Here is a 61003-nt window from a genome sequence, read left to right on the forward strand (position 1 = left end):
CTGCGGCACTCATGCCTGACGTCAATCTGCACTTCCTGACTGTTTCAGAAGCCGAATACCACTGAGAGATCTGGAGGTGGAAGAAGCCTTTGGAGTTAAACCATTTTAAAGTGGTTTAACCCCTTAAGGACACATGACATGCATTCCAACTCACAGACTTTAGAGCAAACGTTATTTATGAAAGCTGTGCAGTGTGCGCGTGCGCAAGGAGGGATAGTTTCAGAGGCTTCTCATTGAGGTTAATTCCTCGTGAAGAGACTTTTAGAAAAAGGGGTGGGCTTGTAAAGGCTGGATTTCATAATATGGAAGAAGTAGGACACAGGTAAGAAAAATAATAAAAGTAAAGTATCTGTATTTACAGTGTTCGTTAATATCCTGTATTAAAAGCTATTTATGATAAGCTCACAGGCTGTCTGGGATATTATCTAGTACATACTATAAGGTGCTGGAGCCATTGAATTGAAGCCCACCAGCTTGACTTTTTACTTTTTTTGTACCACTGGATATAGTTATTTATCTGTCTATCTGTAAACCCACCTGAATTTGTTCTGCCTAATTTGTAAGGCCCACTCGATAAGAGCACTATATAATACTGTAAAATAAATAATTAGATTTAATGTAATTAAACCATAGTAGGACCATTTTCAGCGAACACATTTACTTGGATTCGTTGTAGTATACCACTAGATGGTGCTCTTTAACATCAGAACACTTTGCTCTCGAATGTATGTATGATGCCAAACAGCCAGCAGGAGGAGTAATTTAACTAGGAAACTCAACAATTATTATTTTTTTTTATTTTTTTTAAACCAACTAGTACCCTGCATATAAACAGACTGCATGGTCATTTATTCAGTATACCTAGATTTTCAGCAAGCATTCATATGGTTTTGATTTTGATTTTTTATTTTTTTTTATATAATTGTAATGGCATTATGCAGCAATCCAGAATTTTTTTTTTTTTTTTTTTTTAATTAGGATATGTTACGGTCCTATGTATTTGTAGTATGAGTTGTTTTTTTTATATCTGGGCACTACCTGGCTGTAATGCATCTTTTTTTTCAGCCAAAAAATGTAAGTGTTATGGGTGTATGTGATGACATTTGGGTGTGTGGTGATGACATTTCATCCCTTCTTCAGAGCGCTAGTTATTCTTTGGAAGCTTTTAATGCTTTGTAACATTCTGGAACATCTATCTCTTTCCACTTATTAAGAGGTGGGGTGGGCAGGTGAGACAACACAAGTATCTCTCCTCTTTCCCCATTATCAGTTTCATTACAGCTCAAAATTTCTTATAATCACTTCATTCTTTCCACTTTCTGGATTACACCTTCCCTTCCACATGTCCCCACATCTCCTTTAACTAAGCACTGTACTCATAAGCTTGGCTTATCCAAAGAGGATGCTCTTTATGGCCCCATGTTTCTAACCACGGCTTTGTTCTCACTGTAAAATAACATATATACTCTTTGGTTAGTAGTCTCTGAAACCCTTCCACCTCCACTGTACCTTCCATTGCATGTGGGTACACCTCCAACTAGAGATGCAGGCTTAGATTGATCATATAGCCTAAAGATCTGAAGTAATCAGCAGGTAGCTCTCCGAGGATCCAGAAGACCTCTTCAGTCAGGGCCGGATTTCCGATTAGGCATAGTAGGCAAGGCACCTGTCCTGCACTTAATATGTGTCTATCTAGAATTTAGGTGGGCTGGTGAGGGGAGATAAGTACCAGGAAGCTTGGCCACTGTCCTATGTAGTCCAGTCAGCCTTTTATATTTGATAACAGGGCTGCAGGAACAGTTATAGCGGGTGTGATAGTCAGGGCTGTCCCAGCTCCTCCGGTGTCTGTATGTGAGGCTGGACAGGAAGTGGAAGGGATCATTTCCCATTTGCCCACTAACAGCCTCTCACACAGGAAGTGCCTCGCGGCAGGTGTGGGGTCAGCACTGGGTGAAGCACATAAACATTGTATGTAATTTAAAGGCACATTACTGTGAGTATTATTAATGTGGAACTCTGTTATCCACTCAGACACACCAACAATATAGAACTCCTTGAAAAGAGGGACAGTAGGATAGAAAAAGGGAAAGAGAGATTTGGGCCCAAAATAGGGACGGTCGCTCCTAAATTGGGACACTTGGGCGGCATGGCATTGTATAACAGCCCTCGCTGTTCTACTAACAATCATAAGAGGGTGAGTAGTATGGAAATAACCCTTCAAAAGCCACATGCCTATATACTAAAACAAAAACATATTTCCATAACCGTAACTTTAGCCCCTCCCAAAACCTAAGCATACTCTTTCCTTAGGCCTAAATTTAAGCACTCAATGCCTAAACCTGAAGTAATTTGTAATGATATACTCTAAGCACCAAAACAACTTTAAACAACTGCCATTAGGGAGTTAAATAACTTTTGTTTCTGTTAAAGGAACACTATAGTGTCAGGAAAACAAACTTGTTTTACTGACACTATATAACTCTTAGGTACCCCCCACCCTCAGGGCCCCCTCCCTTGGCGCTGAAGGGGTTAAAATCCCTTCAGTTACTTATTTTAATCCGGCGCCGGTGACCTCTCCTCCCCCGCCAACGTCAGCTGCCGAGTGCAGCGGAATGTGCATGCGCAGCAAGAGCCACGCGTGCATTCAAACAGTCCATAGGAAAGTATTGCTCAATACTTTCCTATGGACGGTCTGCACGCTGAATGCGATTTTCGCATTCAGCGTCACAGAAGTGCCTCTAGCGGCTGTCAGGAAGACAGCCACTAGAGGCTGGATTAACCCTGCAATGTAAACATAGCAGTTTGTCTGAAACTGCTATGTTTACATCTGAATGGGTAAAACCTGGGGAACCTGGCACCCAGACCACTTCATTGAGCTGAAGTGGTCTGGGTGACTATAGTGTCCCTTTAATGCAGCCAAAGCCACACCTCCCTGGCTGTTACTGACATTTCCTGTATGAAAACAATATTTTTATTTTCAATCAGATTTGACAGCAAAGTGTGTCTACTTTAGAAGTATTTCCCTTTTATCTCCTGCTCTGTTAGTTGAACTTTATTTACACACAAGAGGCTCTAGCAAGCTATTAACAAGGCAGAATTTAAAAAAGTTTACACATTAGATCTCACGTTAAAGGAAATGTGTAGGGGACCTTAAATGTACGGCAGACTACTGAGTACCAGAAAAAGCAATTGTGTTGTGTGCAGTCACCGTTGAATACTGCAACTTTTACTATTTCTGCTCAGTATCTTGAGCAGCTGCAATAGTGCATTATGCACGGTTAAATGTATTGTGTCTGTCCCCAGTATTCAAATACAAGCTTGACCAGCAATATCACTAGGGGAGTGCGGACCACACCAGGTGACACCATCAGAGAGTACCCAAAGGGACACTTCTGTCTGGAGCCAGTGCGCTGGGTGAGTAGCTCCTTTGCAGGGCCGGACTGACTCACTGACAAACCGGAATATTCCTTGGTGGGCCGTGGTGTCTGTGGACTGTCCACAGCCTGGCTGACTATCAAATCTTCCTTCACTAAAAAAAACAAGAAAATGCCTGGTTGTGAAATGTAAGAGGGGACTAGGGATTCCTGTTAGCCAGTGAAATTGTGAAGAACTGACAATTTCTCCCTTCACAATTCCATGCATTATGTTAAAGGCTGCTGAGATACCCAATGTGAGGTCCCAGCAGCAGAGACATGAGCAATGAATTTTGCTCGACACTGGTCGAAATTTTTTTTTGGGTAAGCAACTATTAAAACTCCATTACTGTTTTTTATGTTGTATTGATGATTTTTCTATTATAGTATAATTAAACCCCCTATATTGAAATCCTAACTCTTCACTAAGAAACATATGTTGTGCTACTTGATAAGTCACTTCTCCCCATTAAAGGACCACTCTAGGCACCCAGGCCACTTCAGCTTAATGAAGTGGTCTGGGTGCCAGGTCCAGCTAGGGTTAACTAATTGTTTTATAAACATAGCAGTTTCAGAGAAACTGCTATGTTTATCAATTAGTTAAGCCTTCCCCCTAATCCTCTAGTGGCTGTCTCACTGACAGCCGCTAGAGGCGCTTGCGTGATTCTCACTGTGAAAATCACAGTGAGAGCACGCAAGCGTCCATAGGAAAGCATTATGAATGCTTTCCTATGTGACAGGCTGAATGCGCGCACAGCTCTTGCCGCGCGTGCGCATTCAGCCGACAGGGAGGAACGGAGGCGGAGAGGAGGAGGAGAGCTCCCCGCCCAGCGCTGGAAAAAGGTAAGTTTTTACCCCTTTCCCCTTTCCAGAGCCGGGCGGGAGTGGGTCCCTGAGGGTGGGGGCACCCTCAGGGCACTCTAGTGCCAGGAAAACGAGTATGCTTTCCTGGCACTAGAGTGGTCCTTTAAGGCCTGTAGGAATTTATGAGCACTTTTTAAACAAAGGCACATTTATTCTTCATATGAGTCAGTGTGTGGATGTATCTGTGACAGTGTTTGTGCATGTATCAGTGAATGAGTGTGTTTGTATACATCACTTTGTGTGTGTAAGGGGCAAAAGTAGTTCTATAGTGATCGGCTTTAGGATATTATATATATATATATCAGCTGACCTCTTAGCCAATGACTGCCATTCTGTGCAACTGACATTACTAAACCAGAACTCTAGCTGATGACACTCCACCTCCGGCTGTGCAGAAGTCAAACTCTGTATGTACAGCGTTTCATAGCAAAACCCTGCACATGGAGACTCCCGGCATAATGACCATTATGTGTCTTTAACCACTGCTAGCACACTGTCTTGTGGCAGTTTTACAGTGATTTTGGTAGTATTGTCTGGTGGAGAAATAAATATATATATATATATTTTATATTTGCATAGGTTCATTAGGACGTGACTTAATAACCTGGTTGTTTGTCCCCTGCCTGTGAACCCTTGAAAGGGAACAGGAAGCCACCCATACTCACAGTGCACGAGTGACCTGCTCCCCTCTAGACACCAGGTACACCTTCTCCACAGTCTGGTCCCCTTCTCCTCCAGTCACAGCTAGCACGGGTATGCTCGAGTATAAGGGGGGTTGTTATTATTTTGTGTATTTAAATGTAAGTGTGAGTGACGTGTATATGTCAGTGAGTGTTTGTATGTCAGTGGAAGTGTCTTTGTGTTAGTGAGAGAGAGTGTGTCAGTGAAAGTTTGTGTTAAACAGATACTTGTATATTATATTTATAATATATATTAATATAATTATAAGTTAAATTAAAAAAACAAACCAAAAAAACAACAACCCAGTTTTACTGTCAGACAGGTTCATTATAACATATGTAACCTGGTTGATATTGTCTGGTATGCAAGGAGGTCCGTGGAGTGGTCACGCCAACCTGTGATGCCACTGAGCCTTATTCTGACCTTTTCATTTTAAAGGTTTTGAAATTGCCTATTAAAGTCATACCTATTTTGAGATTAAATGAACGGATAAAATACTGCTAAATTAATAATTGATCAACCCCCCCTTGAACTATTTTATTCCTTCTTTACTTGTATATTACAAAAAACCTCCATCAGCTGCCAATCAGAGAAGAGTGAGAAGAAAAATACTGTATGACGCTGGAAAAGGTCTCCTGGAGATTGTCATAAAATACAATAAAGTTTCCAGGTATGTCATTTAGACTGTAAACTCTTACAAGCAAGGTCCCTGTTCATTAACTTTTATTTTGCATAATGTTCTCCATATGTCAGCTTGAGTGCAACCCGCTTTATATGTAACAGAACATTGTGTTGCTTTATAAACAATAACAGTAATCTTAACCCTCTAGCAAGACTTTAACATCAGGGGACTAATTTATCCATCCTAGGCCTATAGATAATTTTAGAGAGAGGTCAAGTTATTCCAGCAAAGTCTACATGCAGCGTATTTGGATTTTGCATATTGTTAACCTAAAAACTGTTTTTTTCTTATTTCTTTCTAGATTTGTCCATGTTTGTAAAATTGAAACAGATTCCTTCTCAATGCAATCACAAAATACAAATAGCAATTTTGTTAAATACAACATAAGTTGGAAATTCACCAGGGAACTAAATTTGTTAGCCAAAATAGCTCAATTTGGACAAAATGTCTAACTCAGCAATTTACTCTAACGTGAATGTTAATGGTATACTCTAAGCACCAAAACAACTTTAAACAACTGCAATTTAGGAGTTAAATCACTTTTGTTTCTGTTAAAGGAACACTATAGTGTTATAGATTTTGTTTTTAGGCGTTGAATTCCCAACATTTCCCTGTATAGTGAATACCCTCGTAAGTTTTATTTAGAAAGCACCAAAACCACTGCATATCAATGTAGTGGTTTTGCTGCATGGATTATGTGCCTTTTTCCAAGAAATTTCTGATAAATAGCAGTGTTTTCATTTATCATAGAACACGCCAGACTGACAGCCACTACAGACACTTCCTCCTTAAAATCATCAAAAAGTATCATTGGATTGGACAGATGTCATCAATCCTAATTACTTCATTGGAAGCAAAGCAGCACTGAAAGGTAATTTTTAAGGTACTTTATTATTTATTTAAAACCAATTTGGGGTGGTGGGTCCTAATGTAAATTAAGAACTCCCCTAATTTAAAAAAAATGTTCCTTTAATCATGCTTTGAACATGCTTGTTCAAAATACACGTGGCGAGTAGATGTGTTTTCAAAAAACAAATAAATCTAACATAATTAGTTTATATACTTGATGATCAACAATGAATATAAAACTAATATATAACATATATAATCAAACAGAATGTCATAGAGAGAGAGAGACAGAGTGTGAATGAGTAGAGATTGTAACGACTGTAGCTATATTAGTCCAGTGATGCAGACGTAAAATAACAGATGAAATTCGTATCTTGTAATACTTTTTTTAAAAGCATTGAAATGCTTCAGACTTGAAAAAGGGGGGGTTCTCCTGAAAGCTTGTCGACACACTTTGAAGTAATTGCAATAATTAAACATTTATTTTTCATTGTTTTTTTTCATTGACAATAAATGTCCTGTCCCATATAATGATGCACAATAAGTACTATTAATTGTTGTGTTATACCATACAATTATATTATCATGTTTGGAGAGTGGAATGCACGAAATTCTGTTTAGGTTATAAACCTCCCCCCATCCTATCTTTATCCAAATCTGTGTGCAGGTTGAAAATAGGCAGTGCATTTATCTTCAAGATAAGCAAATGTCTGCCAGTTTAAAGAATGCAGTTATGTGCATATGTGGCTTACCATATAATTGGCATGTCATGTACTGTGAATCATAAATTATAGAGTTCAATTTTTAGGGCTTAGCAGGCAACCTCGGAGTCTAGAAAAAGATATCAATTGCCCTTTCATCTTGACAAGGAATGGGTCTTGTATGGATAATAGGGTAGGTTGCATGATAATGTGAATCTGGCATTAAAGGCATTTTCCATAGTCACAAATCATAGCAAATTTCATCACTGAAGCTCCAAGATATAAGACCTTCATACTTTTTATGAATGTTAAGGCTTTATCACACACTGATTCCATTTGTGTCAGCTGTACTTACTCTTGTAGTGACATATTGCTTAGATCAATTATACTAAAGTCCTGTCTGTACTTTGCTGAGCACCCACTGAAAGGTATTATAGGAGAGTTGTTGTAATAAAGAATACTAATAAAACTCATTTTCACAAAATAGAACCATTCTCTGAAACGAAACACTTTGGGATAATTTATAAAGGACAATATGGAGGCAATATTTTAATTGCTGACCAATAGAATGTCCCTATTGATTGCACATTTCTTTTAGAATTTTGACCGAGAATGCTTCTATATAAATAATTTATTTTTTATATTCTGTATATTTTTATGGTATACACTCTTTAGAAAAAATGTTTTCCCTAGAAACTCAAATGTTACAGATTGAAATATTTTGCAGCAAAGACAATAATTTGTGACCCATAAAAATCAATGGAAAGAACAAATTGTCAGGCACATTTATGTGATTACAGTCAGAGAACAATGCCAGACCATTCTGTTCTTTGCAATTTGGAGCAAATGGATCTTAGGTGACTCTGGATGCATGTGCACAATTACTGGGTGGGATCCAATCTCTGGATGTTGTTAAAAATCAATAGCAAACATATTTCTAGTCTTGTATGAAATATTTTTTTATTTTTTTTGTAAATCGAACATCTATTCACACACTCTATTGTGGAAGCATTGATTTAGACAGCAGAAATGATTGCTTATATAAAGGAACATTCCAGCCCCTATAACATCTGGTCTGGAAGTCTGATTGCCATTTCCTACCTCATTTTTTGAATGTTTTAACCCTTAAGTTGAGTCCCAAATGCCCGTCTGCTGTGTCTAACTCTCACTAGCGCCTAAGTGAAATGCATCTGTAGTAATGCTTTTTAATCTCCCTACCCTGCAACATGGGTTATATCATTTTGTGCAACCACAACTCTACTAGAAAGTTCTTGTTACCTGAAATATAAGTAGACTGTTCCAGCTTTTGTCTTGCTGTAATTCTTGACATGATAGAAATTAACAAGTGACTCTTGATGTTTAGTAGCATGGGCATTTGCTATCAGAGAGGGTCACCAGTGTATGTTGCTTATACCCATTCTCTGTTCATAGGGCTAAAATATTATTATATGGCTGTCTTAAAACATGGCAGAACAAAAACTCATTTATAGTCTCAGCTCAATGTGATTTCTATATAAAGGTGAATTTGTAGCCTGAAAATTAGAATCGTTAGCCAGAACATTCTATTAGTTTCCATACTTGGATTCCAAGTAGGAAAACTACGGTGCATTAAATATATACATCAAATAACTGTCTAGGTCATCAAAGCTACACTGCCCTGGAAAACATAGGCAGAAACCACACCATCAAGATTTTTGTCAAACCACTTTGGACATTTGACACAAATCAAAGTAATAGACCCAAAATCATTTTTGCACCATAACCACTACAGTTTCAATGTTGTACTAGGACTGCTTGGTGAAACATTTTCCAATTTTAATATTAGCTCAGTGATCCATTCTTCATCTGTAACATAATATATATATAACAATATGTTCTTCAAAACACCTTTATTAGTTGTTTTCCTGTGTTAGAGAGGTCTCCTTTGCACTGAGGAATGTAGTGATGTTACATTTACTGGGTACTGATCTGGGGCCTGAAACATATGGTGTGCCGGTAGTTCAACCATTGCAGATATACTGAATCCCAATATTGTGTCCCAGCCCAGTGGTCACAAACCAATCTCATAGACTCATTATAATCTACATTTAACACCTATGCCATATGTTTTAGGCCCTTCAGAGCAACGTGCCATGTAGCTGCATTTAAAGAGTCAATAAACAGTGTTATTCCAAGCTATATTACACATATTTATCGTGCTCTGTTATGGTTTTATAGAACATTTTGGTATAAAAATTGATTTCCTGCTGCACCCGCTCAACTTTAACTATGCAGAATGATAGATGCACACCACTTAATGCAGTAATGAAAGCCAAGTGAGATCGGTGTGTGCATGATCCTAGCAAAATAACAGAGTATAGAAATACAAGGTACACTGCATGTCCAAAGCTCCTTCTTCTCTACTCTGAATGAATGAGCCATTTTTACCCATTCTGATGGGGTTATTCACTATTATATTTTTAACCTATTTTGTCTTATATTGTTCAAGTCATTGCTTATCAAACATTGATTGCTAACGCCCATATATATTTTGCACAGTTGTCTGGCCTCTCCATTTTACATTAATTTCAGATGTGAAATGCAAGTGTCTATATTTTTGTTTCCTGTTGAGAATATTTATTTGACTAACCAACATTGTGACTATAACAAGCCATTTGTAGTTAACCCCTTTGGATCCAAATGTTACACTTTGCCATCATAACAATCTGGTTTCTTAAGGGGTTTATTCACTTAACACCAAACTGAAGTGAATTGAGGACTACATTTTAAAATGTTCGGTAACAATTGCTGATTTGGAAAGATTTCGAGACTCCGATATTGTCCTATCTTTGCTATTTTGGCCTAAAATGTGCCATTCAGATTTCAATTAAATACTGTTCTGTATTTAAACATACAATAAATAAACAGCAGACTTGTAATTTTATAGTCTTCAGTGAACCATGCTACCTATTTATTTCATCGCTGTGATTAATAAGACAGCCAATTCTTCATTGTGTGATCTCTGCAAGGTGGGGCTAGTTAACCTGCTCCAAGAACACTGACAGGGGTGTAACACCTGTCAAAATGTAATGTAGGTGTCCTGACGTGAACATACCCCCCTGAAACAGAACTTGGCCAATAATTGCAAGCCCTGTAGGGCACATGATGTATTCTCAATCTAAGATGTTACGTCTGAACGCATTATTTATTTTGTAGACGATACAGATACGCACATGACTGACACAATACAAGTTTGTGTGTATCTATAATATATATTTGAAAACACATTGTGACTTTTGTTTCTACAACACTTAAATGCTATGCGTTCTGTTACGCAATATGCATTTTCGTTATAGCTTGTTACAAAACACAGTCTAACGATGTATGAACATCAGTTCTATGGCAATTTTATAACACCAGATCAATTTCCATGATTGTCACTTTTAAAACTTCTCCCCAAATTGCTCTTCATACACAGCCCCTGTATGAGCCTTATGTTACACAACACAAGCATAATGCGGAGCGAGGGACACTGATAGAAAAGTGGGGCAATTGTAAACATGCAGCAGTGACAGTCAGAATTTAGGCCAATTCAGTGTTCCTGCTGATTCCATTGCATTCTATTTTATGATTACTACACTTTATACGAAATCTCCATTCTCTACAATTTTTACAGATCTCATATTTTAACAGATCTTATTGGCATCTTTCTCAATAGTACATGTTCCCTGACCGATTAGTTTTCAGCTGGATAATTATCACTTTTACCATGAGTGTTACATGGTGTCCACTCTCTGGTAGCCTTTTGCGAGTGAAAATGTAGCCCTAGCAAGTAGAAATTCACTCCTAGTTAGTAAGCTATCGACTCTTTAGTCTAGCAGGGACGAGTAACTTTTAGTACTGCCTAGTAGTGTTTGACTAGTACTTTTGAGGCCTTACCTATTATACAGTATACGCTTTGAAATCACGTTTTACCTGTTCAGTAAATATGATTTTATATATAAGATATTGCAATAAACTGGGACATACATTTACTTGCCTGTCTGAGATTAGTGGGGGTTTTATTTCTTGGAATCTAATATTTGAAGACCCTAACCTCAATTTAAAAAAATACATATGCAGGGCCAGGGCTATTTACTAAAGTAAAGAAGTCAAAGTGATTTCAATTTAAGGTCATAGCAGCCTAACTGAAAGCATAGCTGACTTAGAAATATGTTTGCATTTCATCTATTTTGACCATAAATATGAAATGCACTTTGAAATCATGCTTTAGTCAATAACCCTGATAATTAAAGATTCATATTACATTAGGTTTTATTTGGGGAAAATAACGAGGTTCTGGAGGGCATTCATAAATCATTTGACCTAATAACTATGATGTCATTATTTTCCCTTTATATACTTTTTACAGTAATAAATATTCTCTCTCTCTCTTCCCTCCATTTAGTGAATCTAAGCATGCAGCTTAGGGGGGAGAGAGTGTGTTTATTTTTACTACCTTCTACCATGCTAGGTTTCTTACCAAGATATGTTCTTGGAGAATATCGTGTACCTTTCAAAAGACTCCAGTGTAACTCTCAAACCCTTTCCAGACATGTTTCACTAATTGCTAAGAGCCCTAATTACTGTACACACTTGAGAAATTGTAGTTCTCTATGCAGATTGTGTACTCACACAGTGCCTTCCTGATAAATGGAATTGTGAGTTTCTGAGTCCTGATGCCAGAAGTGAATGATCTTTAAATCAGAAAGATTGGGACTGGACGATTATGGTGTCTAAGACCTGGTGTGTAACCCTTCATATGATATAGTGATGTCTGAGTCCTGTTATAATTGAGCTCTTAATATATTATAGTATGTGAACCCTGGCCTAATGAGCCCTTAATGTGATATAGTAAATATATGTCTGAGTCCTGGTATAGTGAGCCCTTGATGTGATATAGTAAATATATGTCTGAGTCCTGGTATAGTGAGCCCTTGATGTGATATAGTAAATATATGTCTTAGTCCTGGTATAGTGAGCCCTTGATGTGATATAGTAAATATATGTCTGAGTCCTGGTATAGTGAGCCCCTGGTGTAATATAGTAAATATATGTCTTAGTCCTGGTATAGTATATGTCTGAGCCCTTGATGTGATATAGTAAATATATGTCTTAGTCCTGGTATAGTGAGCCCTTGATGTGATATAGTAAATATATGTCTGAGTCCTGGTATAGTGAGCCCTTGATGTGATATAGTAAATATATGTCTGAGTCCTGGTATAGTGAGCCCTTGATGTGATATAGTAAATATATGTCTGAGTCCTGGTATAGTGAGCCCTTGATGTGATATAGTAAATATATGTCTGAGTCCTGGTATAGTGAGCCCTTGATGTGATATAGTAAATATATGTCTGAGTCCTGGTATAGTGAGCCCTTGATGTGATACAGTGAGTGTAGATAATCTGAGCTTTGAGGCAGTGGTCTTGGTGTGGTGAGTGCTGATAGCAATGAGTTCTGCATGTGATGTAGTGAGTAGCAGCAGTGAAAGTGCCGCTCAGACACTGGCTAGCTGAGTGTGAGTGTCCCTCCCTCTCTGTGCCATGTGATGTGCGCTCCTCCTTCCTCCCCCTGTGTGTGTGTGCTGAGTGTGTCCGGACTGCACCGGGCGGGGCGAGCGATCCCTCCCGGCCGGTCCCCGGGTATATAGAGTACTGCCGGGGGCACGCCATGCAGTGTCCGGGCCCCCAGTTTAGCAGCACGGAGCTAGCACAGAGTCAGCAGCCGGACAGCAACAGTGAGTGCAGCGCGGACTCGGCTCCCCGGGACTCCTCACAGCGGAGAACTGCACAACTCGGACACAGGAGACCTGACTGCCCCTGAGCGGCCGCCCCGGGAATTACAGCACATGGACAGCAGCGCCGGACATCTGGACTAATTTGGGATATACTGAGTGCCCACTGACTTATCGTGCCCAGCCCGGGATATACTGAGTGCCCATTCAGACTGCACTGATTTATCCTGCCAAGCTTTGGATATACTGAGTGCCCCCTCACACTCTGCCCCGACTTACCGTGCCCAGCCTGGGATATAGTGTGTGAACTCTCCGAGCTCAATCAGCCATTGCCCCCAGTCCTGGTCGGTGACCCTATACAATGAATATAGTGCTGGAGTTCTTCGTTGTCACGTTCAAGGTGCTGTGGGCCTTCGTGCTGGCAGCGGCTAAGTGGCTGGTTCGTCCCAAAGAGAAGAGTGTGGCCGGCCAGGTGTGCCTGATCACAGGGGCCGGCAGTGGACTAGGTCGCCTCTTTGCGCTGGAGTTTGCCAGGCGCCGGGCACAGCTGGTACTATGGGACATTAATAGCGAGAGCAACGAGGAGACCGCAGACATGGTGCGAGAAATCTACCGACAGCTAGAGGCAGAGGACGCCCTGCGGGGTGAGTGAGCGCTCCGCTAAAAGTACTGGGCGCTATGCCTTCTTGTCACCTCGTAGTAATGGGAGTTGCAGTTTACCCATTGCCACAAGAGACACTCATTGGGGTCCTGCTTAACTGTAGAAAGGACTATCTAATGCAGGGGGTGGTTAAAATGCTTTTAGCCAATCTTGGGTTAATGTAAAATATTCAGACTGTGTCATGATAAGTTTTGGAACGAAGTTATAAAGATCCAGAGTAAGTTATGTCCACGTTCTAAATATGGAGCGATCAGCAGACACATTCATTTTGTTTCCATAGTGACCACTCCAGCTTCAGAACTTTGCCCCAGACTTGCTCTTTATACTTAACCCCCTATACCTTTTTATTTGATCTCACTGCAGTCTAATGTATTAAGTGACTGTCCTATTGCTCAAAAAGTAAATTTAATGTTATTTTATGCCACAGGTCTTGGCACCAATAAATGACTAACTTTATGAGTGGCTATAAAACCTACGACTGTTACAGGGTCTGATTCTTATTATAATAATTAGTGGTAGGCTTGAGGACCAAAGACCATGCAGCTTGATTACTGTCTCAACAATCAGTTGTGCTAATATTGCCAGATTAAAAACGTGTTGCATCATTTGTATGCTGATTGTAACAGATGTTTGTAATGCAAAACAACTTATAGTTCATTCATACAGTAAAGGACTATGGGAGACAAAACACTTGTACAGTATCAATATAGGTGACTTTCCTTTTCACCTACCATTTGCAATATATAACAATTTAAACAGTTTCTAATATACTGCTATGAAACATGCTCATTTTTGTTTAACTGGTATATGTATTATGTGTTTTAACATGTTTGATTTGCAATACATTCATTTAGACGTCTGTCTGCATCAAAGCGTTTTAACTTGTTTGGCTCTACCTTGCCCTTATTTTCTTTCTGAGCAAAGTACTACTTCTATTGATTTTGGGTGTTATCCTGTGGGATGTTGCACAAATTGTCTATTTAAATATTTGAACCTGAAAGCCCTTCTGTAGAATTAAAAGTTTCCCCAGTGATGGGAAGCATAGGGTACTTAAAGAAACAAACCAAGAGGACAACACTGTCATTGTCTCTTTCTTTGTGTGCACGTCTTATTAGCTTATTTACATCTGAGTAAATCTGGACATTGTATTTATTTATTTTATTCTTCTCTTATATCCCTAAGCAACCAGTAATTCTGTGGAAGAAGAGGTACCCCCATGCTGCAACCTACAGGTCTATACGTACACCTGTGACGTAGGCAAGCGAGAAAAAGTGTATTCGACTGCTGAAAAAGTCCGCAGGGAAGTGGGAGATGTCTTTCTGCTGCTGAATAATGCCGGAGTCGTTTCGGGACACCATCTGCTTGAATGCCCTGATGAGTTGATTGAAAGGACTATGATGGTCAATTGCCATGCTCACTTTTGGGTAAGTTACGGTGCTCATCATTTTTCAGATTACTTTTCTTTTTGTACTTTTCCTTTAAACATTACTATAACGGTAACATTCAGGCTGCCTGAATATGAAACCCTAGTTATTTTTATTTGTTCCGAATACTGTTTATCTAACATTATTTTGTAGAGCAGTACTTAACAATTAGGAGGCACTTGTTGAATATTACAGAAAGTAAGCTGTAGTAGATAAATTTGTCCCGTCCTCCCCCAGCTAGGTGAGAAAGAAATCTGCACATTTCAAATATGTGATTCTGTCAGTCTTCATTATTGATGTAGCGATATCTTCATTTTTAACTCATGATTTTATTTTAATTTTTTTCCTTCCTCTAAAAGCAATGTATTTCATAATCTTACTTTAAGTCCACATTAAAATATTTTCACAAATGATAGTATACTCAGTGTGTTGGCGCTTTAATAAATAAGGTATAACAAAGTCGTAGTTGGAGAATACACTTGCAATCAACTAAATACTTTATTTTTTAATTTATTGATAACCGAGTTGCATATAATTTTGTATGCTTTCTTTTCAAAGGGACACTATATATTCACGAGAATAATAAACGGCTTAATGTAGTTATTCTGGTGTATACAGCCTGTCCCTGCAGGTTTTTCAATGTAAACACTACCTTTTCAGAGGAAAAATCCGTGTTTACCATACTGCCTAGGAACGCCTCTAGTCGCAGTCACTCAGATGGCCACTAGAGGTGCTTCCTGGCTCAGTGCAGTAGAGTGTGCAGCCTGATGTTCAGTGTCTCCATGCAGAGCGTGGAGACGCTGAATGCTCCCAATATAGATGCATTGATTCAGATGCTGATTGGCTTTCTGGTTGCGCAGTAGCTTTCGGATTGGCTGATATCATCAAACTTGTTGTTGATACGAGACTGGCGCTGTGCTGGAATAAAGGTGAGTTAAATAAAATTTTAACAGAAGGCAGGGGGGCCTATAATGTGTTCTTTTAGAATTCCAGTGTCAGGAATACATGTTTGTATTTCTGACGCTTTATTGTTCTTCTTTTTAACTTACTGTAGATCAACAATTAATAGGTCATCTTGTTATGCTTTGCTTCTACTCAGTGCTTTATTACAGTCTTTTTTTAAATCCTTTTATTCTTGAGATGGTTCTCTGTGGGGATTAAGACTGGTGTTTTATTGTTTACCACAAGGGAAATGTGATAAGGACTTGTTAGTTTTATCTATTACAGCTTATTACCTTACAGCTGATAGCTTTGCATATTACTTTACTGACAAGATTGAACAGCTAAGGAAACAATTCTCCCCTCCTTGCCGTTCTCTTTCTCAACCACACATAAATCATGCTTTCCCTACCCTTCAGACTTTCTCCCCAGCTACTGAACAAGAGGTGGCTGCACTTCTCCATTCCTCTCGCCCCACCACTTGCCCACTTGATCCTGTCCCATCTCACCTCATCAGATCTCTCTCCCCTTGTCTTGTGCCTATCCTAACACACATCTTTAACTGCTCTCTCTCTTCTGGCACTGTTCCTGCTGACCTTAAACATGCCACTGTAATACCTATCCTGAAAAAACCATCTCTTGACCCGTCCTCCCCCTCGAACTATCGTCCCATATCCCTGCTCCCTTACTCATCAAAGCTTTTGGAAAGACTTGTCTTTACCCGTGTGTCTCACTTCCTTAATTCCAACTCTCTCCTTGACCCTCTTCAGTCTGGCTTCCGCCCTCTCCACTCTACTGAGACCGCTCTTATCAAAGTGACTAATGACCTAATCTCCGCTAAATCCAAAGGTCACTACTCCATATTAATTCTCCTTGACCTCTCTGCTGCCTTTGACACAGTTGATCATTCTCTTCTCCTTCAAACTCTTCAATCACTCGGTCTCTGTGACTCTGTCCTCTCTTGGTTTTCCTCCTATCTCTCCCAACGCTCATTTAGTGTCTCATTTTCCAAGGATACCTCCTCCCCTCGCCCTGTCTTGGTTGGAGTTCCCCAAGGCTCTGTCCTTGGTCCCCTTCTATTTTCTCTTTATACTGCCTCTCTTGGAAAACTTATTGCCTCTTTTGGATTCAACTACCACCTGTACGCTGATGACACTCAGATATACCTCTCCTCACCGGACCTCTCCCCGGCCGTCCTGCAACGTGTCACTGCTTGCCTCTCTTCCATCTCTGACTGGATGTCGTCACGCTTTCTCAAACTTAACCTCTCTAAAACTGAACTCCTTGTCTTTCCTCCTCCTAATACTGATCCTCCTCTCTCACTCTCCCTTCAAGTCAGTGATATCCACATAAGTCCATCCCTACAAGCGCGCTGTCTTGGCGTCATACTTGACTCTGGTCTCACCTTTGAGTCTCACATCCAGTTTGTTGCCAAGTCCTGTAGGTTCCAACTCAAAAACATAGCCCGCATCCGCCCCTTTCTTACGCAAGATGCTACCAAGGAGCTTGTCCATGCTCTAGTAATTTCCCGCATGGATTACTGTAACCCTCTCCTGATTGGTCTCCCCAAAAGCCGTACTGCCCCGCTACAGTCTGTAATGAATGCTGCAGCTAGACTGATTTTCCTATCCAGTCGGTCCTCTCACACCTCGCCCCTCTGCCAGTCCTTACATTGGCTCCCTGTATCCTATAGGAGTCAATTCAAAGTGCTAACCCATACATTTAAAGCACTGAACAATTCCAGCCCCTCTTATATCTCTTCACTGATCCAGAGGTATGCCCCTCCTCGTACCCTCCGCTCTGCCCGCGACCACCTCCTGACCGCTGCTCGCACCCGTACGGCCAACTCACGCTTGCAGGACTTCTCACGGGCGGCTCCTCTCCTATGGAATAACTTGCCTACTGCCATCAGACTCTCCCCTAGTCTTCAATCATTTAAGAAGGGCCTTAAATCCCATCTCTTCAGGAAAGCGTATGGCCTCCCAGAGTAATCTCTCCCTTACATACCTGTCCCTATGGAATAGTGCTTTGCTCTCTCCTCCAGCTCTGCTTCACTCCTACTTGATATTTCCTATCCTAATGTTTCTAATACCCCACCTCCTATAGACTGTAAGCTCATTTGAGCAGGGTCCTCTTCAACCTATTATTCCTGTCAGTTTTCTTGTAATTGTCTTATTTATTGTTACATCCCCCCCCTCTCAAAATATTGTAAAGCGCTACGGAATCTGTTGGCGCTATATAAATGGCAATAATAATAATAATAATAATAATAATCTATCACATTGAGATAAGAAGGGAGAGCTTTATAAACAAAGTAAGTATAAAGAAATAATGTATTTTTTTTTCTATTATTATTATTATTAGGGGCGATGGTGTAACATGCCAGCTGTATATTTCCAGTAAAACAATCTGGTGCTTCCTACACTTGCGAGCCCATACTTAAATATTCTGAACTTTAAAGGAATACAGTTTACAATGCAACTGCCTTATCTCAATAAAGTGGTTATAGTGGGCAGTCCCAAGCATTGTCACTAAAACATGAGTCCCTTGACACAGCATGAGCTTTGATGCTAAACAAAAGTACCCATCAGCCCTTCCCCCTCTGTGCGGCTTGGTCTAATGATGAAGCAGTGGGCAGATGTGATAGGCTGAAAGCTGTCAGCTGACACTCCCAGCCAATTACAGCACCCATTGTTGGTATGGATAGAATTAAGTGTGTAATTACTGCCTTAACTATGCCTTCACTATGGGTCGGGCTGTGGATGACCAAACACTAATATTTATTTAGTGTTCGACTGCTTGAGAATGGTTTAATGCCAATGGAAGGGCAGTGCAGATGACTTGTGTTATAACCATTTCAGTAAAGTGAAATGGTTATTGTGTCTTTAAAATCTTTTCAGTTTTTCTACATACTCTCATTGGAGGCCTGTGATTACTTTGTATACTTTTGTGACTTGGTTCAGCAGGCACCAGTCGTGCATATTTCATAACACCTTTTAGCTTAATGAAGCAGTTGCGATGTATAGTTTCTGCATCTGCAGTCTCACTTCTAGAATCTCTGGGATTTAGGAGTTAAATAACTTTGTTTATGCAACACTAGTCACACCTCTCTGCATGTAAATCACATAGCCATCCTAAACACTTCCTGTAAAGAGACATCTAATGTTTACACTTCCTTATTGCACATTCATTTTTTTAAAGGGACATTATGCCTCTTGGTTTGTTGGTTCAGGCTCCTCCTCCACTGCCATCAGCCAGGGGGGGGGACTCTGCACCAAGACCACTTCAATGAGCTGAAGTGGTCTGGGTGCCTTCAGTGACCCTGTGTATTAAAGCCCCGACTTAAAAAGCCCATATATATTCCCAGTTCAACACCATACATAGACACATATAAGAAGCAACAAGCTTTTTTTTTTTTTTTTTTTTTTTTTTTTTAGGGGTCTGACTCCATCCTGTGAAGCTGTTATTGTTTTTGTTGTGTTAGGAGTTTGGGAGGGGAGGGGGGAGGTGTGGTGATATGGTCCAGATGCCACTGATCACCACACCTTCCAGAAGAACGTCCTGATTTTGGTGTTTTGTCCTCCTGTATTATTATTATTTTTTTTTTTTTTTACATTTTATTTTGATGTCCCATATGACTATCCACATTGGTACAATTTTCATAAGATTTTATTGGATTTTTCCTTATCCTTTTTTTGCAATAGAGACTCTCTTTAAGGGATATTCCAGGATGGAGTTGTTTCCTAATCTCCAGTATTTTATGGATTTTATATATATATATATATATATATATATATATATATGTATGTATGTATGTATGTATATGTGAAAATCAGGAGCACTCGCTTGGATTTTTCAACCGTAGATAAACTGTTTAATCACAACTTCAACATCAACGTTTCGACCCTTCAGGGTCTTAAAGACCCTGAAGGGTCGAAACGTTGATGTTGAAGTTGTGATTAAACAGTTTATCTACGGTTGAAAAATCCAAGCGAGTGCTCCTGATTTTCACCTTTCTATCTATTGGCCTGGAGGCACCCTGGTAATATACATTTTATATACCTTTTTTTGGGTTGAGTGCCAGAGTCTGGTCTGATACATATATACATATATATATATATATATATATATATATATATATATATATATATATATATATATATATATATATATATATATATATATATAATGTCTCGATATATTTTTTTTTAAACAAAAAAAGTGGTACTAAAGAATACAAACCTGTATTTCTAATTCTTTAGTACCACTTTTTTAGTTTAAAAAAAATCGAGACTTCCTCAGTGCTCCAGCTCCGTGATGTCATCTGGGTCTTGGAAACTGATGTGCATCCAGTTAATAATTGCATTCAGTGCTTTCCCATGAGCATCTGCAACACATGTAGGGGAAACACCTCTGTGTGTGTGTGTGTGTGTGTGTGTGTATACACACACACATATATATATATATATATATATATATATATATATATATATATATATATATATATATATATAATCTCTATCGATCACTCAATGCCTGGTGCTTATCAAAAAAAAATACAGTGTAATACAGCACTCCAAGGTTGTCTTGATCCTATAAAACTTAGCATTTATTGCTCACATTAAAAAGATCAATGTTTAGGTTTGTCCCCCAATCTTTCATTAGGATCCTGATGAAAAGTGTATATATATATACTTTTTTATTTTGTTTATACATGGATTTGTGTTTTGCATATTTTTTTTTTATTTTTCCTTCTCCCCAACCATGAATGAACTACAGAAGTCTGTTTATTGCACTCTTTTACAAAGCTTTGCATGGATTGGGGGAAAGTAAACTTTCATAGTGATCTCATATTTCCATGAAGCTACAGTATAATGAGTAGAGTAAAGGAGACTAGCTCAATGTGTTCCTGTACAAGGTGCATACATGGTTAAGAAGCTGTCAATGCACCATGCCAGAACCTGCTTCGTTTTTTGTTTTTTTGTGTGTTTTTTTTTCACACTTTCTCTAATTTTTGCTAGTCTTCCCTTGCTAACATGCTGCACCATGTTATCTGGCTCTGGTCCCAGATCTTATAAACTGCAGAAGCCTTGGATGTTGGGATCAACAAGCAGGTGTAGAACCTTTTACTGTACTATAAGCTAGCATTGGTTATAAGACCTCTCATCTCCTTAAACAAAATCTCTGCACATTGGACTAAAATACAAACTTTGTGTTTGTGCAGGCATTGCTTCCATAGTTTTCACGAAAATGTATGCTCCCTATTGTGTGTACCTTTTGCCTCTGTGTAAGAAAATGTATTCAAATTAAATTAAGACCAGGCTGTCAGTTTCATGGGTGGGCATTCAGTCTTTTAATTCCACATGCTGTGTAACTTCGCTGGCTGGCTTGACGCCAAATCCACTAGTGGATCAGATCTGGGCCCTTATCCTATAATGGAATACCGTTATTCTAAATGGTCCCTAATAATCTAGAACAGTGGTTTTCAACTAAAAATACCGAACGCTATCTCAAAGTATATCACAAAAACACTGACTTCAATGTAGTGGGCTGAATGCAGTCCTTTGAAAACCCAATCTGAATGCTGACTATTTTGGGCTACCGGTATTTAATTAAAACTGGGAAGATAATTTTGGCCTTAAGTATGCATATCTGTCAAGTAAGGATTCATGTAAATGTGTCATTTATAAGCAGACGATGAAGGTAAAATAAAAAATAGGTGCACATTGCTTACTGTCTTTTATTTAAGTGACCCTTGATCCAGAAAAGGTTGGGAACATCTGCTCTAGTGATCCAGAGTTGATACTCCGTGTAAAAGTATGAAAAGCATTTTCACCATCCCTCAATATTTTATTTATATGTTGGGGTTATCAGATTTATCTAGCATTTACTGCAAAATGTAAGTTACAGGAAACCAAAGGAGAACTCACAATTCTATTCGAATCTTAATCTGTGAACCCAAGTAAGGTCATGGATTGTGTCCCTTTAGACTGCATGGATGTATAGCTTCCCTGCCTAGTGCTGAAAGGGTTGGCTAAATATCGGCTCTTGTAAAACTGTTTAGAATTTGGAGTCTTGAGAGAGTCTGACTGTTCTTTTATTTTAAACACTCAATAGTGTATATTCTTGTAGTCAAAGTATTTGGAAGAATGTTTTTGCCTTCCTCTGTCTTTTTGCTTGTTAATGAATTATGTGGGGAACTCTGTGGGTATATGGGACCACGTGATGTGCCTTTCTTGGAAGATGTCAGAGGCTGTTGGCTGAATTGCTTTTCATGTGAGCAAAGCTTCTAGTACTAGATTTGGCAAGAAGCCCAACAATAACTTGAAAACTACAAAAGGGTAAGGGGGGGAGGGGAGGGGAAGAACACTTCTTAAAGGAAACCAAACAGGGATTTTTATGGAGTCATAGATTTTCCAAAATAAAAAAAATTAAATACAATTGCTTCCCATTGTCCTTTGAGTGAGAAAGTTCTACTTAGTCTAGTTGTTGTGACACGGCAAAACCGTTGGTTTTAAGCCCAACATCCCATTGTGCAGATCAGAGGAATGGCTCCATATATGTTGCAAGCCATACAGCTGGCACTCTCTACATGCAGGGTTGCTAATGGTTAATTCCAGAAAAGTAACACTATTCAAACTTTTACAAGCAGTGCGTCAGTTTCTTGTAACATGCCTATTCATGACTGGGTTTTTTTTTTTATGCCATCTGTATAGCTCTATTTTAAAGAACCATAGGAAGCCCAGGATTGACTGCTAAATCACAGCCATGTCATTACCTCTATCACAGAGAAAGAGTTTAGGTTTGTGTGCTTCTTCCTTTATTTTCACTTTAACAACAAGTCACTTGTTTATTTAAACTGTTCGTCTTGTCCTAGCTATCAATTAATGTATGTATGGCTACATTTTAACACTTCCTTTTATGTCCTTCTACCCCAATCCCTTTCGATCATAACCTCTTTTTGAGCCTGTCGCCACCTGTTTCTTTTTGTGTTAAAATTGTAATTGCAATTCCTTATGTTCCACCTATTGTACAGTTTTTTTTTTGTGGAATATGTTTGTGCAATATAAATGGTGGTTTCAAGAGGGATGTGGTGGCTGCACGTACCGCAGCCCATGTGTGCTGTATTGGCCCTATTGCATAGAAGTGAAGACACAGCAGGTAAATGTATAAGATTAGCGTTTGATATATGCTTATTCCATCAATTTGGCAACCACAAATCCGATAATGCAGGTGCACTTGTCACAAATACAATGTAACCTCCTTTTTATATCTATACCTATTAAGCGAACCGCTCCTCGAAATCACAGGACTAATAAATCCATTATTCGAGATCAAAAGGATGGCATGTTGCCAAACCTCATCTGTATGAGTGAAAACAAGTAGGCAAATGTGCTCAAACTATAGCAAAATTCTGATACATAAATGTCTTTCGCTTCTTCCATTTTCAGACAAAGGCCTAGAAAAATGTTATACATACAGGCACCAATTACATGACTTACAGAGAGTGGCAATGAATTGCTGTAGATAATGTTCTGTGAGTTGCTATCATTATTGATAACCATACGTTTCCTCAAATAAAACTCCAGATTGTGAGTGTAACTAAATGAAGCCTTATCTCCTCACCCTATGTGATCCCCTAAAAGCTTTAACAAATATTCTGCTCACTTATCCCATATTTCAAATTTAACAGAGTTTAAGATGTAAAAATCATAACCTGCACCTGTTGACACACAACTTAGTGACCTGAATTTATAATCCCTTCATGGCTGGCTTGTTTTTTAAAGTGGGGAAAAAAAGACAACAAATATATTTTAAAAGTTATTCATAAATTAGAAATGTTTCTAAATAACTTTCAATCCTACAAAATGTACTTTGGGTTTTTTTGTGTTGTGTTTTCCCCTTCAGTCTTGCATGACCATATAAAAAAGGGGCAACATTTTGGCAGTGTTTTGTTTTGGAAGTGTGAGTCACTGGTGTATAATTGATTATTTCCTCCGCGTTCGTCCTATAACCACAAACCATATGTCACTTTAACATTGGTCTTTAAGGATTTTATATCCCAAATGAGAGGAAATTGACGTAAATTTGTGAAATATAATGAACTTGCTCCACTGGGCAAAGAACAGATGTCTACAAGCATCTCCCAATGTCATATAGCACCTCCTATGACGAAAGCCATCTGCAGGACGGATGCAGCCAATTTCACTGGTAACAAACGGATTTCATGAAACCAGATTTTATTTCCAGCAGCTGGGGTATGGCAAGTTCTAGACAGTGATAGACACCTTGAAAAATGTGATTGCTAGTGTTTCTTTACCACTTGTTTAACTGTCAGCTAACATTTCATAGACTATTAGAAATTATGGATTCATTTTTTTATTTTATTTTAGTTTTGTTATTGCTGTGTAGTATCAACAATCTAAACTTGGTTATTTTTTTTAATTTTATTTTAACAAGGGGTAGGAGGATTTGGGAGTGCTGATTGTTGGAGTGCTAGGTTTTGTTGTTTTTGTTTTTTTCAGTTTGTTTGTTTGTTTTTACCTCCAAATATCTCTCTTTAGGAAAATAGTCCAGTTTGTTTGCTTATTATTATTATAAAATTGTACCAATATTTCTTAATCTCAAGTCATGTTTATTCAGTCTTTTTTTTTTTTATTTATTTATTTTAATTAAAAAAATAAATCAATAAACAAGAAAGTACGCACTAATATATAGGTTCCTTTGTAAACTAAGAATTTATATCTTAAAAGAGAAACTACATTGCTAACTATTCAAGTAATATGGTGGTCCATCTCAATTGTTCTCACAAGTGGCAGCAGGTCCTTGCTTTATCATACTGTCTTGACAAGCCTGTAAGGAATGTGTACTAGATTTTATGGGCCTTCCCTTTATGCCAATCTTTCTAGGAGGAAATACAACACAGAAGAGTAGTGGTCATATCCAGAAAGCTTAGTAAGGATAATTAAGCACCTCTTCACATCGGCTATGTTTAATTTGATGCATAATGGGTGTTGAAACATATATTATGTGAAAATAATGCTATTGAGGGATTCTGGATCATGGCAATCAAGGACAAAGGCCTCCAGAATGGCAATGTTTTCCCATACTGTTATGCACCTTTACCTTTCTTTGTGGAATTGTGTGGGTTTTTTTTTTTGTTTGTTTGTCTTGGGAACCATACTTGGGAGATGCCAAATTGTGTATTACTGAAAATAAACCATAGATATCACCTCCTGTGCATTTCACAATCTTAAACCATGATCTGCTTGTCAAAATAACAGGCAGATCATGTAATAACCGTGCATGTTTATTGCTTCCTGGCAAGAAAAAAAACAACCCAAAACGTTCAGAATGACTGACTTAAAGGTTACTCTCGTCATCATCATCATCATAACCATTACAGCACGCTGTAGTGGTTATGATGCCAGGAGTACCCTGGACTGGTTCCTCAGTAATGAGGGCAAATTGTCTCGGTAAGGTAGTATAGTGAATTCTTGCCTTTATTCCAGTCTGCTGATGCTGGCTCCGCCCCTGATCTGCCTTCTTGGCTGACATCAGTGATGATCTCTGCCAATGACAATGCTTTCCCATAGAAAAGCATTGGGTTGGCTGAGTGTGTCAAGGAAGCGGGTCAATGCATATCTGTTAAAGTTCAGTGACTCAATGCAGAGGGTAGAGACACTGAATGTAAGTTGTTCTGGTGACTATAGTGTCCCTTTAAGAAGTCAATGTTTTGTGGTGTGTGGAGTTTATTTATTTTTTTTTTTTTTTTGGCTCTATGTTCTAGATATGTAAAATTTAGGTTGCTTTCTAAATAGGAAGTGATACAAACTTATGGCCTCGCTGGTGATTTTAATCAATTTCTGGCAAATACGTTGTGCGCATCCCTGATGCATTAAATAAGTTCTGTCTTCTGTCATAAAATACAATGTCACAAACAAGCAGTTGTTAAACATTGAATGTATTACTCATCCCTTGGCAAGAACACACGATTTGTTTAATCAAATCTGTTTATTATCATGAATAATTGCTCAGGTGGTAATATATATATATATATAACTATCTACTATTCAGTTATTTTGCACAAACTTTAGCTGCCTCTGATAATGTATCTAGTTTAAACTCGCCTGTTGTGGTACTGATCTAACTCTAGATAAAAACTTGGGTATTTGAGATATAATTTAAAACAATTTTTTTTTTTTTTTTCCAAGGGATATTATGAGCAGTGAATTATTTCAAAGATTTTGGTGCAGAGAGTACCCTTCACCCACACTCCACTCTGAGAGTAGCTAAAAACTACAGGGATTTTATAAGATTAGACCGAGATGAGAGAGGGGATTCATATTGATAGAACATCATCGTGACATAAGAGGACTCTTAAGATGCTGTCCGCTTCCTCCTTATATATTTGTCTTACTTTTTTTTTTTTTGCTCTGTTCACTCTGTCTATAAATTTAAAAATCGGTTCTTTTTTGTTTAAAAAAAATAGAAAAATTGAAACCACTCTATAGTTATTCTCATGACTGTATGTCATTACATGTACAGCCTACACACCAGTTGATCAAAGAGCCTGATTTATTTATTTCTGCCAAAACAGGATATTCTACTTTCTGCTTCAAGAACCTGTTCTGTTAGCATGTGAGTTCCATTAACTTGTCTAGTCTATTGTGCAGGAAAAGAAACCCTCTACATAAGGAAAACATGCTTATGCTTCGTTGTTCCCATATACACACCTTCAGTTTATTCTCTACCAGATGCCTTACCTTGCTTATAGTCAGAGGGTTAATTTGTAAAAACATCCACAGCTTGTTCAATTTCTTTTTTTTTTTTTTTTTTTTTTTAAAGACCTCGTCCTCTTAGAATTTAATTAAGAAACTGCCCATTGCTCACAGAACATTATTTCCCAGTTTCTCCATTTGCTTTTATTTTTTGCCTAATTTGTCTTGACACCACAGCTGTGGCAGCCTTTTGTGCGACTAAACCTTTCCTCTGTTTTGTTTCATTAAAAACACCAAGAGAAAAGCACTAAAGAATTTGGGGAAGGGGTGGGAAGAAGTGGTATACTGTTAGAAGTTAATTTGCCATAAACAAAAACGTTGAGAACCAATTACTAAAGCTATGAAGTGACATGTAAACGCTTGTTTAGTTTCACACTTTTGTGTCTAATAAGTAATTAATTACTGATGTGTGCATGTAAGTGTAGTGACAAGCACTGGGGATTACAAGTATACAAGGCAAGTGAGAATTTGGCTCTTCCTGCACACCTACCGATCTGTACGCACAAAGATTAAGCGTGCTGGGATTATCTTTGCTTTAAGTCGAAGTGTGGGAGGCTTTTTTTTTTTTAATTTTTTTTTTCAACCTACCAAATATACTTTTAATTAAAGTTACTTTATTTCACCCCACCCCGTACTGTCTGTACATTTGTCTCTGCACTCTGTCAAAGAAATGCCTTTGTCTTGGTTCTAGGTTTGTTTGTATTTAAGGGTCAAGGTTATGGATGACTTTATATGACCTGGTCCATGGTAAATCTCTAACAATATACCAACATTGGCCAAACAGGCAATAAAACATTTTTTTTGTATTTCAGTACATGTGTTTAAGAAGGTGGTACCTTGGAGTTATTGTCATGAAATACCTTACAAAAATGTATGGCTGCAGTATTCTTATTTATAGAGGGAAAAAACGTTGCAGTGTTGTCTGTGAAATATCTCTCATTTCATTTTAAGGTGTGCGTGTATACTTTGCGATGTAGGTGTTATCTGTACAGGCTGTTTTACATATTCTAGCACAATTCTCCATTTTCAGATGGTTTACTAACCGAATTCATTTTTAATAGTTTTGTTATAATACCCACTTCATGAGACTGTCTTGGACTAAAGGATAGAGCGTAGGAGGGCAGACTTTTGTGAATTCTGCCTTTTGCCAGCTGTCTATCTTAAGCCTCCATTCGCAGGACAAACCTGCAGGTGTTAAACAACAAATCCAGTGCTGCGCAAAAGAACATGTGGAAAAAGTTAGACAAAAACCTTGTAGAGAATAATTTAATGTTTTATTTCTCCCCCCCCCCCCCCCCCCCCCCTTTGCTTCATGCACAATCGAAATCGGGTACATGCTGCAGTGGTTATAGCTAGCAACATCTGGTGGATAATCCTGTTGTTTTGTTTTTTCTCTGAGTTTTTTTTTTGGGGGGGGGGGGTTCTCTAATGAAGTTTTAGAAGTGTGTGTGTGTGTGTGTGGATAGATATCTACAAATTTTAATTTTATTCCTTCTCTTGTTTTGTTTCTGAGCTGGCAAGTGTCTTAACAATACTGCGTTGGAAGGAAGGACATAGCAATCACAGAACTTTGTTTGGTCTTAAACAAACACAAGATGGTTCTCAGGATTTTGTTGATTACGTTACAATGATTTCTCTGTGCTCAGCAGTTGGCACCAAAAGAGTTTGGAAATTACAGCAGATTTGATTTCAGGGGACACAGTGATAATCTTGTTAGCCAGAAATTAAGTATGCATCAAAGAATTGCTTGGAAATCCTTTAAAAGTGCCGGGAGATCTCAAAACTACCTGTTTGTCTTGGCTTCGTTATAGGAGAACTGCATTTAAATATAACCAGTGGAGCCAAGTCTTTAAAGGATTTAAAATAAGAATACCTGTTGGAATTGCATTTCTTCTATTTGTTTTAAAACCTCCTATAGATTTGATTCTATACATCATAGGGACTGTTTGCTATGGATGGGTAGAATTAAAACATTTTTATTGATCACTCTAATAATGACTGCATTACATTGCAGAAATAGACAGCTATGTTGTAATGAAAAGTGCCCCAGTAAACAAGAAATCTCAATATAATCTTGCAGGTGAAGCTTTTGTCTAACTACAAAACAAGTAATAACTGGGGAGTAAAAGTGACTAACACTCTTAGTTCAGGTCAGGTAACAGACGTTGTTACTTAGGGCGTCTAGCACAAGGTAGTGGAGGCTAGGTAAGTCAAACTGCGTTTTAAAAAAACACAAAAAAAAACAGTGACTAATTTACAATGGGGAGGTGCCAGGACACTCTTATCGCCATAACTACTATAGCAAGCTTTGGTAGTTATGGTGCTTAGTGTTTCTTTAAGTCTGTTTGTGTGTTTTGTGTTTTTTTTTTTTTATTTTTTGTTTTTTTTGGGGGGGGGGGGGGGGGTTTAAGGGATTTGTGTGGTGTGTTTTGTTTTTGTTTGTTTTTTGCCATTCTAAACCTTAATGCAATAAGGAACATGACAGTCTTTTAGTGTAATATCATTGTCTCGACCAGTATAGAAGAAATGCTGATTTCATAAACTGGCATTCTTAAAAAACAAACAAAAAAAAAACAAAACAAACTCTTTTGGGTCCAGATCCATCCATGTCTCTCTTGTCTGACCTAATGTTCTCCTAAGGGCTCCAGACGCCTGCTGTTTATGGTGTTTTGTTATTAATGCTTCACTTTGCGCCCATTCCATGCTTGTAGTTTTCGGGCATTGGTTCCAGTTTGTGTTAATTATCCTCTGCTCTCTCTATTGGAAGTAATTCAGATGTAGTCAAGATCAGCAAAACTAGAACTAAATCCAAACTCAGAAATGGTAAAATCTAAAAAGAAAGTCCTGTCGGGAACACTCGTCAAGGACTGCCCATTTTCAGATCAATGGAAATTAAACCTATCTGGAAACATGCATGCCTAACATTTTTGCTATAACATTGAAGGGATTAAGCAGAGTCGATTTTTATTTTATTTATTTATTTTGTCCTGCAGTTTTATTTGCCAGAAAACGGGTTTAAATGAAACCCCAAGGAGTGCATTGATTAGCATTATCATTTTACGTACTGTTGTTATATGGTAAGCGGATGTGAAATAAACTGATAGCATTTGTTTGGGCTAAATCTCTCTTTAGTTGCCTGTGAAATCTTAGATAACACAAATAAAGAATCCTCATTAACCACATCTCCTCCTTTCTCTTTTTTTTTCTCTCTCCTCTCTTAGACCACAAAGGCATTCCTCCCCAAAATGATGGAAATGAATCATGGACATATTGTTACTGTTGCCAGCTCATTGGGATTGTTCAGCACCGCAGGAGTAGAGGTTTGTTACATTTCCTTCCATATAGAATGTTCTAATCTAGAATCCCGCTGTGGGTTGCGTCCTTATGGATAAGGTGTGCCAGCTATTATGGACTATATTTTTTTTTTTTTTACCCGTGCATAATGGGATATGTAGTCTAAAACATCTGGATTTGGGAATTGTCTCTTTCAGGACATAATCATCTGTTCCTTAGCAGGTCTTTAAATCTTAAAGTTGGGTAAATACAACTTCAGATGAACAACACATGACATATTACACTTGTCATGATTTTTATTTTTCATCTGTGTCGTATTTTACGAATTTACGAAGACCCGCTAAGGAACTGATGATCGTTATGTCCTGGTATGTACTAATTGGTGCTGATAAACTGGTTAACGGAAATTTGGACATTGTCATAGTTCTTCGGGCATTAATATTTTTGGGATACTTGTCTTGAATGTGACCGTTCCTCCGTGTTCATTTATTTACTTGTGTAGATTTGTATCTAGCTATACAAAATTCGCCCTACATGCTCATTTCTTCTTATAAGGGATATAGTAATACACAATGCATTTATTTATATCCCCTTCCACAGGATTATTGTGCCAGCAAGTTTGGTGCTGTGGGCTTCCATGAATCTCTCAGCCATGAACTGAAAGCGGCAGACAAAGATGGGATTAAAACTACACTGGTTTGTCCTTATCTGGTTGACACTGGCATGTTCCGTGGCTGCAGAATCAGGTTAGTATCCACATGGAATGATGATTACTTTGCACTTTTAACACACTTCTAGTTTGGTCTTCACTGGTTCATGCTTTCAAATCCTAAAATGCGTAGAATGTATTATATTGCATGTTCTACTGTTGCATTAAAAAAAAAAAAATACAAATAAAAGCATAACATTCTTGATTTTTGAGGTCGGCTCTCCCTATTATTTATCCATTAAATTAAAAAGAAAATATTTTTTGAACTGTGTCTAAAACTTTTAAATTCACCTCCCGTGCCAAATATACTACAATATGCTGTTTTGGAATGGATATGAGGGAAAAGCTAAAATATATATATATATTTTTTTTGTATTATTTTTTTTTAAAGCTGGAAAGCTTTGTTGCATGTGCCCACTAACCCTCTGAGGAATAAGTATTTTGGAGGGGTCTGCTAATATTCTTCCAAATGTCTGTCTTCACTGAGCTTCTCCAGACAATGCCGTTTGGGCAGCCAACCCAGCACCCATCCAGGTGCACCTCATTATTCTATCGTGTTATGAAGTATCAGGGCAAACGTGGAGCAGGAATGTGTAAATAAAACTCACTGAAACATTTTATCTTTCAGGAAAGAAATTGAGCCCTTCCTCCCACCCTTGAAACCAGATTACTGTGTGAAGCAGGCTACGAGAGCGATCCTTACAGACCAGCCTATGATCTGTACGCCTCGTCTCTTGTACATGGTGACCTGCATGAAAAGGTAATTGTGTATTGTTTTTATATTTTTTTTAAGTTAACCTATTTGGGGTGAATGTTTTCTGACTGTGTCTAGTGCTTGGTGCTCCTTAAAATGTAAGATTGTGCAAAAATCCATTATAGTGATGATTGTTTTATTTTAATTGCTAATTATTTTTTAGTTTATGTATTATAATGTTCCTCGATGAACAATATGTAGATCTTGTATACTAATCCAGATATGTTACAAGTAATGTCTTGTTAAATAGGTCCAGTGTCTGGGAAATACGCCAAACTTACTTTGTATGAAATAGATTTTATTCTATGTTGCTGCTGTGTAATCTACTGTCGATCTTTGTGATTGCCGAGTTTTCCTCCTACTCTGTTGCTGGAGTTCCTCAGTCCCTTTCCATTCAGCACCACATTCATAACATATACAGAACATAAAGCATCATCATTTTGTATGAATAAACCTTCAAGTAGGGGTTTCCAGACTGTTTCAACAGTTGTACTTCTTTCAGCTTCAGCCTTTTCAGTAGACATACATCAGAAAACATTATTTTAATCATCATAATTATGTACACAAGGCTGAATTCTGATTTTTGTAAGTACAGGTCATGTATTTTAAAGTTGACATTATTGTTCCAAAGTTAAAGGGACACTATAGTCACCCAGACCACTTCAGCTCCATGAAGTGGTCTGGGTGCCAAGTCCCCCAGGTTTTAACCCTTCAGATGTAAACATAGCATAGAAACATAGAATGTGACGGCAGATAAGAACCATTCGGCCCATCTAGTCTGCCCAGTTTTCTAAATACTTTCATTAGTCCCTGGCCTTATCTTATAGTTAGGATAGCCTTATGCCTATCCCACGCATGCTTAAACTCCTTTACTGTGTTAACCTCTACCACTTCAGCTGGAAGGCTATTCCATGCATCCACTACCCTCTCAGTAAAGTAATACTTCCTGATATTATTTTTAAACCTTTGTCCCTCTAATTTAAGACTATGTCCTCTGGTTGTGGTAGTTTTTTCTTCTTTTAAATATAGTCTCCTCCTTTACTGTGTTAATTCCCTTTATGTATTTAAATGTTTCTATCATATCCCCCCTGTCTCGTCTTTCCTCCAAGCTATACATGTTAAGATCCTTTAACCTTTCCTGGTAAATTTTATCCTGCAATCCATGAACCAGTTTAGTAGCCCTTCTTTGAACTCTCTCTAAGGTATCAATATCCTTCTGAAGATATGGTCTCCAGTACTGTGTACAGTACTCAAAGTGAGGTCTCACCAGTGTTCTGTACAATGGCATGAGCACTTCCCTCTTTCTACTGCTAATACCTCTCCCTATACAACCAAGCATTCTGCTAGCATTTCCTGCTGCTCTATTACATTGTCTGCCTACCTTTAAGTCATCAGAAATAATCACCCCTAAATCCCTTTCCTCAGATGTTGAGGTTAGGACTCTATCAAATATTCTGTACTCTGCCCGTGGGTTTTTACGTCCAAGATGCATTATCTTGCACTTATCCACATTAAATGTCAGTTGCCACAACTCTGACAATTTTTCTAGTTTACCTAAATCATTTGCCATTTGGCTTATCCCTCCTGGAACATCAACCCTGTTACATATTTTAGTATCATCTGCAAAAAGACACACCTTACCATCAAGACCTTCTGCAATATCACTAATAAAAATATTAAAGAGAATGGGTCCAAGTACAGATCCCTGAGGTACCCCACTGGTGACAAGCCCAAGCTTCGAATATACTCCATTGACTACAACCCTCTGTTGCCTGTCACTCAGCCACTGCCTTACCCATTCAACAATATTGGAATCCAAACTCAAAGATTGTAGTTTATTGATAAGCCTTCTATGTGCAATAGTGTCAAAAGCCTTACTGAAATCTAGGTAAGCAATGTCTACTGCACCACCCTGATCTATAATTTTAGTTACCCAATCAAAAAAATCAATAAGATTAGTTTGGCATGATCTCCCTGAAGTAAACCCATGTTGTCTCTGATCTTGAAATCCATGTGTTTTTAGATGTTCAACAATCCTATCTTTTAACATGGTTTCCATCACTTTCACCACTACTGAAGTAAGGCTTACTGGCCTATAGTTGCCCGACTCCTCCCTATTACCTTTCTTGTGAATGGGCACAACATTTGCTAACTTCCAATCTTCTGGGGGGACTACTGTTAACAATGATTGGTTAAATAAATCTGTTAATGGTTTTGCTAGTACCACTAAGCTCTTTTAATAGCTTTGGGTGTATTCCATCAGGTCCCATTGACTTATTTGTCTTTACTTTTGACAGTTGAAATAGAACCTCTTCCTCTGTAAACTCACGTGTAATAAATGACTCATTTATCCTTTTTCTTAACTGAGGTCCCTTTCCTTCATTTTCATCTGTAAATACCGAACAAAAATATTCATTGAGGCAGTCAGCTAGACCTTTATCCTCATCTACATACCTTCCTTCTTTTGTTTTAAATCTAACTAATCCTTGTTTTACTTTTCTTTTCTCATTTATGTATCTAAAAAAAGTTTTGTCCCCCTTTTTTACTGACTGTGCTATTTTCTCTTCTGTGTGTGATTTGGAAGCTCTTATAACTTGCTGAGCCTCTTTCTGCCTAAACTTATAGGTCATTCTGTCTTCCTCACTCTGGGTTTTCTTATAATTACTAAATGCTAACTTTTTGTCTTTTTCCTATTTTGGCCACATCTGCGGAGTACCACAGTGTTTTTTATTTTTTGCTTTTACTGGCAAGCCTAAAGCAATTTTCTGTTGCCTTCCGTAGTGCAACTTTTAAATAATCCCATTTCTCTTGGACTCCATTTAAATTGCTCCAGTCTGATAATGACTCCTTTACACATATTCTAATTTTAGAAAAGTCTGTTTTTCTAAAGTCTAAAACTTTTGTTTTTGTGTGGTGTGACTCACTGGATCCTAAACTTTCACCTACAGTAATATCGGATACCAAATCTCTGTTTGTTAACACTAAATCTAGTATGGCCTCTTTACGAGTTGGCTCCTCAACGACTTGTTTTAGAGACAATCCCAGTAGGGAGTTTACAATATGTGTGCTCCTGGCACAAGTAGCTATTTTTGTTTTCCAATTCACATCAGGAAGATTAAAGTCACCCATGATGATAACTTCCCCCTTCATTGTCATTTTAGCTATCTCTTCAACTAGTAGATTATCTAACTCTTCAATTTGTCCTGGGGGCCTATAAATCACACCTACACGAGTTACTGTGTGATTACCACATTCTAATGTAACCCAAATGGACTCTATGTTCGCCTCACTAACCTTTATTAGGCTAGATTTTATGCTATCCTTCACATACAGGGCCACCCCTCCCCCTTTCTTGCCTTCCCTGTCTTTTCTATATAAAGAGTACCCTGGTATTGATATGTACCAGTCATTTTTCTCATTATACCATGTCTCAGTAACCGCAACCAAATCTACACTATCAGTTGCCATTATTGCCACAAGTTCATGGATCTTATTCCCTAAACTGTGAGCATTTGTAGACATGACTCTAAGCTTATCATTTTTTTAACACACTTGCTACAGGCACCTTCTGTCCTTGTTTTGGGGGACAATTTGATTGTTTTATCACCCTTTTGCCCCCCCTCCTGGTTTAAATACATCCTAGCAAAACCTCTGAACTGCTCACTGAGAACATTTGTTCCCTTTTGAGAAAGATGCAAACCATCTTTTTTGTACAGTTTATTTCCATTCCAAACAGAGCTACCATGAGAAATAAAGCCAAATCCTTGCTCCCGACACCATTCACCATGCCACAAGTTAAAATCCCTAATACGCCTGTCGTTCTGAGTGTTATGCACAGGCATAACTTCAGAGAATGACAGTGTGGAAGCAACCTGCCATATATCATTGGCAAAAACACTAAAAACGTCCTTAACCTCTGAAACCTTATTGCAAGCCAAGTCATTTGTCCCTAAATGGACAAGTACATCTAATTCCCCTTCCTGCTTTGCTTGCTTAACAATATTACAGATACGTCTCCTGTCTCTGTGAGCAGTAGCTCCGGGAAGACACCTCACAAGACCACCATTGTCCATTTACACACCTCTTATGATGGAATCCCCCAACAACAACTGCTTTCTATTAGGCCTCACCATAGTCTTCAAGCCTCTCTGCACAACACCACTAGCCTCAGTGCCTCTCTGCACAACACCACTAGCCTCAGTGCCTCTCTGCACAACACCACTAGCCTCAGTGCCTCTCTGCACAACACCACTAGCCTCAGTGCCTCTCTGCACAACACCACTAGCCTCAGTGCCTCTCTGCACAACACCACTAGCCTCAGTGCCTCTCTGCACAACACCACTAGCCTCAGTGCCTCTCTGCACAACACCACTAGCCTCAGTGCCTCTCTGCACAACACCACTAGCCTCAGTGCCTGTCTCCATGACACCATTACACTCTGAAAGTGCAGAAAATTAATTATGTAGAGCAACAGACTGTGCAATATGCCTTTTTTATCAGAGAAACTGCTATGTTGACATTGCAGGGTTAATCCAACCTCTAGTGGCTGTCTTCCTGACAGCCGCTAGAGGCTCTTTTGCGAAACTGGATGCGAAATTCGCATCCAGCGTGCAGAACGTCCGTAGGAAAGCATTGAGAAACTGTTTGAATGCGCGCACTGCTCTTGCCGCGCATTCCGCTCCACTCGGGAGCTGACGGCGGGGGAGGAGACGTCGCCGCTGAATAAAGGAGTTTTAACCTCTTCAGTGCCAAGGGAGGGGGACCCTGAGAGTGTGGGGGGGGGGGGTCCAAGGGATGATATAGTGTCAGGAAAACGAGTTTGTTTTCCTGGCACTTTAGTGATACTTTAAAGGAACACTGCAAGGTCAGGGACACAAACAAGTATTCTTGACATATAGTGTTAAAACCACCATCTAGCCTCCCCTGGCTTCCTCTTGCCTCCCTAAATATAGTAAAATCTTACTTGTATTCAAGTCTGCAGCTACTGCTTCTGCCCCTGTCTGCTTCTCACCTGTCTGCTGACATCATCAGAAGTGGTAGAATGAGCCAATCCCAATGCTTCCCCATAGGATTGTCTAACACTGTCAAGGAGGCAGATCAGGGGCAGAGTCAGCACAAGTTACACAGCCATGGCCAGTCTGCATCTTCTCATAGAGATAAATTGAATCAATGCATCTCTTTGAGGAAAGTTCAGTGTCTACATGCAGAGGGAGGAGACACTGAATGCAGCGGTTGCGCTTGGGACCGGAGATCTGCATGCGAATCTGGCCTCTGTATGCTCTGCTGTACTGCACGAGACAGGCTGATGGCAGGTCTGGAAGGAACAAAGGGGTGCTCCGATGTGGACCCCAAGATTTGGCCTAAATTACACTGTGCACACAGAGGTGTGTAAAAGGAGTTGGACCGTCTACTGTACTGTGTGTGTGTGTGTATATACACACACACACACACACACACAATCTCTGGGCCTGTAGTTGTGTTTAAGTGACTCCCATACCGTTACTAGGCTGACTATTTGCAGGCCCCTTCCCTCCACCCCCTCTAACTACATCTATTATATACTCCTATGGTAGGCCCAGGCCCTCTTTATTACAGGCCTACTGCATCGTTGGTTCCTGCACACCACAACTGACGTGTGTGTGTGTGAGACAGTCCAGTGTATGCATGCATGAGAGTAAAGACAATGAATGGCAGTACTGCGTAGTGTGCAGCACTGCCCCAGGAAGGATCTCTAACATCTATCTGAGGAGTGGCCACTGGAGTTATCCCTAGGCTGACATGTAAACACTGCATTTTCTCTAAAAAAACGTGTTTACTGCAAAAAGCCTGAAGGGAATGATACTACTCACCAGAACAAATATATGTAGTTGCTGTAGCTGTAGTTGTTCTGGTGACTATAGTTTCCCTTTAATTATTTTAAAATGTTGTATGCCAGATCTGTAAATATACAGACCGTCTCCACACCAAAACTGCTACACAAAAGATTTAAGTTGTGACCCTGAAACTGTAGGATATGTTTCAAACATGTGTCCTGTATTTGTCACATTAAACAGCCACACTGGTGGGTAATTGATTTATTTTCAAATGTGAGATTCATAATGCTTTTCTCACGTACAGTAAAATATGTATGAGCATAAGGTTTGAGCTAATGTAAAGAGATCAGATGTCTGTAAATGTGGGGTTAAAATGCAAATACAAATTTCTCAAAGGCCGGTGAGAGAGCTCAGTGGGCTAATGCATTATCAGTAGAATCTGTTCAACCCTTGGGTCGCAGGGTTCAGGCTCTAGGTGTCTGTCTGCCAAGCCCTGGTCTGTCTCTTTTGCCCCTTTTACAGCCCCTCTGTGCAGTGTTAATTTTGGCAGCAAGTTTAAATTTAGTTTTAGTCATAGTCTTTTGACTAAAAAGCAATTTTAGTCATCTGAATTGTTTTAGCCGACTAAAATTGTGAGTCGACAATATTATTACTGGCCCTGGGTTTACCATGTTTGAATTGGATTATGACACAATTTCCTAAATTTTAAATTTAAAGTTGGAGGAAAATAGAGCATCTGAATTTGCAAAGGTTAAAGTTATAGATGCCTTTCGAGGTTTATTTCAATATTGTAAATTTCAGAGGAGCGACAATTTTCTCTTTTTAAGATAGTCTTGTGCATGACTTATGGAAATACCACGAGTTGCAAAGAGCATGATACAGGGAAAAAAGTTAGTGGTCTTAATTTCCTATCTGCATGTTACTGCCACTTGTCCCACTTTGCCAGTATATAATTGGTATTAAGAATAACTTTAGATTTTAGGCTTCCCATATGTTGTATATGTACTGACAAATCATCATCTTTTCTTCCAGCATCCTGCCGTTTGAAGCTGTGGTCTGCATGTACCGGTTTCTAGGAGCAGACAAATGCATGTACCCTTTCATCGCTCAAAGGAAACAAGCCACGAACAACAATGAAGCTAAAAATGGAATTTAACCTTTTTGTGTACTTAGTGTAACTCCTATTTTTGTGTTTTGTGCTTAGACTGACATTTAATGTACTGCACAGTCAACAAATTGACTGACTGAATTGGGAGAAGCACTTGTGCATCAGTATGATGTGTGTCCATTATTCCTACAGCATTGTGGCATCTCGGCTCATGGACTGAACATCATATTCCCATGAGACTTTCCCTTCCCAGCCCTGTTCTATACACTGTACATTTGACTTTAGAGTTCTAGCAAAATGTGACCAATAAGGGTATAATATAAAGCATAATCGTAGCAATAAATTTGCTTCTTTAGTGGTACTGTACATACAGTAAAGTGTAGCAAATCCATTTCTTTAAACAAACTGTTACACTAACATGTATTTTAAAAGGATTAATAAAACTTCATATAATTCTAGTTCCATTTTTAGATGTTTGAATGGAAATTCTCTAATTATCTGGAGTTAAAAAAAAAATAGGTTTTTAGCAAATGTTTCTTTTCAATGCAATTTTTTATTTTTGCATTGTTGGTATTTTTTGATAGGTTACAATCTTTCATGATGAAATGTCTTATTTATGCTGAAATATACATTGTAAAGCAGCAATTTTTTTTTTTTAGGGGGGGCGGGGGCAGCAGAGTGCCCACATTTTATCTCTAAAAACAAGTTGTTGAAGACTGCATGAAATTCTGGGGAAAGAATTGCATTGATCCCTTCCCCGATATCGTCATTTTGGCATGTAGAAAATCTTCATGTATATGCCATTGAAACAAATCCTCACTACTTGTACATGTGAAATATTTAAGGGTGTAAAGATGGGATTTTGTTGTGTTAGAAAACTTATTCCCTTTTTTTTTTTTTTTTTCTCTCCCATATTTTGTACAGAAAACATTTTACAATTGTGCCTTGGATTTAGTAACACGCATTGTAAAGTGAATTTCTACCTCTGTATCTAAAAGTGTACCATTTTCTTGTAAATTACTATAAAACATATATGTGATTTTTACAATTTTTTTTTTTCTTCTAATTATTATTACTTTTGACGTCTTAAGTATTGACCAGTGTCTGGTTTTATTAAAGCAAATATACAACGAATACTAATGTTTCCATAGAGACTTCAGTGTGACTGTAAATTTGGATATGTTCCTACAAAATTAGGTTGATGGCTTTCATTGGGAATCCAGTAAATGCTTCTGAAATATCTTCTGGAACCAGAGTACTGTTCATGTAGTTTATGGGTGTCTAACTTCAGACTGTCAGGATTGAACATAGCCAAGCTCTTAGGATAAATCGTTCCATGATTTCCAGTGTTTTTAGTCACATGTTAATCCGCCGAACCGCACACAACAAGGCATTTATAAGTACTTGCATCCCTTGAGCCCTAATGGCTTTTGTGTTGTGTTTGTGTTTTTTTTCTCATTTATTTTACATGAATGACTAGCAGATCTATTACACTGTAAGCAAGCCTATAGACGTAACTTTTAAAGACCCCACCCTCCCCCAATAAGAGCAGAAACACCGCAAAGAAGCCCATTTACCACCAGCAAGATGAGTGCACTTAAAACAAAATGATCTTAATTATTTATAACAATATTGATTTTAAATAAACAGAATATGTCCATGGGTATATCCTAAAATAACCAGTATAACCAAGGGAGTCCTAAACTGTTTAGTCTGTATCTGGGTTCTTTCATGGGGAGAGAGACTGAACTCCTCTGGGGATCATAATGAAACATTTAATGGCAGATGAGTTCATAGTTAGAAAAGAAAAAGAAAAAACACAGACTAAAATGGTAAACTGCCTAGCAGCTAAAGGACTGGGGAAACATTTACTGTTAAGGAAAAGACTGTTTTTAGAACCTTTTAAATTAAGAGTTGGATACTCCTGTCCTAATCAGCTGAGAGGAAAGAGCTTAACCCATTTGTAGTACTTGCATGTACTATCCAGCAAATCATAAATTGAATTCCCCCTTCCTTAACATAGGGGCCACCTGTTTGACCACAGTGGTGTGTGTGTTTGTTATACCTATGTATATATATCTCAACTGGTTCAAAATAAATATAACCGAAGAATAAATTCATTACAATAATTGTTTACCAGATGTTGGTAAGGCATGAATTGAAGCATGCATTTGTTAAGGTCTTTTACAGCGTTTCACCGGCCTGGTACATTACACAAGGTTGATGTCTAAACACTACAAGAATTGCACTATGGAAACAAAGGGTTTCCCACACTCTCCCCACAAACAAGATGCTTAACTGGATTAGAGGCTGGCTAATCCACTATCACTTTTATAAAAAAAACAAGAGGTTCCAGACACTCAAGGTGTGTGAATAAGGAAGTCTTATTGGAGACGTCTAGACATTTCAACCTTGGCTGAGCTAGCTTGATAAAGACCTCAGCGGAGGTCAAAATGTTGTGTTCTGCAATAGAACTTCTTTATTCACACACCTTGAGTAGAGGGGATGAAAAATTGGGAGAAGTGCCTTGGAGGGGTCATCAAATTTCAAGTGGGAACATACAGGAAAACTATTTGGTGCACTATGACAAATTTTCAAATTAAAAACAGAAGGAAATACACTTACAGTGTACTGAGCTATATCTTGGCTCTAGATGTAGCACCTGAGCAGTACATCCGACCGAATCAGGTATGCATATGTAACAATCACAAGAGCAAAAAAATAGTGCAATATGTCAGGAAACAAACTTGATAAATAGAATAAAAATGCACACTCACTTTTGTTAGAGCCCCCTAATGTCTTGTTGCATATGGCCTGGAGTGGAATAATCCCCACTGTTGGGAAATAGGTGCAGACCTCACCGTAGATATATAAAAATATATATATATATATATAGTGCACACTGTGTGGTTATAAGAGCATGTAAAAATAGGAGATGTACTTACTTTTTTGAGAGCAAAATTTTGCTCAATCAAAAACGCTTGGGTGGTATATTCCCCACCAAGAAAAATGATGTATTATCATCAGGAAGGTCCAGGAGTATAATATAGATTACACTTTATTATTACTCACATAAATAAAACCAAATATGGGAACAAGTATACAAAGCACAACGCGTTTCACCTAATGGGTAGGCATCACACGGATATGGGACTTTCACTGTATTCATACCTTAAGATAAACGAGGGAAAGATTTGGGGAAAAAACGGTATAAGCTAGAGAGGTGATATTCAAAGGGGGGAGAGGGAGTTAGCTATAGGAAATTGAAGAACTTGGAAGATGTAAGACCTATACCCTTTTGTTTCCAGGAGTGAGCTTAGCTTGGGTCTATTGGTCAATATTTAGGATCTCTGTTTTGTTTTATATTTACTTTTTTTTTTTTTTTTACACACTCTCCTTGGTTAGTTGCTGGTTGTGAAATAATTGCATACATACAGCTGCTCATCATAATTAATTAGGAAGGTACAACAATTACCTGGGTTTAGGCTGTTTTCATGCTTAAAGGCACAGTTCACTGCTAACCACAAAAAAACTCACTGTTTAGTACACATACTCCAATAAAAAATGGATGCATGTAATTGTGCATATTTTTATTGGGGATATATCTAAAACAGCTTGTTTAAAGCTTTTTTTGCAAGCCCTTCCCTTCCAACCCATCATAGATTCCCTGTAGCTGTCACAGACCTTCCCCAGAAGAAGTTCAATGAGAAGTCTTTGCAAGGCAGAGGATCTCATCAACTCTCTACCTCTTGAGTTTAGCTCCACTGTGTTTTAAATGACTAGGAAGTAACTATTGAAATGTGTACTTTTTGTAAAATACAAAAAGAAGACACTTACTTTACACATAAAGCACTTCAGCAAGCTAAAGTGTGAAGTGTCCTTTTAACCCCTCTGTGTTAAAGAGTTATGAAAGTAGCACGTACAAACCACCAGTATTTGCTCCTTTAGTAATAAGAGCACCTGAACACATAATTATTTAACTTACTTTCTTTTTAAATTATTCTCCATTCTGTTTTTACATAGCTTTTATGCATCATTTGTTTGTTTTATTCCCTTTATCATGATACTATAAGCTCATTAATCATACAAAGTTCTTGTCCTTTCGTGAAACATCTTAGATCATTAGACTCCAAAATAATCCATTGCACGAGATGTGCATATGCTTTTGTTACGTGCCAAATCTATCTGAAAAATGTTTTGGGATGTGATGTCAGTGTGAATGTTACGTACTCAGACATTGCCTGTTATAAGACCAATGCTTTACTTATTTCACAATTCTACAGGTAAAAACATAAATTAGAGGGTGAAAGGGAAAGTGCAGGGAATTCCAGATAGGCCTCACAGTAACAGTAAGCTATTAATAACTAAAAACTAATGAGCAATGATCACCACATCAAATAATCTTCTTGAGAATCCTGGAGTTTCACCATTTAAATGACACACATTGAGACATTCGCTTGTTACCACAACTTCCGCCCAGTTTGTGATCAGAGTTAGAAAAATTCCTGACAAGTTAGCCAAAATTTCCCTCTTACTCACTTGTACTGTTGAAAGATACATAAAAATAGAAACAACACTTTTTCAGCTATAATATCATACATTGGAAGCCATTGTATTTTTTCTTAGCGAGGATAGCCCAGTAAGCTATTATTAACAATCCTTTAAAATACATGGTTTTGGCATAGTGTATTCCACCCAAGGTTTCTATGTATCGAAATTAATCACCCTTTGTGTGTATATCAAAGATAAATTGTTTGTTGTGTCATATAAATCTGTGTCATACTTAACTTTTTTTGACTATTAGAAGGTTAGTTGTGAAAACGTCGACAGTGTCTGGATTTACCATTCAGTTTGTTTTGAGTCAATCCATTCCAATTGCCAATAGTGTAAGAATTGAGATATTTTATTTTAGGATATCATATTTCCATGTTGCTGCACCTGTGATTAACATAAGTGCACTTTTTTTTTTTGTCAATCTATATTTTTGGTGTGCATATAAGTACAAACAAGCATGCATTTTAAGAAGTAACATAGTATTATATTGACATGGCATAGAAGGTACTTGCACAATTTATGAAAAATAATAAAACGGAAAAAAAATAAGTAAAGGAGATAACAAACATCAGAAAAAAACATAAACTTCTGTATATGTTACACGAAGCGCAACCGTGTTATCCTTACGAAATACTCTGGTATCTATTGTTCCTTACGTTTTTTCTCTTCCCTTAAATATCAAAATACTTTGACAGATAGTAACCATAACACACGAGAAACTATGATATGCTTTGAATTTTATGTTCTGTAACAACCACTACCATCTGAACCTTGAACTGGGGCTTTTGCACAAGCCTATATACAGTGGGAATGCCACTACTTCTGTCATTGCAAAAATAAAGAATTGAAAAAAGAAAAAAAAACATAAACTGCCACAGTTTCCTAAGCAGTACAGAGCTTAACACTGAAAACAGCAGTACCGACATATGTCCGGAAAGTCAGACCAATGTCAGCTAAATGTCTCACCCAAAAGCCTCGAAAGATCTTGTCCACCTGAGATTCGATGGAGCCACGATGCGGCGCCCTTGAGGTGGGATTTGGCCCTTCAGACTTGTAGAGTGGAGATGCAGCTGGAGTGCATCTTTGGATGGATGGCTAGTGCAGCTTTGATAGCTGGGACCTATATATCACCTACTGGTCCTGAGGCAGGGGTTGGAGTGTAGCAGAACTGTACATAGAACTGAAGGGTGAGGAGATCAGCTGCCTCTCCCCAACTTCATCCCTAGTAGGCCGCAGCAGTTTATCTCAAGCTCCCAAGTGCTTAAAGCCTCAATAAATATCTGGTAACCACCGACATACTGCCCATTAGTGGGTAGGTCAGCCTGTTGGCCAGGTTAAGAACCACAAAATCGGCCAAATAGACAGTAGCTTGTGTACCACACATTTTATCTGTTCGATGATCAAGTTCCGCCCCCACATATAATTGGACTTTTATAGGGTACTGGGAACAACTTAAATGAATTGGTGATTATTAAAACTCATGTATATGATTTGATTTGTACATTTGCTGGTAGTCTTAGGCATATTATTATGCAAACAGAATAATGTAATAAAAAATTAATTATTTTAAACTAAATATTTTTTTTTGTAGCAATTAGCATTGCCATTTCACTATTTTATTTTGGGATGTCTAATAAAAGAGAAAAAACACACACAAGATAAAACAATATAAAGTATGCTGCATCAAAATGGAAAATGTCTCAGCAATAATATTCTTCACTAGTATTAAAGGGACACTCCACTTCCCAAATATAAAATTAAAAAATAACTTTTTAGTAGATATACACCAAATGAAAACTTACGTGCATTTAGTTATGCATTAATTTTTTAATTAGGGATATATCTAAAAACAGCTTGCAAAACCTGCAGTTCTCTTGTGCCTTTGCTAGCCCTCCCCTTCTAACCCACCCAACCTTTCTGTGGCTGTCCAATCACAGACTTCTGAATGCAAGGCAGGTGCTCCAGGCACTTGCTGCCTCTTGAGCTTAGCTCAACGGAGCTAACCAAACTAGGAAATAACAGGACCTGTTGTCTGTTTTAAAGACAGGAAGGTGTAACAAGGTTAATTTATAAAAATGTCAATTTCTATTGAAATATGCACTTTTTGCAAAACTAAAAAACAACACACACAGTTACACACAAAAGCAAAAAAATAAATAAAACTTCAACATTCAGAAAAACACTGCTCTTAAAATGTTGGTTCTCATACTCGTTTTCGTGTGAGCTGCTCAGTTTTGACCGACCCTGCAGATGAGTTCTGATCATGGATACATTTTCAGCTAACATCTTACCTCATTGAAGTCCAAATATACATAAACAAAGGCTGGTTGTTATGCTAATCTTGGACTTTTTATAACCATATTATTTTTCAGGGAATGGTAATTTTAGATGACAGTTTAGCAAGTATGTTTCCTTTTTCTGATGTGAAAAATGAAGCATTGGCTCAGTTTGAAAGGAAGTAGTAATCTGTTTTCACAGCGGTGTAACTAAACTTTTGCAGTATAAGCACTCTGAGAGACATTGTCTAATGCTTTAGTAAACATAAGACGAAAACAAATATACTTTGTATATTTTATCATTGAGTTTAACTACTTTGCAAAAGGAGCCAGAGTCTGTCCCATTGATCTCCAACAATGGTTTACAGCATATGGAAAGGGAGAAGTCCCGTTGAAGATCCCATATCCATTCGCATCCCTGCTGATAGAGGATCTTGTTTATGAGAACTGTATCTCCATCTCTTTATTTCTACAAATTGTATTGCTGATTTTTTATGTATCCTGTTACACTTGTTTTGAGACTCTTTTGTTTCCAGGGAACATCGTTTGTGCTTTTTTCTCATTGAGGATAAAAAGACTGTGGATTGCTTGAGAAATCCCCACCTGTAATTGAAAAGATCAAAAGAACGTTATAGAGAATGTCGGAAAGTTTGCCTGTGTGCATCCATTATTCATCTTTAATAATGAGACAAAAGACGGTGTGTCTGATGAGATCGCTACCGTTTTCCATAGCCGCAACCCTGCAAAGCACTTGTAACAATTGGCGCGTTCTTCTAAAGCAGCAGTCCATGATATGACCAATGTGCCCTTGCCCTAGTCTTCTACAAAACCGCCTCTATATTTCAATGTCAACCGTTACATTAAACGTGGTATTTAGAAAGATATGAATTAATGACCTAGTCCTAGTAGAACATAGCATGCCGATAGCTTCCTATCCATGGGAAATGCTTCAACCCAAGAAAAAACATCCGTAGGGATACTCGCTATAATACTGCTTTATTAGAAATTAATAACAATTAGCATCTGGCCAGAAAAAGATTGAGCTCACACAATCTAACTGGTCCCTAGGTAAGTCATTAGTCTAGAAGCCAAGCTTGACCTAATATCTGGCCAGAAAGGGGTGTGAATATTTACAGTACCCAAAGTACCAACAACATTTTAAAAATTATCACTCTGTGCTGCTAACACATCCCACTCTTGCTTGGTAAATGATTCTACCAGAGAGGGAAGTACTATATTATACCTATAATAACCATATTATACCTGACACCCATGTGTTTAATGGCATTCTGGTTGTAGTTGTAGAATATGTAAATTAAAGGGACACTATAGTCGCAAGAACAATTACAGCTTAATGTAGTAATTCTGGTGCCTCCAGGCTGTCCTTGCAAATGTTTTACTGTAAACTGTTTTCAGAGAAAGGCAGTGTTTACATTACTGCCTAGGGACACCTGCAGTGGCAGTCACTCAAACAATAGGGCACACTCTTTAACCCCTTAAGGGCACATGACATGTGTGACATGTCATGATTCCCTTTTATTCCAGAAGTTTGGTCCTTAAGGGGTTAAACATAACGCTTTTCAGCAAGCTAAAGTGTCCTTTTAATAGGTGCATACTTCGTGCTAAAGATAGTAGGCACAGATAGATCACTGCTTGGAATCAATGTTGTATCTAAAATACTTATACAATACATTGGGAGGTGTATCCTCTCCATCTTTCTTTTTTCTTTCTTTTTTTTATCGCGGTGATTTAGATGTATAGACCTACGGAGTTAGGGAAGGAGAGTGAAAGGATAATTTTGATTAAGTCTGGTTCTTACCTTAGTATATTGATGGACTAGAACTCTCATGATTCTTTGCTTGCCAATGGCATCAATGATAAAATAGATCGTTAAGCAAAACATGGTATTTAAATGACCTTGGGTGAATATATATTAAGAAAAAGTATGTATAACTGTGTCATTTGTAATAGCCCTCTGATAACTATGGCGGACCTGATCCTATTTCCATATGGTTGCCCGTACTGCCCTGTTCGTTCACCAAAAGAGTGTCACCCTCCCCCCCACGGCCTCCATTTGTTTGTCAAACACTCTGTGTTCCCCTGTCTCTATACCTTCTCTCTCCCATACGTCATCTAAGTGCTCTCCCTGGGTGGTCACCATTTTGGAACAAGTCAAAACCGAACGGCCCCACTGGCACTTGATCATCAGTGCCCTGGAACTCAAATCTGATACTCCACATGCCTGTTCCCAGTCACCTTCTACCATGGGTTTTGCCCTTTCCTGACCCGCTAGGAGAGCACTATTTGGAGGGAAGGTACAATGGACGGTCTTGAGCAATCGCTCTCAGAGAGCCCCTTGGTTTGTCCACAGGAGCTTCTAATAAATGACCAACCGCAGGGACGAATCTCGTGGAAACTTTTTCAACCTGGAGTTTGGGCAGCTATCGGTCAGAACTTTACCCCAGTGGCGATTCAGCTACATTGAATGGATCTTTACGCTATTTGGACAACTTGGGCGCTCAAATCCGGGCTATCCTAGGATATAATTTGTGTGGGGGTTTTTGTTCATTTTATTATGTTTTGGGGTGTTTTATATTTGTAACCTCTGTGCCTGAAGATAATTAGGTTAATCAGTATCTGTCCAAGCCGTCTCCCACACACAGAGGTGCCTGGGCAGGCTTAATGTAACTGTGTGGAGACTCAATTGAGAGTCTGGGCATAATAGAACGGTGTTGTACTCTCAGAACTGTGTGTTGTCCAGTTACTTGGAGGGAAAGAGCTATTCACTATTCAGCACCATGTTCCAGCTCGTGAAGGACTCAGTGGAGAATGTCCTTGTAAGGACTACAGCTCTGCTACACTGACTGCAGCAGTGGGATCCCGAGTTCAGCGTGGAGCAAGAGCCACAGTCGGTGGATAGCAGTCTCCCGAATGGATAGTGGATGCAGGATGATTACATCGTCCGAAAGCGGTCCACATTAAAGGACCTCCTGGAGGCAAGGTAGTGAGCAACAAGCCAAAGGCTACCCTTGTCCTTGAATGGATGGAGGAGGACCGAACCCACTCCCTTCCTGCCGGTGATCGAAGAAAATTTGTTTCAGAGGGAGTTGCACTTTTGGCTGACTTAATATGGAGAAAATCCCTCTATGGAGATCATGGCCCGAACGATGTCAGAAGTACAAGAATTTGTGCTGGCAATCACACGAAAGACCCCAGGTAGTGCCCCTCATTCAAGACAGTAAGCCGAAAATCCCTTTCAAGAACTTTGTGGCGGCGGAGGAGGATATCGATGCTTTCCTCCAGGATTTTGAGAGGCAATGAAACCTGCACGAGATCCGCCTCAGGGATTGGGTCCTACTCCCAGCCGGCAAGCTCTCAGAGAGAGCAGCCGAGGCATACCAGGTCATGCCCGATGAGGACATTCGTGACTATGCCAGAGTAAAAGATCTGTGATCCTAGCCAGGTATACCATTCCTCTAGAGGCATACCGCAGGCGATCTGAAAAGAACAGAGAAAGACTCCCATGCCGAATGGGCATGCCGGATGCACCGAGCAGCTCTCGGGTGGGTGCAAGCCTACCAAGCGAACACTATGGAGGAACTGCTCCAATTGTTATTACTAGAGCAATCTGGATGGATCTGAGCACTATTTGGACAACTTGGGCGCTCAGATCCAGGCTATCCTGGGATATAATTAGTGTGGGGTTCCTGGTTATTTTATTATGTTTCTGGGGTGCTTTACATTTGTAACCTCTGTGCCTGGGAGATAATTAGGTTAACCAGTATCTATCCAAGCCGTCTCACAGACACACAGGCGCCTGGGAAAACTTACATTGTAACTGTGTGGAGACCCAATGCTGGGGTTCTGGGTATAAAAGACCTTGCCTCTTAATAAAAAGGTGTACTCTCACCTGCCTGTCTGTCGTCTAGTTACTGGGAGGGAAAGTGCTATTCACTATTCAGCACCTTGATCCAGCTCGCGGCGGATTCAGCGAAGAAAGTCCTTGTAAGAACCATAGCTCTGCTACAGTAACAGTCTGTGAAAACAGACTGGTATTAAAATACTGGTGATATGAAAGAGATTGCAGGGTAGTAAATAGATAGGGAAATTAACAGACAAATTAGAGTGATAATAAGGAGAGGGATATTTAATATAAAATATATTTTATATAACCTAGACAAAGGTTTAAACCCTTAGCATAATATGAAGGAATGAGGATCAAAGCTTATATGTGAAAAGAGAGCAGTTAAAGATAATTGATGAAAGAAGGCTGGGTGACCAACAAGACAAATTATTGAACACACACACACACACACACACACACACACACTGCTCTTTCTTTTCTATATGCAGAGACTTTATTGTTTCCCTGATTCAGCATCCTTAGTTCTTTTGTGTGCAAAGGTCATGTGTGTGCACAAACATTTATCAAATACTTTTCAAACTTCTCTTGCTTTATTTTAGTATTGCATATTTATGTGAAAGTATTTGCTTACTGGATAAAAGAAAAAGTTGTCAAGTGATAAATGTCCCTTTAATTATTATGGTGTTAAGTGATAGATAAGATGAAGTCATGGCTGGTAGTCAAGGTTCCTGACCCAAGAACAAGCTATGGCAATATACAGGAAATCTATCAGGAAATATACAAATAAATTAGGAAACTTAGTGCACGGAATTTTTTTTTTTACATTTACTCCCACTTTTACAAAGAATACATGATGCCAAATTAGTCACGGTAATGTCATCAGTGGGTGGTCATAACTGGCCCAGAGGATATCGTCCTTGTCAGAAGCAGACCAGAGTGAAAAAAAAAAACACAGAACATTTTCCAGAAAAAAAGAAAACCATTAAATCTGGACTCATGTATGATGGCATAACTTTATTATAGGCACAATACATAAATGTTATAACTAATTTACGTGTACATAATTACAATACTATAAACATTTATTAACTCAATGCCACCACCAGCCAAAATACTTCACTATATTAAAATATAAAAATTGAGTTTCCTGCCCCCTTTTGGATAGATTGATAGCTGAAGATGCTGCCAGGATACAAAGCAACTCACTATGTCAAGATTTCGGAGTATTAATGTGAACCTGTAATTGAAAAGGTAACTTACCTTAAAGCAGCGTTCTGCAACCTTTTAGCACCCGGGGACCGGCGAAAAGAGGATAAATATTCCGCGGACCGGCGTCAGCCAGAAATAAAACCCAATGGTATGTGTGAGGGATGCAGTATGTTGTGTGCTAGGGGTGCTGTGTGTGTGAGGGGTGCAGTTTGTGTGTGTGTGTGTGTGTATAGGGGCAGTGTGTGTATGGGGGGTAGTGTGTGTATGGGAGGGCAATGTGTGTGTATGGGGGAAAGTGGGTGTGTGTGTATGGGGGGATGCGTGTGTGTATGGGAGGCAGTGTATGTGTATGGGTGGCAGTGTGTTTGTATAGGGGGAAGTGTATGTGTGGGGGGGCAGTGTGTTTGTATAAGGGGCAGTGTGTGTATAGGGGGCAGTGTGTGTATGGGGCAGTGTGTGTGTGTATGGGGGAAAGTGTGTGTGTGTATGGGGGAAAGTGTGTGTGTGTATGGGGGCAGTGTGTGTGTGGGGGAGGGGGGCAGTGTGTGTGTATGGGGGGCAGTGTGTGTATGTATGGGGGGCAGTGTGTGTGTATGTGTGTGTGTATGGGGGACAGTGTGTGTATATAGGGGCAGTGTGTGTGTATTGGGGCAGTGTGTGTGTATAGGGGAGAATGATTGTGGGTCTGTAGGGTTGGAGGGTAGATTAATAAATATATATATTTTCTTTATTAAAAGAAAAATAGTAATTTTGATATCCCCCTCCCTGCTTACCTTTGCTTGGGAAGAGAGACATTTCCTGCAATCCCTGGTGGTCCAGTGGGGAAGCCCTGGTGGTCAAGGTGGTGAGAGTTAACTCTAGCAGCATCATGAGCTGCTAGATATCACTCTTGCTAGATTCGGAGCATTGCCGTGGTAACCGCTGCAACGCACTGAGCTTGCAAGAGAAGAACCCGGCAGAGCTGCAGATTAGAGCTCCCCCGGGTCCTCTCTCCCCTGCTGGCTGCCAGCAGTACACTGCTAGTGGGCCAGAGAGGGAGATCTCTGATCTCCCCTCTCGTTCTGCGGAGCCGGCAGGGGAGAGGGAGGCACATTTTCAAGTGCTATGATCATAAGATCATAGCACCAGGGAAATATCTTGCTGCAATTTATTGCCGGTTCGCCAAAGCTTTCACCAGACAGTATAGTCAGGGGAAAGCTTTCGCGGACCAGCAATAAATTTGTGCGGCCCGAGGGTTGGGGACCCATGCCTTCAACCCCTAAGGACGGCGGGCATTCTATGCCGTCCTTGGGGACCTGGCTCTAAACGCCGGGGGGCGGTATAGAATGCCCAAGCTGTCCTATGTACTTACCCAGTCGCCGGCGATCCCACACCTCCTTCCTCTTCAGCCCCCCTGGGCCATGTAAAGAGAAGAAGGCCTAAAAACTGACCATTTAAAAGCATTAAGGAGTGATATTGGATCTCTTTGAAGGAACCATAACATATAAACGAAGTTGTTATGGTGCCAGGAGGCCCCACACCTCAAGGGGTTAAACCATTCCCGAAATGTTTTACCCCAAATTAAGCCTCCAGCGCAGATCTCAACTCCCCCCAGATGGCATTCAGCTTCTGAAATTTGAGTTTCAGAAAGCATGGAGGGCTCCGGGCAGAGGCGCCGCTTATTGACTAAAAGCAGTCAGCTGATTGGCTGAGTGGAACTCCGCGCTTCCTGAAACTCACATTTTAGAAGTTGGATGCCGCCTGGGGGGAGTTGAGATCGGCGCTGGAGGCTCACTTTGAGGTAAGAGTGCACCAGGGAGGCCTCATGGCACATAACAACTTAATTTAGGTGAAGTTGTTATGGTGCATAAAGGTGCCTAAACTGTCCCTTCCAGAGGGTATTTTTCTCAAATATGTACACCGAACAAAATTAGATCTAAGACTTTTTCTATGTATACAAAAGGCCTATTTCTCTCAAATATTGTTCACAAATCTGTCTAGATCTGTGTTAGTGAGCACTTCTCCTTTGTCGAGATAATCCATCCATCTCACAGGTGTGTCATATCATTCGACAGCATGATTATTGCAAAGGTGTGCCTTAGGCTGGCCACGATAAAAGACCACTCTACAATGTGCAGTTTTACTGTATTGGCAGGGTCCAGGGGGGTCCAAAAACCAGTCAGTATCTGGTGTGACCACCATTTGTCTCACGCAGTGCAACACATATCCTTCCCATAGAGTTGATCAGGTTGTTGATCGTGGCCTAAGGAATGTTGATCCATTCCTCTTCAAAGGCTGTGCAAAGTTGCTGGATATTGGCAGGACCCGGAACATGCTGTCATATACGCCGATCCAGAGCATCCCAAAACATGCTCAATGGGTGACATGTCCAGTGAGTATGCTGGCCATGCAAGAACTGGGATGTTTTCAGCTTCCAGGAATTGTGTACAGATCCTTGCAACATGGGGCCATGCATTATCATACTGCAACACGAGGTGATGGTCATGGATGAATGGCACAACAATGGGCCTCAGGATCTCGTCATGGAATCTCTGTGCATTCAAAATGCCATCAATAAAATGCACCTGTGTTCGTTGTCCATAACATATGCCTGCCCATACCATAACCCCACTGCCACCATGGGCCACTCGATCGACAACGTTGACATCAACAAACCGCTCACCCACACAATGCCATACACGCTTTCTGCCATCTGCCCTGTACAGTGAAAACCGGGATTCATCTGTGAAGAGAACATCTCTCCAAAGTGCAAGACGCCATCTAATGTAAGCATTTGCCCACTCAAGTCGGTTATGCCGATGAACTGCAGTCAGGTCGAAACCCCGATCAGGACGACGAGCATGCAGATGAGCTTCCCTGAGACGGTTTCTGATAGTTTGTGCAGAAATTCTTTGGTTATGCAAATTGATTGTTGCAGCAGCTGTCTGGGTGGCTGGTCTTAGACGATCTTGATGGTGAAGATGCTGGATGTGGAGGACCTGGGCTGATCTGGTTACACATGGTCTGCGGTTGTGAGGCCGGTTGGATGTACTGCCAATTTCTCTGAAATGCCTTTGGAGACGGCTTATGGTAAAAAAAATGAACATTCAATTCACGGGCAACAGCTCTGGTGGACATTCCTGCAGTCAGCATGCTGACATCGTGCTATGTGATAAAACTGCACCTTTTAGAGTGTCCTTTTATTGTGGCCAGCCTAAGGCACATCTGTGCAATAATCATGCTGTCTAATCAGCATCTTGATATGCCACACCTGTGAGGTGGATGGATTATATCGGCAAAGGAGAAGTGCCCACTAACACAGATTTAGACAGATTTGTGTACACTATTTGAGAGAAATAGGCCTTTTGTGTACATAGAAAAAGTCTTAGATCTTTGAGTTCAGCTCATGAAAAAAGGGGGTAAAAACAAAAGTGTTTATAATTTTGTTCAGTGTATATTTGTAGGTGTATGGTGTTGAACATGACATGAACTCTTCGGGGGCCAGGGTTGATTACATGAGGTTAAATGGGTAGAGTCTAGTGTCGAACAATTATTTATCTATTTATCTAGTTTGTCCTACCCATATATTTTTGTCCATGAAACAGTTTTCAAGTCTAATTTATGCAACATAGTTCCTCACATCTATTTCAATTTAAAATTCTAGAATGCATATTCAGTTGAGGAAATATTCTGATACATGCAGATCAGACATCTACAAATAAGTTAGTGTTAGATTTTAGAAGCAATGTAAGAAACGTCTGCCACAGGATCCCTATAATTGAAAAAAAAAAATACAAGAATATTAGTGGTATAGACATAGAGTTTACCATTCAGAAAAGGTCCAAATAAAATCTTCTTCTGAACAACAAATTGAAAGTTATGTACATTTAACATCCATTTGCAAATCATATAAATCATTCTCAAAAGACATTTAAGAGTCTTTGCCAGTTATGCACAATGCTAAAGGCATGGTGAGACTCTAGACAAGAGTCAAACTGGCCAATGTGAATTTTTGAAAAATCACACCCAAGTTTTTCTTTGCTGAACAATAAACTGATGACACAGATTTTAACGGTGGCCAAAATTCCCTTGGCAGCATTATGTGAGAAATTTGATCTCACAATCAAACAAATTGTAATCAAACAAGTTTGTATATATTTTTTTTTGTCTAGAAAAGATGACAAACTTGTTACCAGGTAACAAATCCCAATAGTAAATAGATTGGTCAACATGGATTCAAAATGTAAATATAGATGAAATGCTATTTCACAAATGCAAACCGAAAAGAGGATTCCAGTCGTTTCCTTGTTTATTGATTTTGATACTGATTTCAGTAGAGCAACAAGGAAGTCCCAAAGTATAAAATGGGAAGGCTGCATTCACTCAGGGATCTCTGAGTGATCTCGGAGCCTTAGCCGGACACAGACACCTACCTGTATCTTAGAATGAAAAGCAGCAAAACAAAGATTTAAAAAAAAAAAGGGTGACTTATAGAAAACTGAAAATCTTGTGGAAGTGGAAAAAACATCAACTTTATTCTCTAACTTCTTAAAAGACATTTCTCCACACAAGACCAAAGTGTAAAAAAATAAAAAAGGTTTACTTCATCTTACCGCTTTCCCAAATGCCAGTGTTTTGTTGCTTTTCGTTCTGTCACAGCCACCCAACCGGCTACCAACATGTAAACCACACTAAGTTTGTTATTATTGCATGTTTGGCGAGGGGCATACTGTATAGGAGTTGGAGGAATGATGGCAGGAGCAATCTCAGGTCTAACTCAAAACATTCTTTAAAAACATTACAATACTAACTGGGATAAGCAGTTGCATCCAGGACGAAGTGAATAATAGACATGTGCAATTTGTTTCGTTCCGAATGTCAATTCGAATGAATTTCGGGCAATTCGGACATTCAGATACTTCACCCCCACCCACCCTCACTGTTTAATGGACATGCCCCTCCTCGCGGTACAGTACTTTTAGTAATTAGTAAAAAATTTTTTTTGCAATTTTTACTTAGTATTAGTAAATTTGGCTGAAAGACCAGTTTAGGTCTTATAGCCTTTTGGTGGATAACTCCTTAATACCGTGGGAATTAAGGAGTTATCTACTAAGTGGCTGCAAGAGAAGTCCCGAAGTGGCGAAGTCCCGAAATTCCAAAATGCCAAAGTTGCGAAATTCCAAAGTGCCGAAGTTGGCGAAGTTCCGAAGTGCCGAACTGAACCGAAGTGCCGAAGTCCCGAATTTTGGAATGCCGAACCGAATATTTTCCCCATGCACATCCCTAGTGAATAAACAATCCAATAATACGTGAGCGCTAAGAAAATATGTGCTACAGCAGTATGGCAGCACTATACCCAAGTGACACAAACTAGTATACACAGAAAATAAACAATATTACCAAATAAGTGCACTAATACTGGAGATGGTGGATCTGAAAATAAGCAAGGAAAAATATAGTGCAGATGGTATATACAGAACCATATATAGGTAGGGGTGAGGGTAAAGAACTCACATGGAACACGCATTTTGCCCACCTGTCTGGGCTTCCTCCGGTCACCCTATAGATGTGTAAGTGGCGGGAGGAAGCCCAGACAGGTGGGTGAAACGCGTCACGGAGACTTCATCAGAAGGTGGATCTGGGAGTGGTGACGTGAGCGGGTCTTTTGAAACCCATCGTTGTTCGTGACTGTGGCATTCCACGTTTTGTATATATGCTTTTATGTGGGTAGCTTACACAGCTGATACCCACCACTTCCAAAGTAAGAGTTTTTAACCTTTTTTATTATTAAACTTTGAAGATACTGTTCTATTGGGGGTCTTTTGTCTTTTTATACCACACAGAATCGTTCTTTGGCTTGCTAGTATCCAGTATACAGCCTTCATCTACAGATTGCGGGATTTTCCCTCTTCAATAGAGCTGTGAATACTCAGAGCCAGGGGTGATTAGGCTCTGGTCCATGTGAGTTCTTTCCCCTCACCCCTACCTATATATGGTTCTGTATATACCATCTGCACTATATTTTTCCTTGCTTATTTTCAGATCCACCATCTCCAGTATTAGCGCACTTATTTGGTAATATTGTCCCTAGTGAATGTCTGATATACATGAACAGGTTCCTAACAAACATTGGGAGACCAACATTTTAAATACATTAGCTACTTTCTGGTTGAAGACATCCCTAAAATAGGTTCAGTTGTGGTAGTATATAGGTCGACATGCAGTCCTATATATATAGAACCTCAACATTGCTCAACCACACCCTCCAGACTGACAATACAAAGAAAAAACTGGGCACATGTGAACAATCCAAAGCAGGTTTGTTGGACAAACTCAAGCAGTGTTTCGGATCCAAAGAACCTTTCTCAAGCTGGAACACAGCGGGCTTGTCTGAGTGCTCATTTCGCCACTGCTTCAAAAATAAATTAGAAATTGCTAAAGATAGGTTCAGAGTCTGGGGATTTTTTGCAAAACAAAGAAACTTTCCAAGATACAATTTCTGTTAGTTTACCACAACCAAATCTGTATGGCTCCCACCTTCCAGTGCCAGGACTGCCACCGCAACCACTTACACATCTATAGGGCTCCCGTCTCCCATTGCCCGGACTGCCACCACAAACACTTACACATCTAGTTCCCGACTCGCAGTGCCAGGACTGACACCACAAGTTCCGAAGTGCTGAAGTGGCGAAGTTCGGAAGTTTCAAATTGCCGAAATGCAGAAGTTTGGAAGTGTCGTACCGAATGCCATTGGTCCGCATTGCCGAAGCAGACACATTTTTTTACTTGCACATCCTTACTATTCTGAAGTATGAGGAAATAAATAAGATTCTTTTTTTCTTGAAGGGAAATTCAATTCTTTGACAAAGGGAAAATCAATAAAGTGTCAATACATTTCCGTCTCCTGCTGATAAAGGGTCCATGGCAGGCTGTAGAGTTGTTCTACTGACTGTATCTGCCATTGGCAACCTTTGTTCTTTCTAATAAAGCAAAATACACATATATGTGTGTATGTATATATATATATATTTATATACACATACATACATACATACATACATATATATTATTCAGTAGTGTTTTCCTCTAGACAAATGTTACCTGAAATCCTTTGAAACAGTCTTTCAATAAGGTTTTGTTGGCAAAAAGGGAAGGGCTATTACATGCTTGCAATAAAGGATTTTCTTAAAGAGACATTAATTCTTTCATTTATATTAGTTTTAGAAATTCCTTTAAGGAATTTAAACTATATGTCCAAGTTAGGGGCTGTGTCTGTTTTTACTTTTAAAGATTCCAAGAATCTCCTGTCTGTGCTCTGCTGTGCATCCTTTTGTCACAGGCTAGTATTTGAATTATAGCTGTACTCTGACTAATAACCCAACAGGAACTGGACAAATCAGTGATTTGTAGCAGTATTATAAGACACTGTAGGCATATGTATCTGCATGCTATTTTATATAGAAGTACTTCATTCATGCATAGGTATTGCATACCTTTTAACCCCTTAAGGACACAACTGGAATAAAAGGGAATCATGACGTAATATTTCCGTCATGTGTCCTTAAGGGGTTAATAAAGGGACACTCTAGGCACCACAACAACTCATTGACGTTTCATTGGTGTCATACTATCACTGTGCACTATCTTTGCAGGCACCTGGGGAACCAGATTCACTGCTAAATCATTTGGAAATTGCTTAAAAATAAAATAGGGGACAGTGCCTGGGGAGTCCAGGCATCATAATCACTTAAATTAAGTTGTTATGGTGCCTAGAGTGTCCCTTTAAGTAGCAAGTAAGCATTGTAATGGTTAAGTAATACTTTAGGAATTGTGTTTTATATCTGTAGTGTAGAAAATTAGTGTAAACACCCCACTTATCACATGACAAGTAATTTAAAATGAAAGTCCACATGTTATCTGTTTTGATAATCTGTCCTTATCTGACCAGCCCAAAAGGTATGGCATGGTTATCAAGTTATTCCAATTATAATAAACTACATAATTGACTTACAAACCGTTTACGACGGTGTAAAAAAAACAAAAAAAACAACCAACTAATTGTATCACAAATATGTATGTTTAAATAAATTAGATTTCTTTTTTAAAGGTAAATACGTTTAAAAAAAAATATTTTACATTTATGGTACCATATTTCAAACAATAAAACCTTAGAATAAAAAAGCAAATGCACTCTGTTAAATAATAAGTCATTTTTCATCATGACTATGAGAAAATAAACAAGCAAAGGGATTCAATTAAATAATAAGTAATTCTTCATCATTGATGACTATGAGAAAATAGAAAAAACAAATGCCTTCTATTAAATAATAAGGAAATCTTCACCGCTGATGACTATGAGAAATATTAATGCTTAGAAATTAAAGTACTTAATTTAATTTGAATAAATTACTAAAGAGCAATTTTAACAATCTTACTTCCCTGATTGTTATTCGGCAGCACTGTACTTTGTGAGCCATACACGCTCTTGTACAGTGTAAAGGAGAGGGATTGGCATCACTTAGATTCTCTATAAGAAAATGGAAGACACTCTCTGGAGTTCTTGAGTGGGAGTTCTTTCTCTGGTGGGCGAAGACAGGTTTTGGATAGGAGGTGTACAGAAATGGTGTTTGTGTTTTTAGAGTTAATTTTGCATTTGCATTCCATGCTGTTATAAAGGACAAGCAATTTCAGCTCCTGGTGCTCCCATCTTCCTACTCAATGTTAAGGTATGGTTTATGTTTTCTGTGTATCATGCTAGTTAACTTTTTATCAAAGGATAACATTCAATTCTGGCATATCTTGCAGATAAACCTCAATAAGCTATGGCAGGGCTGCTCAACAGGTAAATCCCCAGTTGTTGTAGAGCTACAACTCCCATGATGCTTTGTCATTCTAAATACATTCTAACGGCATGCAAAGCATCATGGTAGTTGTAGTTCCACAACATCCTGGGATCTACCTGTTGGGCAGCCCTGGGCTATGGTTAAGGCTCTAAGCCAGATTCAGCCAAAAGAACAGAGATGTTTCATGTCCTGACTGCAAGACAATTAGACGTTTTCCAATTTTAGAACAGCAGTCTTCTTGTCAGTAAAAAACAGCTTCATTGGCAGGTCCAAACCTCAAGTGTCTAGTCCTGAGATCAGGTGAGAGTCTGACTCAGAAATGGGGGGATTCTTTATCAGAGGAATGAGAATTATCTTTTTAAATTCTTAGAGGAGTGGCAAAATAACATGGTCATCCAGTACCCTTCCTTTTCCAGATCCAGGAGATGCAAGACTTTTTCTATGCAAACGAAATATTCTCCAGATTCTACAGAGAGAATAAAAGTACGGTAAATAGATTAAGGACCAGTTTTACTTAAGAGTTGTTTGTAAGGCGCTGTTCATGGTTCATGAAGAGGAAGAAAATACTTTTGAGACTGTTACAAAAGTAAATATGCCCATAGCCCAGTTTTGGGTCACAAGGCTACTTTACACATTGGCAATTCAGCAACTCTGATAGATTCCATTCTCAAGCAGGATAAAGATCCAGCTCATGTCAAGAATTATAGGCCGATATGCCTATACATACTGATGCTAAGATCTTTGCGTCCATCATGGCGGGCAGACTTAAGCAGGTCATTGCACAAATTTTCTCCAAGGACTCAACTTAGAAGACACAAGAAAAAAAATAAAAAGGGTTGCACCAACGCTTTGCTTGTGTTTGGGCAGACAGAGAGTTTACTTACCTGGGGATCACGATCTCTAAAGTTGGGGACATCTTGGAACTAAATTTTATAGCCTTATTAAAGGAGATGAACTATGTTTTAAGAGGATGGACGGATACATTTATATCCTGGGTTGGAAGGATAAATACAGTTAAGGCACATATCATTCCCAAAGGCTGTATTTGTTTCGACATCTCCCCATTCAAATAATGCTGGCTAAGTTTAGCTCAGAGGAGCATTTCTTTATTTGTCTGGAAGGGCAAAAGGCCTTGCATACGCACTAACAGGTTGGCATTGAAAGTGAAAGATGGAGGATTAGGAATGCCAATCCTGCAAAATTATTATTTAGCTAACATGATTGGCCATATTTATCTGATGCAAAGCCTGCAGGTAGGCAATGAAAGCTGGTACCACATTGAGTCACTTGATCGAACAGCAGGATCTTACCAGTTTGATATGGGAGACTCAAAGTCATAAATGGTGGGATCTCGGAGATAAAAGCTTCACCATAGGACATCTCATTAAGGTCTGGGCCCAACTAAAGAAAAGATGGGAGTGCAGAATAAATAATTGACACCATTGGTATTGGTATAATAGCAAAAAAGCATTCTAGACCTTACATTAGATACGTGGACTAGATCCGGTATTATTAAAGTGGTTGACATTTATACCAACAGGAAATTGAAAACTTTTTCTGAGCCGAATTTAGAATATAATCTACCTACTAAGGACATTTTTACCTTTTTGAGAGTTAAGGGGTTCTTACAGAAGGTAATGGTAAAGGAAGACGATCATAAATTAGGCCTTTTGAAAAAGATATTTTGTGAACAAAAGGTACCTAAAGTCATGTCAAGTCCACCTTGTTAAAAAGTATGGATGGATCCGGATGCTGTTTGAGATCCTCTTGCCCAGATCCTCGTTGCCGGTGAGGACGGCGTGCGTTCCACAGTGCGTTCCACCTCGAGCCTCACTTCGGGGGAACAGCACTG

At 39.1% G+C, this 61003-nt stretch overlaps 1 protein-coding gene across 1 annotated transcript; it reads left to right on the forward strand.

The window, feature by feature from the left end:
- The first annotated feature begins 12773 nt into the window (after positions 1-12773).
- Positions 12774-40469, forward strand: RDH10 (retinol dehydrogenase 10). The gene is made up of 6 exons (XM_063451316.1): positions 12774-13586; positions 14786-15027; positions 29969-30067; positions 30642-30787; positions 31379-31510; positions 38350-40469. The coding sequence occupies exons 1-6, from the start codon at positions 13304-13306 to the stop codon at positions 38471-38473; spliced, it is 1026 nt and encodes a 341-aa protein (XP_063307386.1). The 5' UTR covers positions 12774-13303; the 3' UTR covers positions 38474-40469.
- Positions 40470-61003: the final 20534 nt, after the last annotated feature.

The sequence above is a fragment of the Pelobates fuscus genome, chromosome 4 (assembly GCF_036172605.1).
Source record: "Pelobates fuscus isolate aPelFus1 chromosome 4, aPelFus1.pri, whole genome shotgun sequence".
Lineage (NCBI taxonomy): Eukaryota > Metazoa > Chordata > Amphibia > Anura > Pelobatidae > Pelobates > Pelobates fuscus.

Bases quoted from the DNA above. Each gene is read 5' to 3' on its own strand.
- RDH10 (XM_063451316.1), top strand. From the start codon at position 13,304: ATGAATATAGTGCTGGAGTTCTTCGTTGTCACGTTCAAGGTGCTGTGG. The intron at 13,587-14,785 runs GTGAGTGAGCGC...TATATCCCTAAG, and splicing joins GGCAGAGGACGCCCTGCGGG to CAACCAGTAATTCTGTGGAA. The intron at 30,068-30,641 runs GTTTGTTACATT...CCCCTTCCACAG, and splicing joins TCAGCACCGCAGGAGTAGAG to GATTATTGTGCCAGCAAGTT.